This window comes from Callorhinus ursinus, unplaced genomic scaffold (genome assembly GCF_003265705.2).
Source record: "Callorhinus ursinus isolate GAN/ISIS: 27379988/994484 unplaced genomic scaffold, GSC_fseal_2.0 scaffold90, whole genome shotgun sequence".
NCBI classification, from domain to species: domain Eukaryota; kingdom Metazoa; phylum Chordata; class Mammalia; order Carnivora; family Otariidae; genus Callorhinus; species Callorhinus ursinus.
The window spans coordinates 1,354,628-1,405,561 of NW_027397152.1; the positions used below are offsets into that span (position 1 = coordinate 1,354,628).

At 46.4% G+C, this 50,934-nt stretch overlaps 2 protein-coding genes, 1 long non-coding RNA gene and 1 pseudogene across 12 annotated transcripts in view; all 4 read left to right on the forward strand.

The window, feature by feature from the left end:
• Positions 1 to 1,813, forward strand: part of LOC141371719 (uncharacterized) — a 10,102-nt gene extending 8,289 nt beyond the window's left edge. Inside the window, exons 2-3 of the long non-coding RNA XR_012376890.1 lie at positions 1,046 to 1,100; positions 1,609 to 1,813. This is a non-coding gene — a long non-coding RNA (uncharacterized lncRNA). The remainder of the gene's footprint in view (positions 1 to 1,045; positions 1,101 to 1,608) is intronic.
• Positions 1,814 to 19,692: 17,879 nt separating this feature from the next.
• SELENBP1 (selenium binding protein 1) lies at positions 19,693 to 36,068 on the forward strand. Of its 3 annotated transcripts, XM_073888396.1 has the most exons (14): positions 19,693 to 19,883; positions 23,569 to 23,715; positions 26,281 to 26,382; positions 30,904 to 30,960; positions 31,143 to 31,255; positions 31,512 to 31,697; positions 32,186 to 32,306; positions 33,463 to 33,645; positions 33,921 to 34,099; positions 34,528 to 34,606; positions 34,706 to 34,827; positions 35,080 to 35,172; positions 35,342 to 35,460; positions 35,664 to 36,068. In XM_073888396.1, the coding sequence occupies exons 4-14, from the start codon at positions 30,954 to 30,956 to the stop codon at positions 35,824 to 35,826; spliced, it is 1,365 nt and encodes a 454-aa protein (XP_073744497.1). In that variant the 5' UTR covers positions 19,693 to 19,883; positions 23,569 to 23,715; positions 26,281 to 26,382; positions 30,904 to 30,953; the 3' UTR covers positions 35,827 to 36,068. The 3 variants fall into 3 exon arrangements, with proteins under 3 accessions (XP_073744497.1, XP_025714181.1, XP_073744498.1); XM_025858396.2 differs by lacking the exons at positions 19,693 to 19,883; positions 23,569 to 23,715; positions 26,281 to 26,382 and adding an exon at positions 28,132 to 28,220; XM_073888397.1 differs by lacking the exons at positions 19,693 to 19,883; positions 23,569 to 23,715; positions 26,281 to 26,382; positions 35,080 to 35,172 and adding an exon at positions 28,132 to 28,220.
• A 5,490-nt stretch (positions 36,069 to 41,558) lies between these two features.
• On the forward strand, positions 41,559 to 42,102 carry LOC112813342 (coiled-coil-helix-coiled-coil-helix domain-containing protein 2 pseudogene; annotated as a pseudogene).
• A 2,411-nt stretch (positions 42,103 to 44,513) lies between these two features.
• RFX5 (regulatory factor X5) lies at positions 44,514 to 50,352 on the forward strand. Of its 8 annotated transcripts, XM_025858403.2 has the most exons (11): positions 44,546 to 44,585; positions 45,112 to 45,221; positions 45,449 to 45,583; positions 45,814 to 45,847; positions 46,278 to 46,360; positions 46,616 to 46,735; positions 46,915 to 47,034; positions 47,174 to 47,255; positions 47,527 to 47,728; positions 47,970 to 48,070; positions 48,228 to 50,352. In XM_025858403.2, exons 3-11 carry the CDS (start codon positions 45,468 to 45,470, stop codon positions 49,221 to 49,223), a joined length of 1,854 nt encoding a protein of 617 aa, XP_025714188.1. In that variant the 5' UTR covers positions 44,546 to 44,585; positions 45,112 to 45,221; positions 45,449 to 45,467; the 3' UTR covers positions 49,224 to 50,352. The 8 variants fall into 8 exon arrangements, with proteins under 8 accessions (XP_025714186.1, XP_025714185.1, XP_025714187.1 ...); XM_025858401.2 differs by lacking the exon at positions 45,112 to 45,221 and having other exon boundaries at positions 44,514 to 44,585; XM_025858400.2 differs by lacking the exon at positions 45,112 to 45,221 and having other exon boundaries at positions 44,542 to 44,585; positions 45,383 to 45,583.
• The last annotated feature ends 582 nt before the right edge of the window (positions 50,353 to 50,934 follow it).

Below are 50,934 nucleotides of genomic sequence, written 5' to 3' on the forward strand. Positions count from 1 at the left end.
AAACAAATAAATAAAATCTTAAAAAAAAAAAGATAAATGCTTGATTCTTTCTCTTCAATGATTTTTTTTAAAGATTTTATCTATTTATTTGTCAGAGGGAGCAGCAGCCTCTCCCACTGAACAGGGAGCCCAATGCGGGGCTTGTCCCCAGGACCCTGGGATCATGACCTGAGCCAAACGCAGATGCTTAAGACTGAGCTACCCAGGCATCCCTCTTTAATGACTTTTTTTTTAAAGATTTTATTTATTTTGCCCGATCGTTACCTAAATGTGACTTTTTTTCATTTTTATGAGCGTGGATTTTTTTTTTAAAGATGTATATATTTGGGGGGGCGGGGCAGAGAGAGAGGGAGAGAATCTCAAGCAGACTCCCTGCTGAGTGTGGAGCCTGACATGGGGCTTGACCTCACGACCCTGAGGTCATGACCTGAGCTGAAATCAAGAGTCAAACGCTTAACTGACGGAGCCACCCAGGCGCCCCTGAACTCATGGATTTAAACATTATTCATTTTGATGCTCAAATTATTCCAGATTTGGCCAGTGAGAATCCTTTCAAGCCAGCTCCTGGGTCCTTTTACCATTTCCCCATCCTTGGGCACCTGGGTGACTCAGTCATTAAACATCTGCCTTCGGCTCAGGTCATGGTCCTGGGGTCCTAGGATCAAGCCCTGCATTGGGCTCCCTGCTCAGCAGGAAGCCTGCTTCTCCCTCTGCCTCTGCTGTTCTCTGTCTCTCTCTCTGTCAAATAAATAAATAAAATCTTTTAAAAAAAAAACAAACATTTGCCCATGATTATTTGAGCACATCCTTTCTGGGACAGCAGGATGTTTCCGGCTCACCTTCTAGTTTCTCTGCACCAGCTCTGTTATCAGTCATTTCTCTGAGGAGCCTTGATTTCTTTTAGTGGAGACTAATATTTAGGAACCAGGGTTTGGTCCCCAGGTGAGCTTATTACTTTGCAGATGTTGCTGTTCAGAAAATTTCTCAGTGGAGTGAGCTACACACATACACTTACATCAGCATTTATTTCTCTGCTTATCTATAGGCGTGAAAAACTACAAGTTTACACTGCTATCTCCAATCCCAATCGATACCACTGGGTATGTTCTAATTTTCTCTCTTTCCATATTTCTTTTCTAAAAGTGAGAAACGTGGCTCCCATTAGCTTTACTATATGATTTTTTAGAGTCAGTTCGTTTATGTGTGACCAGTCTCCTGTCCCCCCTGCCACTGTCTCCATCAGTGTACGGCATCCTCCTCCGCCTGTCCAGACTTCAGTGCTCCTCACTGTGCTATTGCTGGTCGACCCCACGCCTGTGCCGGTGCACCCCTCAGCCTGCCTGGGCTCCATCCTGCACTGTGCCCTCCCCTCATGAAGATAGTCCCTCTAGCCTCCCGGGGCTCAAACGGCCCAGCTTGGGTCGCTGCCACTGCGACCTCCTTACATCTCCCGCAGGGCCGCGATGCATCCAGCTCCGCCTCACACACATGCCTACCTTGCTTGGCCCCTCCTAATGGCTTTTGGACCAAATTGTTTACAAAAGGAAGGGATAGGGGAAGTGTGGGGGGGGATATATAAATAGTGATGTAATTTTTTGTTTGTTTTAGGATTTTTAGGGACGCCTGGGTGGCTTAGTCAGTTAAGCGTCTGTCTGCCTTCGGCTCAGGTCATGATCCCAGGGTCCTAGGATGGAGTCCTGCATCGAGCTCCCTGCTTGGCAGGGAGTCTGCTTCTCCCTCTCCCTTGGCTGCTCCCCTTGCTTGTGCTCTCTCTCTCTTTGTGAAATAAATAAAAAATAAAAGATATAAGGGGTGCCTGGGTGGCTCAGTCGTCAAGCGTCTGCCTTCGGCTCAGGCCATGGTCCCAGGGTCCTGGGATCGAGCCCCACATCGGGCTCCCTGCTCCACAGGAAGCCTGCTTCTCCCTCTCCCACTCCCCCTGCTTGTGTTCCCTCTCTCTCTGTCTCTCTCTCTGTGTCAAATAAATAAATAAATAAAATCTTTAAAAAAAAAAAAAGCCTTTTAAGTTTATTTTAGAAAGGTAGAGCACACATGCTGGAGGAGGAACAGAGGGAAAGGGAGAGAGAAAGAGTCCTCAAGCAGACTCCATGCTGAGCAAGGAGCCTGACTCAGGGAATTAATCCCAGGACCCTGAGATCATGACTTGAGCTGAAATCGAGAGCCAGTACTTGACCAATTGAGCCACCCCAGGTGCCCCCAAAGTGATGTCATTTTGACAGGACCCGTGGCAGAAAAGGCTGCATTACAAGTGTGAGGGGTGACTGACTGTATACCTGGGGGTTGGGGGAGGTAAGGAAAAAGGAAGGTTTCTAAAAGGACTTTCAAGTATTTGTCAATGGGCTGCAGGTCATAAAGAAATTTAATGTTAGGGCTCCAGGAAATTGAGTTATGGGTCTCTGAAAGTTAGGCTGTGGGTAAGAATGTTTTTTCCTTGTAAATCATTAGGACATTTGTAAACTGATGGCGACTCATGTCCTGTAGGACTGTGATCTTTATCAGTTAACCATTTTTGTTTTTCCTTTCCCTTAGTTTTAGGGCAGCCAGAAGTACCCGAGGAATGTCACACAGATCCCACTGGGGAGTTCGGGGTGGGGGTTTGCGGGGTGTCAGCTTGTGCATTTGTCCTCAGCTTGCCTTCTGCTCACTCATCAAAAGTGCCTCATGAATTTACACTGCTACTTCTACTTCTACTTCAAGTAAAATGCTACAAATCTTTTACTTAACCTAGTCTACATGATATCTGTATTTCTTTTCTTCCACAATGAGAAGAGACCCTGTTTTCTCAAGGACATAGGGGGGTTAAGGAATTAAAATATCCCACGATTATTCATTTATTTTATCCTACATTATACATAAGTCTCAGGATAAAAGTATTACTACCACCACCAACAATATCATTTCTAAAAACAATTAAAACATTTTTTGAATTTGTTCTTCCCATTCTTCCCCCTCATTTTAATAGATATGCTATATCCACATGGTCAGATCATATAGCCATTATACCATGCTCTTCTCCTTCTAACTCCCATTTATTCTACAAGTAACTTATAGCTAATATATAATACATATATATGGCTTAAACTAGCTCTCCTTATGTTGATGTTGTTCTGGTATTTTGTTTGTCTAAAGCCTGGATTCTTCAGGGAGGGCTCATGGAATCTACAGTCTCTTACTTACTGAAGTAAGAGACAACAGCAACAGTTGTCTGTACCATTCAAACTTCCATGTCAGTTTTCCTGGGTATAAAATCCTTAGCCCACGGTTTTTTCCTTGAGTATATTTGAGTTAATATTGCTCTGTTTTCTTCTGACTTAGATCATTCTTGTCAAATGGTCTAATCACAATATGATTTTCCCCTCCTTATAGGATATTTGTTCCTTTTGCCTAAGATGACAAAATGAGTTTTTTCCTTAAAGTTCAGTAATTTTACTGGAACATGACTATGCCATTCTGAGTTAATGTTCTTTTTTTTTTTTTTTTGACAGAATGAGAGAGAGAGCGAGCACAAGCAGGGGGAGTGGGAGAGGGAGAGGCAGGCTCCCCAGGGAGCAGAGAGCCTGACATGGGACTCAATCTGAGGACCCTAGGATCATGACCTGAGCTGAAGGCAGATGCTTAACCGACTGAGCCACCCAGGTGCCCCCAATGTTCTTTTATATGTGGTGTGTTGTTTCAATATGTAGGGTTTTTTTGTTTTGTTTTTTGTTTTTAAAGATTTTATTTATTTTTGAGAGAGAGAGAGAGCACAAGGCAGGGGCAGAGGGAGAAGCAGGCTCCCCACTGAGCAGGGAGACCAATGCGGGACTCGATCCCAGGACTCTTGGCTCATGACCTGAGCCAAAGGCAGACACTTAACTCACTGAGCCACCCAGGCACCCTCAATATGTAGGGTTTTAAAAATATTTCTTCCCGGGGCGCCTGGGTGGCTCAGTTGGTTAAGCGACTGCCTTCGGCTCAGGTCATGATCCTGGAGTCCCGGGATCAAGTCCCACATCGGGCTCCCTGCTCGGCGGGGAGTCTGCTTCTCCCTCTGACCCTCTTCCCTCTCGTGCTCTCTCTCTCTCATTCTCTCTCTCTCAAATAAATAAATAAAATCTTTAAAAAAAAAATAAATAAATAAAAATAAATAAATAAAAATATTTCTTCCCTTGACTTACAGCTTTTAGTATTTATTTTCTTCCCCTGCTTTGATTTTCTTCTTTAGGTCTAATATCTATGTGTTAGAGCTCCTGATCTTCTTTACCTATCTTTAATATTCATCACTGTCTCTTGAATCCTTAATATCTTTTCATTTATTTTCAACCTTAAAATTTTTTTGACATTCTGTTTCTCTTGACGCATTATCTGTTGTGTTTATTAGTCTTATATTCCTTCTAGTTTATAGTCTTCATTTCTGAAATTTTTTTCTTTTATTTCCAGTTCTTTCCTGAGTTTAATCACCTCATAGTTGCATTTTTTCTCAAATTCTGACTTATGTTGTTCTTTTATTTCTTGTATCATTTCCTCAGTATCTTTCAGCTCATTTTGAAAGAGTAAATTAGTTTGTTCTGCTTGTGGGCATGTCTGTCTTGCATGATTTCAGTGCCCATAGGGATATTATTCTCCCTTCTCTCTTTTTTCATAGAATAACTTTGTGTGGGATTTGCCTTCAAGCCTTTTCTGTTGCTCATTTCTTTTGGAAACATTTGTTTTCCTGAACTTTTAGGAGTCGTGGTTCAGGACAGCTTTTCTTTTCTTTTTTTTTTTTAAGTTTCTTTCTCTTTTTTTTTTTTAAAGATTTTATTTATTTATTTGAGAGAGAGAGAATGAGAGATAGAGAGCACGAGAGGGAAGAGGGTCAGAGGGAGAAGCAGACTCCCTGCTGAGCAGGGAGCCCGATGCGGGACTTGATTCAGGACTCCAGGATCATGACCTGAGCCGAAGGCAGTTGCTTAACCGACTGAGCCACCCAGGCGCCCAGGACAGCTTTTCTAACTTCACAGAGTTCCCTCTGCTGTTGATTTTGTGGAATGCTACAAAAAACATGGCGAGTGCTAAGATTTCCTAGCTTGGTTCCTCTTCTCCACTTTTATCTAGACCTTCTCTTCCTTTGGCTCTATTATCCCTGTTCTGATTAATTTTTTCTCTGCTTCCAGCAGTTTCTCCTCAGTGTGTAGCACTGTCCTAGAAGGGAGCCTTGCTGCTCAGTTGGAGAGTTCCTGACATCTAGACTACTCCAGCCCCTTCAGACCCATGACCCCTTGCCTTCTCAGCCATTGGCTTGGGCAGAGCCCTTCTCTGTTTCAACAGCTGTTTTCAAATTAGCCTGTGCTTTCCTATGAATGCCTGTTGGCTCTTTTGGGATCTCCTGTTGTTTTGTTCTGCTCTCTCCCACACAAATAACCAACATCTCACAGGTCTTTTAGCTAGCGGTGTTTTGAGACAGGGAAACTGAAGGTGATGCAGACAGGCTGGGTCCAAGGGCCCAGAGAGGAGGTACCATAGGACTAGCCAGGAGGATCCTTGGCTTCACACAGGATGGAAATCAAATGTGAGCCAGGAGGAAATGAAAGCAGAGTTTATTGAAAAAATATATATGAAGAGAGAAGGAGATACAGACAGAGCACCCGGGAGACTTGGAAAGGAAAAGAGAAGGGTTATCGTCTTGCTTCGGGTCTGAGGTTTTTATTGGAGATTGTGGTCTGGTGCACACGTCAGGCATCTGGGAACTGGTCAGAGCAGGGCCAATGGCCTGGGGTCCTTCATAAGCCACTCATTTCCTGAAGCCAGGGGTCTTGGGGTCAAGGTGTTTAGAGTCAGTGTGGTCTTGGAGAATATTCATGATGACCCTGCCAAGTCACTCCTGGAAGACTCTGAAGATAACATTATCTTTTTGTCCCTTACCAGGAGGACTTGTACTATCTGCATTACAAGGCACATGTAGACTGGTGGGCTGGGTGCACATCCTAGCAAGAATAGAAGCTGGAAAACTTGCAAAGAGAAAAAAAAAAGGCTTTTTTTTTCAAGGGGTCCCTTCAGTTTTCCTGTCTCAAAGGGACCCCATGAAAAAAGCCATTTTTTATTTCCTTTGCTTCTTTTCCTGCTTCTATTCTTGCTAGGACCTGAACTCCCCACCCCCACCCCACCCCCACACCCCACATGCCTTAATGTATGCCCTTCTTGTAAAGGTCAAGGAGAGAGGGGCAGAGGGAGGGGGAGAGCGGACTGGGGCTCAATCCCACAACCCTGAGATCATGACCTGAGCCAAAATCAAGAGTCAGACGCTTAACCGACCAAGCCACCCAGGCACCCCATAAATTGCTGCAATAAATTCTTAAACTTTTATTGTTACACAGTGATGCTTTTGTTTCTGTAGACGCAGTCAAAAGATACATACCTTTATTACTTCTTTATGGATGTCATACAGATAGTACATAATCCTGGATGCACAACTCAATTAAAATGTTTATATGTATATATCCACGTAACCCCTATTCAGATCAAAATATAAATCTCTCCCCAGAAACCTCCCTTATACCCCTTCCAAGCCCAGAACTTTTTCATTACCCTGAACAAATAATCACCATTCCCCATTCCCCTCAGACCCTGGTAACCTCTATTCTGCCTTCTGCCTCTGTGAATTTACATATAAAGTGGAAAAAGTGGCATAAATATTTGAGAAGATGAAATAAAATCATTTATACTTGCAGATATGATTGTACTTCTAGAAATCCCAAGAGATTAAAAACTCTAAGAATTTTTAGAGAATTTAATAGAGTGGCTGATAAAAGATAAATGTAAATAAGTATTTCTTTGTATTTCTTTGTAGTAGCAATGACCAGTTAGAGTCCTTAAGTTCCAAAGAACAAGTAAATGTCCACAACCCATGCTCTCGCCTGAACCGCTTGACCTGACCCATCCTATTCTGCGTACCTCTCATGCTGTGAAAGCTCAGAGCCAGGAGTGCCCAGAAGAAAAATCAATGGTTTACTCAACCATTACTATTCCCTCTGTTCCCCTTTGTGTTGAGGGGCTGTAGCTGGTGTATTAAAATAAGAATAAGCAGGTTATGACCCGCTGAGTGAGAGTGCACAAGACACCCACAAGGGGTAGGCAGGCAGCTTCCTCAACATTCAAGCTCCCACTCTGGGGAAATGAAAACCCCGGGGTCATTTTGGTTGAAGGCACAGTATCAGTACATGCACACGGAAGAATTAAAGTCACAAGAAATATTATAAGCTAGGAGAAAGGCAGTCCTCTGTCCCAGGTCATCAGTGAGCAGGAGGTAGAAAGCAAGGTAGCAAGCACCTATTACTTATACAGAGGTTGGGGCAGAGGCCACTGACATTTCGGGGGTTCACCGCTAAGTGGTTATTTTAAAAGGTGCCCTGGGGGCATCTGGGTGGCTCGGTCGGTTAAGCATCCGACTCCTGATTCTGGCTCAGGTCATAATCTTGGGGTCATGAGATCGAGCCCCTCAGCCCTGCATTGGGCTCTGCCCTGGGCATGGAGACTGCTTAAGATTCTGTCCCTCCCTCTTCCTTTGCCCCTCCCCCCTCCCTTTAAAAAAAAATATATATAATATGTATAAATAAATAAGTAAGTAAATAAAAGGTGCCCCAGGAAAAGCACAGGAGGAACTCGGGGTGGAATCCTAAACTCGGATCCTTATCTAAATGCCCAGACTCTGAGTGTGAGTGGGGTTGTCATATTGTGAAATGCCAAAGCAGCAACTCAAAATGGCTGTTTTCTCATTACACTTACCTCTAGCCTTTAAGCATTTACTGAACTGCATGCTCCCAGGTTCTCGAAGGGGTAGAGGAAGTCTCATGCTCAACCCCCACACCCCTCTCAGGCCAATGAACCCTGTCTGATTATGGGTATTTAAATTTTTACCTAACCCCTCCTAAATCAAACAAAAACAGATTGAAGATGAGAAGGGTAATTCTCACATGCTTCCTGCCAAAATCATTGTCAATACATTGAGTTAATAGAGTAGATTAGAGTCAAATTTTATATCTCTAGACAAAAGTCACTGGGACATGAGGCAAGGAGAGTATAAGAAAAATTTAGGCTTTTTAAACATATTTGCAAAAACAATAGAATATTAGCAGATTGAATCCAACAGTGTATTAAATAATACAACATGACTAAGTAGGGTTCAAGGTTCAAGACTTCAAGGTTAATTCACCATTAGGAAATTTATCAATATAACTCACCAGATTAAAGAAGAGAGAATATATAATTATTTCAGTGGAAGCAGGAAGAGAATTTTATAATATTTAATAGCCATCCATGAAAAGAATATAGAAATCTCTTATTTTTTAATTTTTTTTTTAAGATTTTATTTATTTGACAGAGACACAGTGAGAGAGGGAACACAGAAGGGGAGTGGGAGAGGGAAAATAGGCTTTCCACAGAGCAGGGAGCCCGATGCAGGGCCCGATGCAGGGCTCGATCCCAGGACCCTGGGATCATGACCTGAGCCAAAGGCAGACGCTTATCGACTCAGCCACCCACGCGCCCCTATAAAAAACCTTTAATGAAGAAGGCAGAGATGGGAATTTCTTTAACCTGACTAAGGATATCCACCAAAAATCCTACAATAGATATTAGTTAGTGGTAAAACTTTAGATGTTGTCCCATAATCTCATTAAAGTAAAGAACAAGATGAAGAAGACCATTATCACTGCATCTGATGGACTGGCAATCCTTGCCTCATAAATAAGATGGATGGAAGGAAGGAAGGGAGGGAGGAGTAAGTGGAAGGGAGGAAAGAAAAAGAAATGAGACATAGGAGTTGAGAAAGAGGAAGAAAAAAATTGTGGCTAGGCAATATGATTGCCCATATACAAAATCCAAAAGACTAAATGGACATGCTATTAAACATAATTAAAATATAGAATGCTGTTCAGATGAGCATAAAAATAATGAGGAATAGAATTATTATGTGAACTCATACATTGAGTCTGGATTAAAATTAAAGTAAACCATAAATCTAGACAAAATTGTGTAATGAGAGGTGTAGAATAGAGACAAAAATTTTTTTTTCCAGTATATAAATCAGTTAATTACATTCTATTAAAAGTTAAAGGTGAGGGGCGCCTGGGTGGCTCAGTCATTAAATGTCTGCCTTCGGCTCAGGTCATGATCCCAGGGTCCTGGGATCGAGCCCCGCATTGGGCTCCCTGCTGAGCAGGGAGTCTGCTTCTCCCTCTCCCACTCCCCCTGCTTGTGTTCCCTCTCTCGCTGTCTCTCTCTCTCTTCTCTGTCAAATAAATAAATAAAAATCTTAAAAAAAAAAAGGTGAAAGTATCCTTTCCCCATATCCCTGCTAGCAACAGCTGTAATAACTCTCCCATATTTTGCCTGTCTGACAAGGTGGAGGGTGGCATCTCATCTTTAAGTTGTATTTCCTGGACTATCTGTGAATGTAAGCATCTTTTCATGTCTCTTGGCAGAGAATTTTCTCCTCTCTGCATTGTCTCTTTATATTATAGTCTGTCCATTCTTCTAGTAGATTAGATTGCATGTCTTTTCCTTAACAATTTATAAGAGCTTTTCATATAATGTGGATATTAATCTGTTGTCTGTCTTCCTGGGTATTTATTCTTCCTTTAGATCATTTTATCCAATTAAAAAAAAAAAACCACCAAATCGGGGTCACCTGAGTGGCGCAGTCGATTGAGCATCTGACTCTTGGTTTCTGCTCAGGTGATTTCAGGGTCATGGGATCAAGCCCCATGTTGAGCTTGAGATACTCTCCCTCTCCCCATTTGTGCTCTCTCTCTCTCTCTCTCTCTCTCTAAAATAAATAAATAAATAAAATCTTTTTTAAAAACCCCATGAAACTGTATTGGGATTCTAATTAAAATTATATTAAATATATATTTAATATAATATATAAAATATATATAAAATTTGGGAGAATTAATATTTTTACAATATGAAATACATTCCTAAAACATGAATCAAACCACAAAGGAAATGATTGATCAATTTGATAACATCAAATTTTTTAAAAATGTTATCGTCCAAGATACCATTACAAAGTAAAATTATGAGGTACCCGGGTGGCTCAGTCAGTTAAGCGTCTGACTCTTGATTTTGGCTCAGGTCATGATCTCAGGGTTGTGAGATGGAGTCGTGGAGCCTGCTCTAGATTCTCTTTCCCCCTCTGTCCCTCCTCCCCTCTCCCTCTCTAAAAAAAAAAAGTAAAATTATAACTGACAGAGAAACAAATACATCATCTCTAATGGACTAAAATTCAGAACACCTGGGTGCCTGGGTGGCTCAGTTGGTTAAGCGACTGCCTTCGGCTCAGGTCGTGATCCTGGAGTCCCGGGATCGAGTCCCGCATCGGGCTCCCTGCTCGGCGGGGAGTCTGCTTCTCCCTCTGACCCTCTTCCCTCTCGTTCTCTCTCTCTCTCTCTCAAATAAATAAATAAAATCTTTTAAAAAAAATAAATAAAATAAAATTCAGAACACTTTTACACATCTATAAGAAAAAACAACCAATCCCAAGAAAATGAGCAAATAATATAAACAACAACATACAGGAAAGAAATCCACATGATCAATAAAATTGAAAAGATCCTTGCTTCACTAATGAACACAAAATGCAGGTTAAAACATTGAGATACATTTTTTCATCAATAATATAAAAAACTAGTTATTTGGCAATATCAAGTATTAGAGAAGATTTGGGAAAAGAAACTTTCTATTTTTATTTTTAAAGATTTTATTTATGTATTTGACAGAGAGAAACACAGCGAGAGAGGGAACACAAGCAGTGGGAGCGGGAGAGGGAGAATCAGGCTTTCCACCGAGCAGGGAGCCCAAGGTGGGGCTCGATCCTAGGACCCTGGGATCATGACCTGAGCCAAAGTCAGATGCTTAACAACTGAGCCACCCAGGTGACCCGGAAAAGAAACGTTTAAAGACTGAAACAGACACTTTGAAAATGATTTGACAGCATCTAATAAAAATGAGAAATATACATGCTAAATGACCCAGTGAATCTATGAGTAGGAGACACCCACGTTCAAAAAAACAGGTTCAAGAATGTTCATTTGAGTATTACTTGCAAGTGCAAAAAATAAATGCCCGTCAAAAGGGGAATGAATAAATAAAATGCAATATATTACATTTATTTAGGAAGCTAAAAAGAAAAAAACTAACATGTAACAACACATTGTTGAGTGAAAAGGGCAAACTTCGGAATGATACAAATGATATGATACCATTCCTAATAATTTAAATGCACAAAATAATACATATATAAATATAAGGCTAATAGACTTATGATGGTGATTGAAAGTGAGTTTTATGTAATCCTACTTAGGAAAAATTCAAGGAACCTCTGAAAAATTTCCTAACAATAAAAAAAAAATCAAGAAAATCTGCCAATTGAAATGGAATTAAAAGAGGAAATATGCTTTTTGCTGGGGTGAGGGGAGTAATTTGGTCCCTGAGAGGGAAATGGTTTTGGGAGAAGTTATAATGGGATTTTAGCTTTATTAATTTTTTTTTTAAGAATGGATATAGGGGCACCTGGGTGGCTCAGTCCGTTAAGCATCTGTCTTCAGCTCAGATCAGATCCTGGGGTCCTGGGATTGAGCCCTGCGTTAGAGCCCTGCGTCGGGCTCCCTGTTCAGCAGGGGTCTGCTTCTCCCTCTCCCTCTGCCCCTCCCTCCCCCGACTTGTTCTCTCTCTTTCTCAAATAAATAAATAAAATAGTTTAAATAATAAATAATAAAAAAGAGTGGATACAGTAATTGCTTGTGTACTTAATTTTTAATGTATTCATGAGACTTTTGGTTTTAGGATGGTAAAGTAAAGATATCTTCACACCCTGTCATCTTGAAAAATCTTAGGATTTGGAGGCATTGGGTACCTTGAAAGGCTGGGCTGAGGTGGGGGTGCTGAAAATTCAGATTTAGATAGAAACAGGATCACCAAGGATCACTAGATATTTGAGGAAATCCTCCAACATAAAGGGGAAAGAAATCCTCCTCTTTAATCCAACAGAAAAAGTTCTCTCACCACTCCTAGGCATATACCCAAGAGAAATGAGAACATATGTCACAGGAAAACTGGTACACACATATTTATAGTACCCAAAAAGATGGAAACAACCCATATGTCAATCAACTGATGAATGGATAAACAAAATATGGTATATCCATAAAATGGATTATTATTTGGCCATGAAATGGAATGAAGTACTGATACATGCTACAACATGGGTAGACTTTGAAAATATCATGCTAAGTGAAGTAAGCCAGATACAAAAAGCCACATATTGTATGATTCCATTTATATAAAATGTCCAGAAAAGGCAAATCTATAGATTAGTGGTTGCCTAGGGCTGGGGGTGGGGAATGGAAAGTGGCCACTAATGAATACTAGGGTTGTTTTTTGTTTTTTTGAGATTATAAAGATATTCTAAAATTAGACTGTGTTGATGGTTGCATAACTGAATATACTGAAAACCACTGAACTGTACCCTTTAAATGGGTGAATTTTATGGTATGTGAATTATATCTCAGTAAAGCTGTTTTAAAAGTGATCTGAGAGGAAAAATAAATAAATAAATAAATAAATAAATAAATAAAAATAAAAGTGATCTGGGGTGCCTGGGGCACGCAGTCAGTTAAGCCTTAGACTCTTGCTCTCAGCTCAGGTTCTGATCTCACAGTTGTGATCTCGAGCCCCACAGTGGCCCCTGGGCATGGAGCCTGCTTGGGAGTCTCTCTCTCCCTCTGCCCCTCCCAGCCCCTCTAAAAAAAATAAAAAAGTAAAAATGATCTGAGAGGAAGCAAAGACATTGGAGGGCAAGGGGGAGAACTTCAGCCCTCCTCCCTTCATGTTTGGAACAAGCCCTTGAAAAATCCTAAATCAGAGAACTTGTTTCTGAAGCCACATTAGTCTTTTTTGATGCTTTACTATTTTCATTCTTAAGACCATTTGTGTTCTAATTGCCAGGCTTTTTTTCAATGACTGATATCTTCTATGTCACCCTTTTTTAGGGTCCCTGGCCTCGAGATAGTACTCTCTGAACTTTATGAAATAGTCCCTCTTCAAGCCCACTTGGGCCCAAAAATGAGTTTTAGAAAGTATATAAACAGTACCTGTTTACTGTAAATAACAACAATAACAAAATGCTACAAAGTATACACAAATAGATATACAAAATAAATACTATCTAATTTCACTCTTTTCCCAAGAAGTAAACTTCCTTTACATTTTGTCATGTCTTTCCAGACTGCTTTTATCCACAGGCAAACCAAGAGTTTTGTTTTTTGTTCTTTTGAAAATAGAATCATGTTATACATACAGTTTGGCAGTTGGCAGCCTGCTTTTTGCCCAAATATCTTGACTGTCCTGTGCCAAGATGGATGGTCTGCTTTCTTTATATTCCACAGCATAGATACATTCCAAATTATTTAACCATTCTCTTAATGAAATGTCTACTGTTTTGGAGGCGCCTGGGTGGCTCATTCGGTTAAGCATCTGCCTTTGGCTCAGGTCATGATCCCCGGGTCCTGGGATTGAGCCCTGCATCGGGCTCCCCACTCTGCAGGAAGCCTGCTTCTCCCTCTCCCACTCCCCCTGCTTGTGTTCCCTCTCTCGCTGTCTCTCTCTCTGTCAAATAAAAAAAAAAGAATGTTATATGAACTGAATCATACAGTATGTAAATTTTTGTGATAGGCTTTTTTCACTCAGCATCTCTGGAGAATTATCCAGGCTGTCATGTGTAAATAATAGTTCATTTTTAAAAAATTGAAATATAATTGACATACGACATTAATTTAATTTCAGGGGTACAGCACAATGATTTGGTATTTGTATATATTGCAAATGACTACCACAATAAGTCTAGTTAACATCATCACCACCAAATTTTTCTTTATTGTGGATGAGAACTTCTAATCTACTGTCTTAGTTACTTTTAAATATGCAATACAGTGTTATTATCTGTGATCACCATTGTGTACATTACATCCCTATGACTTATTTACTTTATAACTGGAAATTTATACCTTTTCACCTCCTGCACTGATTTTCCTCACCCTCCATACTCCTCTCCTCTGGCAACTATCAATCTGTTCTCTGTTCTGAGTTGTTTTTTTAATTTCACATATCGGTGAGATTTGTCTTTCTCTATCTGACTTATTTCACTTAACATAACACCCTCAACAAGAATACAGAGAAAGGGGAGCCCTCCTACACTCTTGGTGGGAATGCAAGCTGGTGCAGCCACTCTGGAAGATAGTATGGAGGTTCCTTAAAAAGTTGAAAACAGAGCTACCCTATGACCCAGCAATTGCACTACTAGGTATTTACCCCAAAAATACAAATGTAGTGATCTGAAGGGGCATGTGCACCCCAATGTTTATAGCAGCAATGTCCACAATAGCCAAACTGTGGAAAAAGTCTAGATGTCCATCGACAGATGAATGGGTAAAGAAGATGTGGTGTATATATACAATGGGATATTACTCAGGCATCAAAAAAATGAAATCTTGCCACTTGCAATGACATGGATGGAACTAGAAGGAATTATGCTAAGTGAAATAAGTCAATCAGAGAAAGACAGTTATCATATGGTTTCATTCATATGTGGAATATAAGAAACAGCACAGAGGATCATAGGGGAAGGGAGGGAAAACTGAATGGGAAGTCATCAGAGAGGGAGACAAACCATGAGAGACTCTTAACTATAGGAAACAAACTGAGGGTTGCTGGAGGGGAGGGGGTGGAGGGTTGGGGTAACTGGGTGATGGACATTATGGAACGCATGTGATGTAATGAGCACTGGGTGTTCTATAAGACTAATGAATCACTGACCTCTATATCTGAAAGTAATGATACAGTTTATGTTAATTAATTGAACTTAAATAAATTAAAAAAAAATAACACTCTTAAGGTCCTTCCATGTTGCCACAAATGGCCAGATTTCCTTCTTTTTATGGCTGAATAATATTCCTCTGTGTGTGTGTGTGTGTGTGTATACACACACTACAATTTCTTTACCCATTCCTCCACTGAGGGACACTTAGGTTGCTTCCATGTCTTGGCTATTGTAAATAATGCTGCAATAAACATAGGGGTGTGTGTATCTTTTCAAGTTAGTGTTTTCATTTTCTTCAGATAAATACCCAGACGATCATAGGGGAGTTCTATTTTTAAATTTTTTAGGAAACTCCATCCTGTTTCCCATACTGGATCCACCAATATACATTCCCACCCACAGGGCACAAGGGCTTCCTTTTCTCCACATCCTCACCAACACTTGTTATTGCTCATCTTTTTGGTAATAACCATTCTGACAGGTGTGAGGTGACAGACATCTCCTTGTGGTTTTCATCTACATTTCCCTGATGATGAGTGACATTGAGCAGCTTTTCATGTGCCTGTTGGCTTTCTGTGTGTCTTCTTTGGAAAAATGTCCACTTATGTCCTCTGCCCATTTTTTTTAAAAAGATTTTATTTATTTATTTGAGAGAGAGAGAATGAGAGACAGAGAGCATGAGAGGGAAGAGGGTCAGAGGGAGAAGCAGACTCCCTACTGAGCAGGGAGCCCAATGTGGGACTCGATCCCGGGACTCCAGGATCAAGACCTGAGCCGAAGGCAGTCGCTTAACCAACTGAGCCACCCAGGCGCCCTGCCCATTTTTTAATCGGATTGTTTGGGGGGTTTTTTTGCTATTGAGTTGTATGCATTCTTTACATATTTTGGATATTCACCCCTTATCACACAGGTGATTTGCAAATATTTTCTCTTATTCCATAGGTTGCCTTTTCATTGTGTTGATGGTTTTCTTCATTGTGCAATAGTTTCTTTTTGTTGCTGAGTAAACTTACCATGGCATGGATATACCAGAGTTTGTTTAATCATGCCAACGCAGAAAGACATCTGGATTGTCCCTTTCTATTTGTGGCCATTACAAATAAAACTAGCATAAACATTCCTGTACAAGTTTTTGTGTGTACTGTTCTCATTTTCCCAACTGATCATGAGGCTGTTGCTGGTCTTTATGACTTTCCCCTGTTACTTCTCATTCCTTTGCCTTAATAATAGCTAACACTTATAGAATGTTTACTACATGCCAGACCCTGTCCTAAGTGCTTTATAAGTATTACCCAATTCTCAAAATAACGTTTGAGGTATGAACCATTATTATCCCCATTTTACAGGTGTGGAAACTAAGCAGAGACAGGTATACAGCCAGCATGTGTGAGCACTTGGCAATGAATCCGGGTCAGTTGGAACCAGAGCTCAGCCTTTAAATCACTACGTTATACAACCAGGACTCAAGATGGTCGGAACTCTTTCCCTACAGAATGACTTAGACCTTCACTCCTGGAGGGTCTGAACTCTTGGTTATCTCACTTCTACTGCTTTAGTCTTCTGCTTTCACCATTAGACATGGTGGTATAAGGTATCCCTGGGGTGCCCCTGGCTTGCACCCATCTCCCTCCATCACCCTGTTGTGTGACAGCAACCTTATTTTCTCTAAATCATCAAGATCAGTCACTCCAGCTAACATCTTGTGCCCCCTTTCTGCCTATTCACTCGATGGCATTAAGAGCCCAAAATAGCCAGGTCACTGTGCCAAGGTCCAGTTCAATGGAACTTCCTCTTTGAGGAAGCGAATCTCCTTGGGATACCAAACCTCTAACCCAGTGGAGCCCAGAGTCATGGGTCTGCAAGCAAAAATGTTGTGAATGGGTCATAACTCCCACCCTTCTCTAGGTTTCTGGGCCCATCGTGTACTCTGGCTGAAAGAAAAATGGTGCCATAGAATGCCTGCTGGTTGAGAACATAAACTGCTCTCTGTGGGCAGCACTCCATTCTTAGAAGGTTTTGCCATAAATGAGTCTCCTGTCAGGCCAACTGCTTCCGAGGGATGGATAAGGGACGTGATTAAGACCCATGACTCTTGTGAGTCTGTATGGTGTTAAACCATGGGCTCTAGACCAATCATCTCGATTCAAATGCAGGCCTCACCACTCACCTACTGTTGACTTGGCAATTTTTGAAATTTCTCTGACTCAATTTCCTTATCTGTAAAATGGAGCTAATGATAGTAGGTTGCTCAATATGGTTGCCGGGAAGATTAGATGAGTTAATATGTGCAGGGCACTTCGCATGCTGGACATTGCTAGCACTCTGTCACTGTACAGTGAGAGCTTTGTCAGAAGCCATGTTGTGTAGGCCACCACGGGAACATACAAGCCATCCAGGATGTCCACAGATGGTGGTGGTGGCAAATGGATGGGAGCAGGGAAAATAAATCCAAATATGAAATTGCCTTCTAGAGAGAACAAATGTCTGCCCCCTCCTTGTTGAAGAGACCTAACATAAGCATCCTTTACCAGGTGGTGGGCTGGTTTGATAGCTTTTGTAGGTCAAGTGGAATTTCAGCAATAGCCCTCGCTGGGTCAGACACAGTAAGGGGCAGTCCATCCTACGAGGGCCATGTGAAGCCTGTGTTCTTGCCACCACAGGCACTTCGTTCATGGCATGTCTGGGGAGGAAATGGAATGACATCCACAAAGCAGGTTGACCTCACCCACCTGATCACCAGAAGCAGCCTCCAGGGAGGGGACCTTATTTATGATGATGTGGGGCCATAGTGACACAAATATTCTTATATCCTGGGACCCTCCTGAGAGGTCTCTGCACAAACCTCCTTCCTAAACTCCCTGTCCCTAGTCCTGATTTTGTTCTATCCAAGTCTGTCCACCCGGCCAAAGACTGGCCTTGCCCATGAATCAGTAAAGATCCTCAGACTATGTCTTCTCTCAACAGAACCAATGACATATTCTACTTCAAATTTTACCTACTGGAGGGTTTTCCTCCTTCACTAGCTGCCAGGACTCTCAGAAAGCATTGTTATGTTTTTTTAAAGAAAGAGGCATTTAATTTTCTGCAAGAAAAGAATTGCTAGTTATCTTTTTTTTTAAGATTTTTTATTTATTTATTTGACAGAGAGAGGCAAAGCGAGAGAGGGAACACAAGCAGGGGGAGCGGGAGAGGGAGAAGCAGGCTTCCCACGGAGCAGGGAGCCCGATGCGGGGCTTGATTCCAGGACCCTGGGATCATGACCTGAGCCGAAGGCAGACGCTTAACGATTGAGCCACTCAGGCACCCCTGCTAGTTATCTTTGAAAGCGAATATATTCATAACAAAATGCCATGTTTAAAAACTTCAGTTTTCATAAGTTTTATAACATTTTTCTTTTATTGTTATTATTTTTTAAAGATTTCATTTATTTATTTGACAGAGAGAGACAGTGAGAGAGGGAACACAAGCAAGTGCAGAAGGAGAAGGAGAAGCAGGCTTTCCGCCGAGCAGGGAGCCCGAGGGGCTGGATCCCAGGACTCTGGGATCATGACCTCAGCCGAAGGCAGACGCTTAACGAATGACTGAGCCACGCAGGCGCTCCTTACATCTTCTTTTATTGTGGTAAAGAACCTGTAACATTGAATTTACCATCTCAACCATTTTTAAATGTACAGTTCAGTTGTGGGTTTGTACAGCAGATCTCCAGAACTTGAGAAGGGCTTTATTGCTGCAATCGGAACACTAACACTTAGTGCATGTTCAGTGCTATTTGAAGAGCTTTACATGCATTAAGTCATTTAATTTTCAAAACAACCTATGAGGATAGATTTTTTTTTTAATTATCTCTCTTTAGAGATTCAGAAACTGAGGTACACGGAGGTCCAGTTACTTGCCCAAATTCACGCAGCTAGGAACTGTAGAACCAGAATTCAAACAGGCAGTTTGGTTCTCGAATTCTTGCTGTTGATCTCCTTATTAGACCACTTGCGCCTGGTGATGGTGTATTATGGAGAGCCAGCCACCCGTAATCCAAGATCGAATGTTTTTTTCTTTTCAATATCTTTCCTGAAGCCAGGGGATGAGAAAGGAGATGCTTTTGGCAAGACAGGGCAAGCTGGAGAGCACACCAGGGCATTTTGTGGTTTCTTTCGGCCTTCCTGAAGTTCTCAGGCTCCACCCAGCCGTACTTGGAGGTGAGGAGCGTGGAGCTCCCGAGATCCTGGGCCGACTAAGTGGGTCAGTTAATCCTCGGTTCATGAAGGGGCTTGGGCCGCAAAGTCACCCAGTGTCCCATGTTTAGTTTCTCTTGCGACCCAGAAGCCCACAGGAGGCTATTTATCAAGAGAGGAGCTGTTAACTGGTGACGTAGGCTGAGCCTCAACATGTCTTCTGGCCACCCCCGGGGCCTCTCCTTCTGGGTCTTGCTTTCCACAGCCTCATGGATCACCCCAACCTGCAGAGCAGTGTTGGCTCCACTGAGTCCTAAGGCCCCAGGGGCAGAGGTGTTGAACTGCAGCCAGGAGCAGCCAGAGAGCCCTTCTCTGTCCAAGACCCCACTCTCAGAACACTGCCTCTGCCCCTCACATTCCAAGGGCAGCCCTGGCTCCACCAGCACGCTGGACCCGGGAAGCTTCTGCGACGCCGCCAGCCGCCCACACACGCCTGAGCCCACATGAAGCACAGCCCGCTCGCCGCCGGCCTACTTCTTTGTGTCCTTGGCACGCCCGGCCGGCCAGGACTGTCACGTGCTTGCTCCCAGCTGCAAAGGGATCTGGGAAAGCGAGTGTCTGGCCTTTGTGGTTCCTATAGTGGTTGGTGGTAGGTTCGTCTCCGACCAAACATAAAAACGGCTGTACGTGCTCGCCCAGCTCGTCAGCCCCAAACGATGGAAGATAAAAACAACCCATCTCAAGGAGCTTTGGGGAAGGTTCTGTGATTCACTACATTAGAGCGAAGCTGTTACAGGCACAGAGTCTGAAATCGGCTGCCTAGATTCAAATCCTGGACTCTGCTACCCACTAGCTGTGTGAGTTGGAGCGAGTTACTTCCCTTTAGTATGCTGTAATTTCCTTATCTGGAAAATGGGCATAATAAAAGAGTCTTCACTTTAGAGGTTTGTTGTAAGGATTAAATAAGGTAGAGCATGTAAGGAGCTTAAGTACCTGGCACATAGTAAGCTTTTATGTGGGTGTGGGGTTCATTTCTTTCTTTGTCTTTAAAGTGCTTAGAACAGTAGCAAGGCTATCCTAAGCATTTAATAAGTGATATCTGTTGTTGTTATCATTATGACCTGTTTATTGCCTGCTTGTCGAGGTATTTTTATGGACTGTATCCTAGAAATGGAATTCCTAGGTAAAAGGCTATGCACAATTTAACTTTTGGGAGGTATTGACAAATTGTATTTGTTAATAAGGTACCAGTTGGCACTCTCGCCAATCCTGAATGATGCCCTTTTCCTTACATTCTCTCCATGACTGGATTTTAACCTTTTAAATTTTTGCTCATCTGACAAGCAACAGTGTTATTATCTTCTTTCCCTATTTCAATTTTTAAATTATGCATGTATTTCAAGCTTATTATAAAATTTAAAAAATACATAATTGATACATAATGTGAAAAAATAAAAATTGCTCCCTATAATCCAAGTCCTCAGAGGTAACCTGTGTTGGTTACATTTGGTAAGTTTGGTATGAAAAAAGAAGCTTTATCTCTTCAAATCCTTTTCTACAAACACATAACCATATATATATACACATATATATATAGTGTATATTTATATTATACACTAGATTAAATTACATAATATAATTACTATGTAATTATAAATTATAATTTAACTTAATTAGTTTAATATATAAATGAATCAAATTAATTAAACCCTGTGGCTTAACTAATTAATTTTATATATCATTTTAATTAAATGGGATCATACTATTTTTCTGCCTTTTCCCCCTGTAACCATATTTCTTGGATATCCTTCCATGTCAAAATGTATAAAACTAACTACACCTTATGGCTGCTTGGTGTTCATGTTATAGATGTTCCATAATATATTTAACTATTCCCATATTGGTTGTTTCCAACTTTTCACTATTCTGAACAATGTTGCAATGAAAACCTTATTAATATATTTGAATACTTGTCTATTTCCATAGAGTAGATCACTAGAAGTGGATTTCCACTGAAAATATTGCTAGGTATTGCTAAACTGCCTTATTTTATTTTATTATTTTATTATTATTTTAAATTTTTATTTTATTTATGGGGGAGAGGCAGAGGGAGAGAATCTTAAGCAGGCTCCACGCCCAGCATGGAGCCAGAGGTGGGGCTTGATCTCACAACCCTGAGATCGTGACCTGAGCCCAAATCAAGGGTCAGACACTTAACCAAGTGAGCCACCCAGGCGCCTGCTAAACTGTCTTCTTAAAATGTCCCACCATTATATACCTTTGCCAAAACATACAAGAGTGCCCTTGTCCCCACAATACTTCCAACACTGAATATTAACAATCTTTTGATTTTTGAAAATCATATCTGCTGTTTTTGCTTCAACAAGTATTTCTTCGGGGCACCTGCGTGGCTCAGTTGGTTAAGCGTCTGCCCTCAGCTCAGGTCATGATCTCAGGGTCCTGGGATCGAGCCCCAGGTCAGGCTCCCTGCTCAGTGGGGAGCCTGCTTCTCCCTCTCGCTCTGCCTGCCACTCCCGCTGCTTGTGCTCTCACTCGTTCTCTCTCCCTATCTCAAATAAATTTAAAAAATCTTTTTAAAAAATCTTTCTTAAAAAAAAAACACCACATGTATTTCTTTAATTGCTAATGAGATTGGGTATCTTTACTTATTAGCCATTTATCCTTCATTTCCATATCCTTGGAATATTTTTCTATTGTTTGTCTTTTTCTAATTGATATGTTAGAGATTTTTTTTTAAAGATTTTATTTATTTGACGGAGAGAGACACAGCGAGAGAGGGAACACAAGTAGGGGGAGTGGGAGAGGGAGAAGCAGGCTTCCCGCTGAGCAGGGAGCCTGATGCGGGGCTTGATCCCAGGACCCTGGGATCAGGGCCTGAGCCGAAGGGAGACATGATCAACAGACTGAGCCACCCAGGCGCCCTAAGCCTTTTTTAAACTCTGGTTTCTGAGCAGTCTTTTGATAAGCTGAGACAGGAAATCCCGAAATATTCCCATTCCAGACAGCACTTTCCATCTTTCTACACTTGGACGTGACTCTGGGGAGATCCTAGGGGAATAGCAGGTCAGATACGGTATATGGGAGACAGAGAACCCAGGAAGGCAGTGAGGCTCTTCCCCAGACCTTCCTCTGATTCCATGTAGAACTGAAGACAAGTCTCCCAAAGCCTCAGGCTTCCCGTGTCTTTGGGACCCTGGAGGGAGTACCCCCCCACTCTTCCCAGGCAGTATTTTGGTGGTGAGGTGAGAAAATGGAGGCCCTGAGAAGGAGGGGATTTGTTCCTGCCCGTCCTGAGCTTAGTAGAGAAACTGTGACTCAGGGATATGACTCCAGGGGCCAAAGGTTCTTCCAGCCTCAAATAGAAGGGCTTTTATTTTCCTTTGGATTTTTTATTTATAGTATTATAACATGTCCAAAATAAGGCTTGATTAGGGGTTTTGATGGCTTAATTTGGGCCATTAACCAACACTGACGTAATTCTTCCCAGGGCTCTTACCTGAGAAGGTACAAGCCAAGTGGGCCCTGTAAAGGTAGAGATGATTGCATAAAAGCCATTTTATTGTTCTTTTCTCAGCTTTTCTGGAGCCAGGCTTGGCACAGGAGGAAGGCTGGGGCAGGAGGGGCGGGGGAGGAGGTCATAGCGAACTTTCCCCTGCATCCCTGTGACAGATGTTGCTGTTACCTCTTCTAGACTACATACCTGGGTTCAATCCCACTTCACCTTTTCTTCTGGTAGATTAGATATGTGACAAGACACATAATTTCTGTTCCACTCAGACCCTTCTTCACTTAAACTTGGATCTGTCTTCGAGATATCTCCCTTTCTCACCTACAGATTGAAGAGATTTAAGAACAATAGGAAGCTATGAACCCACTTCAGATCTTGATTCAAATAAACTGTAAAATAAAAATTTATGAGACAATAGGGGAAATTTGAACACCGAATATTTGATAAGAGTCAAGACTTACTAATTTGTTTAGGTGTGCTTATGACAATGGTGGTTTTATTTTATTTTATTTTATTTTAAAGATTTTATTTAGTCATTTGACAGAGAGAGACACAGTGAGAGAGGGAACACAAGCAGGGGGAGTGGGAGAGGGAGAAGCAGGCTTCCCGCAGAGGGGGGAGCCCGATGTGGGGCTCGATCCCAGGACCCTGGGATGATGACCTGAGCCGAAGGCAGACGCTTAACGACTGAGCCACCCAGGCGCCCCTACATGGTGGTTTTAAAGAACAAGAATTCTAATCTTGAAGGGATGCATACAGAAATATTAATGCAAGAAATATTATCATGTCCAGGGTTTGCTTCAAAACAATCCAAGGTAGAGGAGGGCTGGGAGGTATAGTTGAAGCCAGATGGGTGATGAGCAGATTTTTATGGAAGGTGGGTGGTGTACCTGCAGGTTCATTATACTTTTCTCTCTATTTTTGTATATATTGAAATTTTCCTCTGAGAGAGAGACAGAAATACAGAAAAAGCCCTCCCTCTCTTACTCTCTATTCTTTTCCTGTGGCTCCAGAGAAAGACACTTCCATCTCCTCAGTGCCTCCCTTGCTCTTATCATCAGGGGCAGACTTCCGATAAAACGGAGTCACACGTAACAGCTCAGGGGGAATCCGTGTAGCGGCAAGTTGAGAAGAGGCGTCCCATCCGGAAGAAATACACCGTGAGTGGCGAAGTTTCCAGCACCATGGCAGTCCGGAAGGGAGGACATTTCTGAGCGGATGGGGGGTGGGCAGGAGGCCCTCCGAGCGCCTCTCAAGTCATGCCCCTTGTAGGAAGCTGGGGCAGAGGGCTTCCCCTGCTTCTCTGAGCTCTGTTGTTACCATGGTGGGCAGGCTTTGAACTCAGCATTGTGCAGAGACAGGGAGGTGCTGTGAAGTAACCGTGAGCAGCTGGTTGAATTCGTAAAACTCTGTTTCCTCTGATGCGAGATGAAGAAAATGCTACTTAGCTGTCCAGGTTTGCTGTGGGCAGTGCCACGCGGACCTCTAGGGAGCAGGGCCTGGCCTGGCGCCAGTCGTGCCTGGTGACAGCTTTCAGTAAACACTGCCGCCTTTTGCAAAGGGCGTGGAGCTGGGCTGGTGAAACCGGGAGACCTGAGCAGGACATGGCTCAGAAACTCTGCTTAGCTGGTAGAAACCTCAACCTGTGCAGCCAGGCCTACTTCAGGCCTCCCCAGGCTGTGGCTACATGCGCCACAGGCCCCTTGTATGGTGGGTTGGGCTGCTCGTTTGCAGGCCAGTCTGTCCGTGTATAGACCAGACGACCCTGTCTAATCCCGGCCTGCTCTCGGCCACCCACATTATCACGGGTCCCTCATAGCCTTCATCGGCCATTATGTGATTTGTTTATATGTTTCCTTGATGATGGGCACGGCATTGAAGGCAGAAACTTTGCCTCGTTCCCCACTTTGTCTACCAAAACAGGTCTCCAGAAGTGTTTGTGGAATGCGAGAGTGAATGACTGAGTGAATGAATGACCACACACATGTGTGTCTCCCCAAGGAGAAGGCAGACTGGCCGAAAACAACAAAAAATTTAATACCTTTATTTGGGGTTTTGGTTACAAAAGTAATACATGCTTATTATTTTTTAGAATATGCAAGTGTATAAAGTAAAAATGGAAAATTATCCCCTTCCCTCCATTGCCTCTCTCCAAAGGTAACCATGGTTATACTTGGATGGAGTCTCTTTCCTACAGCACGGGGGCGGGGTATGCCCCACTCCCTTCCCACCATGAAGACCTCACTGCTCAGGTCAGGAGATACCTGCTCTTTCACTGTTCTCCCCATTCCCAAGAAAGGGCCTCTGAGACTCCCCAGAGACACAACACCACAGCTTTCCTCGTTCCTTCTGGTGCTTCTGCCTCCCGGCCGCCTCCCCCACTACCCTCCCCCCTCCTCACCCCCGCCAAATCCAGAGCCAAACAAAATACAAAATGGCCCCAGAGTAATTAGAAAACCTGAGCTCCGGAGTCGGATGGACCGAGGTAGGGATCCTGCTCTGCATCTCCCAGGTGCCTTAGCCCCTTCTGCACCTCAGCTTCTTCCTAAGGAAAAGGAGGATGATTTACTTACAAGATTGGGGTGTGGCAAGGGGTAAGTGGGGCACACGTGCAAGGGTGAGTGTGACCATGTGGTTCATACAGGTTAGTTCTGCTTTCTCCCTAATATCACTCCCTTGGCTGGACTTTGATTGCTTCCCTGTCACTTTTATTTTGCTAGAGATGAAGAACAACATTTTTTTAAACATTTTTAACATTTTTATTCTTGGAGATTCCAGCTTCATCATCTCCTCTCCCTTCCCTTCTCTGGGTTTAATCCTTCTTTCCTCCCTTCGCCATCTTACCAAACGGTGGTCTAAGACCTGTTTAAAGAGGTCCGAAGAAGTCTGGCTGAGGCTGGAAGGAAAAGGGGGAACCCACAGTGGGGCCCCCAAGGCCACAAGAATCCATCTTCCGTCCGTGAAGATGGAACAGAGCCAAAGTTCAGGCAGCAGTTATATAATCTCTTGACTGTTCGGCTGCCAGACTGATAACCTACCTCCTCTAATGTTTACTGTGCTTTCCTAGAGCTTGAAAGAGCCAGAAGGAGCATGGACCGCCCCCATCCTCCTTTGCAGTGGCCATGCCCAGTATCACGGTAGGGTACAGCCTCCTGGGATTAACAGGCCTGGGCTGGGGTCCCACACTCCCCAGGGACAGCCCAGGGCAGGAAGCTCAGGGCTCTCCCCATATCCCTTCATGTGAATCTGGGAGTCAGCCAGCTCTGTGGGACTCTGGTTGGCTAGGGAAGGGCGGATCAGATAGAGGAGGGAGCCCTTAAGTTCCTGAGAAGCAGCATTTGGGAGGCTCAGGCCACAAGGAGGCTGACTGGGGTGGCCCACCTGGGAGCAAAGACAAAGCCAGGGGCCATGAACACCTCTCTTGCCAGCCTCAGCCCTTTCCCTGGACTGCCTCCATCTGTAGCCCTAATTTGGACAACTTCTCCCAAGCACCTTGTAGGCTCTGGGGGAAGCATTCTGGGAAAGCAGCAGGTAGAGGCTAGGGTGCCATACAGGAGCCACCGAGCACTCCAGGTCCGAGGTCCGGGCATGAGAGAGCCGGCAGTCCGGAATGGAACAGTGCTTTGCAGTTCTTGTCTAGGACAAGCAAAATCACAGCCTCTCTGGAGGTAATGACTCCAGGACTTTTGATGAGAGGGTGAGAATGGGCTTTCTTTCTCTTTCAGATCTTGGATGTTGGGCTACTTCAAGCCCCAAAGCAGGAGAGTAGAGGGGGTATGAGATGAGACCTCAGGAGGAGGAGGCCAGAGGGGCGGGCTGAAGGCAAGGTAAGTGAAGGCAGCCAGCAGACGAAGAAGCCAGCAGAGGCAAAAAAGCAGCGCGAGGAGCCACCCCGGGGGGACAGCTGCACCCACACGGCTGACTGGGGCCCGTGCCTGGCCGACGGCGTAATGGTGAGGATGCAGATGCAGGAAGAAGCCAGGAGAGGCAGGGGGATACTGGGGAGAAGGGGGTGAGGGAGATTCCCTGCCATGGGTGGCCACGGAGCATCCTCCTGGATGGGCTCCCTCACCCATGGGAACCAGGCGGACAGACGCCCATCATACAGCAGCCCAGTTTTGTGTTCCTTCCTTCCACTCCGGTTTGGGAAGTCCATGGATCTTTCTGCGGGCAGTCTCAAGACCAAACTTTGTCCCTTTCACTACCCAATAAAAACTTCACCCCACAGCTTTCATCTAAGGAGATGAAAGTGGCTTCTGTAGGCACAGAGTCAGCAGGTCCCTAGAAGAGCGGGGCGAAGCTTACCCTGGCCGGGCAGCCAGCTTTCAGGAAAGAGGGGGCCCTTGGCTTCAAGATGAAGGACTGTTGGGGTGGGTTCCCTTGTCCAGCCCTTCAAACCTGGGCTTCTCTGGATGAGGGCAGCCCCAGAAAGAGCTAACAGATCAGGCCTCAGCCCTGTCTTAGTTCTTCAGCAAGCAATTGCCTTTTTCCGGAGGCCATCACATGTCCCTGGGACACTATGCTAGCAGGCTCAGCAGCCCCAGCCAGCACTGAAGCCTCCAGCTGGAGCTCTCCTTCTTTCCTGGACATGTGGAGACCCTGAGAGTTTTAGGACTCATCACAGGCCAGTGAAGGACAGTGGCACCATGCTGGGCTGCCCTGGAGCCCTGCTATCCGCCTTGGGAGCTGTTGAGGTACCAAGCGGAGAGATGGGGGTGGGGGTTGGACTTCAACCTCCTGAGATTTATGAGGGTAATAGAAAGTGATGAGGAGCACTGCCAACTTCCCTTCCACTTCAAAGCTCAAGGGGAATACAGGAGTCTGGAGAAAGTGAAACCTGGATATTCTGTCAGGGCAGCTGTGGCAGGACGACCTGGGTGAGCAGCTGTGGGGTGGGTAAGATTGTGCCTTTTGGAGCATGGATGTCTGGAATGAGAGGGTCATTTTAGGAGAGAGCTGACCCTGGCTGTGGATAGGAGCAAGTGGGCCCACAGCCCTGGGTGCCCCTCAATGGCAAGAAACAGATCCAAGTACAGAGAAGAGCCTTTAGAGGCAGGGACACGTGCACACATATGCTCACACAGACATGCACACTCATGCACACTCACGCACAGAGGCCCACACAGCCATAAACACCCTGGCAGGCATAGGCTCCCATAAGTACACACAGACATGCCCAAGTCCAGACACGCAACACTCACACTGGCACATTTTCACACTCACACACACACACACACACACACACAAAGAGGCAACGCACAGGTAGACACGAGACCATGCACATTCGCAGACCCACAAAGTCACATATGCCCAGGCACCCACCAAAGAGATGTGTGCACAGGCACAGCACGTATCTGCATGTGCACAGGCCTCTGTAAGCGTGCGCGCGCACACACACACACACACACACACCCAGTAACTCAAACCCCAGCTAGCCCCCGAGCTATTTGAAAACCTCCTGGCCAGCTGCCCTGAGTCTTCCACTCTTTCACTCTGGGCTGCAGCCCAGGCCCTCCTCCCGCCCCACCCCGCCCCCAGTTGGTTGTATAAATTCCTTCCCTTTGCCCCTTCCTGACACAGCCTGCCTGCAACACCAGCACAGCCCCTGTCTCAGCTTACTCCTGGCAGGCCGGTCAGGACCAAAGCACACCAGCAAGCAGCATGGGTAAGGACGGGGCCTTCTGACAACCAAGTGCCACTGACCTCTGGCCCACAAAATAGGAAGTGATAGAAAAGCTGGGTCGGGGAAGCTGGTTAGGGGAGGGGGTGTTGAACTCTGCTCCACTGTCCCCACCCCCAACCCCTGCATTTCCCAGTTCAGCCAATGTTTCTAGAGCTGTAAAGAGAGGAGGGTAGAGGGACTGCTGGGATGGGTGGCCCTGGACCCCCACCTGGCTCCCTGCCTGTGGCCTGGAGGGCTCCAGTGGCCTTTTTTTTTTTTTTAAGATTTTTTTTTTTTTTTTATTTGACAGAGAGAGCACAAGCAGAGGGAGAGAGAGGGAGAAGCAGGTTCCCTGCTGAGCAAGGAGCCCGATGTGGGGCTCGATCCCAGGACCCCTGGGATCATGACCTGGGCTGAAGGCAGCCACTTAACCGACTGAGCCACCCAGGCATCCCTCCAGGGGCCTTTCTGCAGCTGGGAAAATCTGGTAGGGGTGGGGGAATACGTAAGGAGAACCTCTTGTCCCTGGCTGTCACCATAGGTGAAAGATAATCCTGATTCCAGCCTTGGGCCAGATTTTTACTCCAGGAGGTGGGAAACCCAGACCTTGGGGGCCAGATCACTCTCTAGCCATCCTGAACCCCCGATCAGTCTGAAAGGGGAATCAGAGCCCACACACTCTCACTGGGGCCCTGTTCCAGCGCCTCCCACCTTCCCAGTCCCAAAAGCCCCCCATTCCCCATCCTCAGGCTCCCAGATGTCGGGCTGAGGAGGAGTTCAGGTCTGCTTGGGAGTATCAAGGCCCCTGTCCCCTTGCATCTGACTCTTTCCTGGACTGGCAGAATGCCTAGTAGCCAGCCTGACATTGGGAAAACCCAGTGAGCTTCTCCTGGGTTCATCTCAAACCCAAAGGTGTTCAGAGATGGTGCTTGAGATGCTTAAGACAGAGAGGGTGTCAGGCAAGAACACTGATGCTCCTGGGGACCTAGGGTTGCACAGGGCCTGACTGACTCTAAGAAACGCTGAGGTGGGGGGTGGGGAGGGGAAGATGAGGCAGCCGGCAACACCTCCCTCATACCTCCTGTCTGTCTCTGTTCGGCTTTGCGGGTTTCCTGTCTCTGTCTTGATGTCTTGGAGTTTTGAATCTCCTTCTGTTCTGTGTCCAGCAACCTCCTTCCTCACCCCCTTGCCTCCCGTGCCAAGCCCTGGCATAAGTCTCCTTAGTTGCTTTGGCTGGCCCTCTCACCCTGCTCCACCCAGCCCAGCCCTCTCCCTGGGATTTCTGTCCCGCACTTCTGGCGCAGCCCTACCCGTATTTATATGGTGCTTCCCCTTTACAAAAGTACTTCTGAATACATTGGCTTATTTGACTTTCATAGTCACCTAGACAAGAAGGTGAGATATTATTACCCCCTTTTAGCCAAAGAAAAGGAGAAAGTGAAGAGAGCAGATACCAGATCTGGACTTTGAAACCAGGTTTCTGCACTCAAAAACGCCGTTGCCACATCCGGGCCTCCTAAGTCACTTGACTGCCCTGAGTAGGAGACCTGGTTTCCTGGCTGAGGGCCTGAGCCCAGGCACCAGTGGCGGCTCGACTCCGGCTCCTCCCGCCTCCCCACTTGCGGCCCCCCAGCTGTCAGGGCATTGGGCACACTGGCCGTGGGCCAGGGCAGGGAGGCAGCGCCCTGTCTGTGCTCTCCAGTCCGGGATTTCTTTCAGCCTGCAGCTCCCTCTGTGCTATTCCTCCCTTCTTCCTCCTGGTCAGACCCCAAAGCCTGATGCCTGAGGCCTGGTCCTCCTGGCGCTCCTTCTCGGCCACCGACTTTGGTGCCGTGGATCCCTGTGGCTTCTCTTGCCAGACTTCAGGGACAAGGAGGGCCACACCCTACAGCTCTGCCCGATGGGCCTCTGAGCCCTCCAGAGGTGGACCAAACACAGATAAAGGAAGTGGGGCTCACGGGGGGCGTGGGGGGGGGAGGAGCAGGGGTGGAGAAACTGGTCTAAGGACAGCCAGGTGGTAACAGCCCTATGGCCTCGAACTTCAGCCTCCTGTCCCTTCCTTCCCAGACCTTTGGCTAAGTCATCCAGGTTCTGGCCAGCAGCCTGGGGGCAGGACCCAGAGGGTAGAAAAACAAGAAGTGCCCCAGGCCCCGGGAGAGATACTGGCTGGGACGGAGCCAAGCAGGTACCACCCTCGCTAGCTGAGGGCAGCCCGGGCGGACTGGCTCCGGTCAGGTGCAGCGCTGCCCACTTGACGGCACCTTCCTGTTTACCTCTCCTAAAAGCCCGCTGCGGTGTTCTTAGTACCTTCTTTTTATACAGATGGTGTGGAAGTTGAGCTGGGAGGTTAAGTAACTTGCGCAAGCTCCCGTGGCTAGTCAGCGAGCCGCTGGGACTGGGGTGCAAGTCCAAGCGGTCGCTGCTGTGCCGCCCAGCTGTGCCGCGCTCACCCTTCGCCTGCCCTCCCCTGGGTCCTGCTTGAGTGTCTGTCCATCTTCAGGTCCTACCTGTGCAGCTCCTTCTGCCACAGGCACACATCACTCTGGTGATGGTGCCAGAGTTGACACAGGACCCGGGACAGCGTGTCTGCCTTGGCCAGTGGCGGGGTGTGTGTGGTGGCACGTGGGGAGGGAGCCTTCACCCTCCAGAGAGTGGTCCAACCAACCGTGCCCCGTTGTTTCCATAGCTACAAAATGCGGGAAGTGTGGACCCGGCTACCCTACCCCTCTGGAAGCCATGAAAGGTCAGTGTGCAACGTCTGAGAGCCCATGCCCCCGGAAAGGAATTCTACAGGCCAGTACCTTCGACTGATTCCACCGCTAGTGGGGGTGGGCAACCTGAGACCTCGGCCTCGGGCACATCCAGCACCGCCACTGTCACTCCTCTCCACCCTGCCATCCCCGCTAACTGCTTGCTACCCTTTAGGACCCAGGGAGGAGATTGTCTACCTGCCCTGTATTTACCGAAACACTGGCACTGAGGCCCCGGATTATCTGGCCACTGTGGACGTTGACCCCAAGTCTCCCCACTATTGCCAGGTGAGGTAGAGCTCGGGCACTGGAGGACCCTGAGACCCTTCCTCCGGCCCTGGCCCCAGCGATGCCCTTTCCCAGTCCAGCCTTCTTCGCCTTCCTTTGGGTATGGCTGTAAAGTGTGTTCTTTGCCCAAGGGCACCCCTGAGGTGCTGGGCAGCGATGAATTCCAGGCTGTGCTGTGCTGCCAAGCCCAAGTGGGTCCAGGGATCACAGAGGCATGGTCTGGGTGAGCACCACCCCTCCCCCTCTCCTGTCCTAGGTCATCCACCGGCTGCCCATGCCCAACCTGAAGGATGAGCTGCATCACTCGGGATGGAACACCTGCAGCAGCTGCTTCGGGGACAGCACCAAGTCACGCAACAAGCTGATGCTGCCCTGTATCATGTCTTCCCGTATCTACGTGGTGGATGTGGGCTCCGATCCCCGGGCCCCGAAGCTACACAAGGCATGCGCCCTGCCTTTTTTGCTCAGGGACCCTGGGGGTGGGCAATGGAGGTGTGGGAATAGTTTTTTGTTTGGGGGAGGGTTTTTGTTTTTGTTTTGTTTAATTTTTCCTCCCTTAGGCAGGAGCCTCCAATCCTTCCTTTCAACATGTTGTTGTGTACCATCTTTGTGCCACGCACTCACAGCTGGCTGCTGGTGATACAGAGTTAACACTGGCAATGGCCCGGGCGAGAAGCTTCTGGTCTCACAGGGCTCTGAGACAGGGGGAGAGAAGTCAGTGCTTTCTGCCTGCGGAATTAGCAGTCTCTCAGACTCTCCCTTGCTGCTCTGCAGAATTGAATCTCTGCCCTATTCCCACTGGGAACATTGTGTCCGTGTCTTGAACGAAAAGAAGGTGGGGTCAGCAAATAGGAGTAGGGGAATGGGGGAGTTGTGGTTGGGTCCCCCCAGCCCTGTAAGATTCTGATGCCATTCCTTATCCCCCTCCAGGTCATTGAGGCTGAGGACATCCATGCCAAGTGTGGCCTGGGCTACCTGCACACCAGCCACTGCCTGGCTAGTGGGGAGGTGATGATCAGCTCCCTGGGAGACCCCAAGGGCAATGGCAAAGGTACCTGCTGGCACTGTAGGCAGATCTGTGGGGGGAACAGATCCCAAGCTGGGGAAGGGATAGGTTGACCTTCCAGGGAGAATCAGAGGGCTAGGTCTCATCCAAAATTTAAACCATAGTCAATTAACTTCAGTAGTTTCAATTATTTCTATGAAGATGAAACCTGACTGATGAATTCACTTAAAAGTTATAGTAAGAACAGTCCGCTGTGGGGAATGTGGGCACAGACATGGCCCCAGAAAAGGCATACATTTGATGTCAGCCTTTAGGAATTCAGGAGCAAGTCTCACAGGCCTTGGGATCCTTCATCTTCACATTTGCTCTCTCATTTATGGTACGTTCAGGACTGACACAAAATGTCTAGTATGTGCCAGATGCAACCTCTGAGGGAGCTGCTACTAGGATCTCTGGTTTCCAGATGAGAAAGCAGGGCACAGACTGATAAATAACTTACCCAAAGTCATACAGCTAATGAGTTGTAGGGGTGGAACTCAAACCCAGGAATCTGAGTCCTAATCACTACACCGGGCTTCTTCCCTCTGAACCTTACCCATTTTGTCAGCGCCCTCCATCTGACGGCTTGGAGCAGACTATCAGCTCCTTTTTCTCAGAGATGGGAGAAACGTGACACTCCTAGATTTAATAACACTTCGGAGTTGACATCTAGTTGTATTTGCCAAGAATTGTCCAGGCTTCATAACATACCAAGCAAGGGAAAACATGTTGGGCATTCATGTTGAATGAAAAGTAAATATAATTTGTCTGCTCTAAAAAAAAAAAAAAAAATGTAGTGAGCAGAATGGAGCCTAGACTCTGGGAGGAACCCCACAGAGAGTGGGAGGCTGGGCGAGAGAAGCACGGGGTGCTGAGTCCCAGGCTCTTGGCTCAAGGGAACAGAAAACTCCCCCTGTGGTCTGGAGAGGACAGGGATGAAATTGATGGCGGTAGGGGCACCAGAGTGAGTCCCCACCTTCCATCCGGTCCTCTGGGTGGGGACCCTTTGGACACCTGAATCAAAGGAGCTGGCAAACCCAGTGGGAGGAAGGGGCACCAGGCAATGGACTTGGAGCCTCTTGGACATGCCTGGGAGTGAGGGCTGGGTGAGGGTAGCAGCTCTGTTACCTCTACCTGCCACTTTACTTCCTTCCCTGCTCAGGGGGTTTCGTGCTGCTGGATGGAGAGACGTTCGAGGTGAAGGGGACGTGGGAACAGCCTGGGGGAGCCGCACCTATGGGCTATGACTTCTGGTACCAGCCTCGACACAATGTCATGATCAGCACTGAATGGGCGGCTCCCAATGTCTTTGGAGATGGCTTCAACCCTGCTGATGTAGAGGCAGGTGAGAATCCCCCCACACAGGCCAGCAGGAGCCTGGGCACGCATGCCACTCCTCTCTGCTTGAAAACCCCTCTCCGGGCCTCTTACCCCCCCTCCTGTGAACCCGACTCTTGGGGTGCTGGTATAGGAGTGTGCTGAGTATTCTGACTTGCTCAAGCGTCTTTCTAATCCCTCCCACCGGTTTTTCAACCTTCTGCACGGGGCTGTGCCCTGGCTTTTGCCCACCACCCCCTGCCCGGATCCTGAGCCCATCCTCTGGCCCCGTCCCCATGCCAGGGCTATATGGAAGCCACATACACGTGTGGGACTGGCAGCGCCACAAGATCGTGCAGACCCTGCCTCTACAGGATGGGCTCATCCCCCTGGAGGTCCGCTTCCTGCACAACCCCGACGCGGCCCAGGGCTTCGTGGGCTGTGCCCTCAGCTCCACCATCCAGCGCTTCTACAAGAATCAGGTGACCTGTGTCCTCTGGCCCTCTCCTCCCAGCAGTCCGAGCCTGTACCTCTGCCAGGCTTCCACAGCCACGAGGCACCCCTCTCTCTAGGCGTGACCCAGGCCTCTCGGCCTGGATCCACTAGCCCAACTTCTCCAGGAACAAAATCCAAGGCCACTTGTTCTCTCTCTCTTCTCTCCTCAACCCTAAATTCCCACATATTCATTCAAAAAGTATGTGTGAGCTTCTACAGTAGGCACTGTGCTAGGTGCTGGGAATGCAGACGTCATCCCTACCTTAAGGGGTTTGCATCGGACTTAGACCCCGGTGGCAAGAAGGCCCTGCCTTGGCTGGCTCCCCGTAGACAGTAGGGCCTGGAGAGACCCACATCCGACCCCAGCCCCCCGATCTCACAAGCTCACCTCTCTGCCTCCCAACCCCACCCCCAGGGAGGTACATGGTCAGTGGAGAAGGTGATCCAGGTGCCCCCCAAGAAGGTGAAGGGCTGGCTGCTGCCTGAAATGCCAGGTGAGTGCCTGGCTCGGGGGCGGGGGGGGGCTTTCAAATGGGGCTTCCTGGCCGGGGGACAAGAGTCCTTAAAGCCTCTGAACCACACTCCCACCCCAGGCCTGATCACAGACATCCTGCTGTCTCTGGATGACCGCTTCCTCTACTTCAGCAACTGGCTGCACGGGGACCTGCGACAGTATGACATCTCTGACCCGCAAAGGCCCCGCCTCACGGGACAGGTGGGGCGCCAACAGAATGGGGAGCAAGAAGGAGGGAGGAAAAAGAAGTCTGGGGGTGAGGGAGAGGGTATGAAGTGGCTGGGGGGTGATAAAGGAGGTGCAGGAATAGCAAAACTGGAGGCTGAGGGATGGTGCAGCCCGGGACTGGGGGAGCCATGGCTATACGTGGGGAAAGTGAGGCAAGCTGCTCTTCCTGCAATGTCCTCACTTCCCACCATTGTCCTCCTTTACGCTCTGTATCTCCCCACCCAGCTCTTCCTTGGGGGCAGCATTGTTAAGGGAGGGCCCGTGCAAGTGTTGAAGGACCAAGAGCTAAAATCCCAGCCAGAGCCCCTGGTGGTCAAGGTGAGGATTTACCTCCCCTCCTCCTCCCGTTACCTCGCAGCGCCCCGTCCAGCTCATGGGACCCTCAGATCCATGCTGGAGAAGTATGGGGTGGGGGGCATACTCCATGATCCCCCTCCAAGGACCCATATGTTATTACCATGGGACTGACCCCCCTGGTTTTCCCAAGGGGAAACGGGTACCTGGAGGCCCTCAGATGATCCAGCTTAGCCTAGACGGGAAGCGTCTATACGTCACCACATCGCTGTACAGTGCCTGGGACAAGCAGTTTTACCCTGATCTCATCAGGTGAGAAGCAGACCGCCTGGGCTTCCCTCCCTAGCCCTCCTCTCCCAGAAGAGTCTGCCTTTCTGAAGACTCCTTGGGCACCCCCACCTGCTTCCACCCTACAGGCCCTGCTCCTTCCCTAGGACCTACCCCTGCATCACAGACTCTTGGGGGAAGGGGATGGCCACTTCTGACCTCTCTTTTCCCCTCCCTGTGTCCACCAGGGAAGGCTCCGTCATGCTGCAGATTGATGTAGACACAATAAAGGGAGGTCTGAAGTTGAACCCCAACTTCCTCGTGGACTTTGGGAAGGAGCCCCTAGGCCCAGCCCTGGCCCATGAACTCCGCTACCCTGGGGGTGACTGCAGTTCTGACATTTGGCTCTGAAGTCCACTCCTGGTAGCCACTCCATATCTGAGCCCTCACTTATGCAGAGACATGGCTACGCTCTGCTCCCTCTTGGCCCCCAACCCTTGGCATTGTCCCACCAAAGCCAACCTGAGGCTGTTGGAATATACTGAGTAGTGTCTTCATTTACAGATCACTGTTGCATGTTGCTCACTGGCTGCTTGTACATGAGCTATGAGCTCTTGGAAATTACTTTACCAAGAAATAAACTGGTGAACCTATTCCTCAGATCACCTCATCTTTGGGGGCACAGGGTCTATGACTTCCCTTCTGCTGACCCTTTGTATCTTGCATGGGAAAGTTCTGAAGAGTACTCCACGGGAGTGACTAGTTCATACCAGTGATGACAACATGATACTAAGGGTGCCCAAATCTCACTTTTATGGCCAGACAGAATGTGAAGATTTTGGAGGTGGTTGTCACAAGGAGACCTGGGAGGAGAGAGTGTCAATTGGTGTTCCTAAACTTTATTATTTTTTAAATCCATGCTTTCTTTTAATGAATGTAAAATCTCACCCACAACCCCCAAGAGAGTGTAGTGTGCCTCCCCACACACAAGGGACACCCCAGACCCCTGACGTGGATGGTGCAATCTGCTGGTGAGAGTACTAGGAGAACACAGAGTTGTCAGGAGGTTAGGTGTGTCACCTCCCATCTGGAAGACAGGACCATGACCAAGCAGGAGGGCCGGGAACATCAAGGTGAACCAACCCAACAGACCAGGCCTGGCTCTCTTGTCTCCATACCAGGATGGTGCCTTAGGCCCTTGCCCAAAGCAGAGATGTCTCCTTTCTCTGCACTAGGTCTTTCATTTTTTATGAAAGGAATGAGGCAGGAGTTTCAGGAACCTAAGAGACAAAAGCTAGGCAGCAATTCTACTGACTCCTTAACTCCTTACCCAAGACGATACCAAGCAACATTCAGGTATCAGCCTACATTCTTCTCTGCCTTCCATAAAGGTGTATTGTTTTAATTAATTATTAATTAATTAAATTTAAAAAGGTGTCCTGTTTTAAACATTGGATCAGTCTAGGACTCCCAAGATGGCAGTCCCGGGGCACCCCAAGAATATAACACACTTTTCTCCTTTGGGGGTCTCTAAATATGCTCCTTGACAGATCTACCTCAACTTAGTCCTGATTCCATCCCCCTGCCTTTCCTGTCATCTGGGCCAGGTTACCGTATCCTTTGGAAAGCCTCCTTTACTGACTCCCCAGGGTAGGAGCCTCCAGCACTTAACCTCAGCATGCACATATGTCACATTATATTGAAACTCCCTGTTTATTCCCAGCACCTGGCTTACATCTTAGCACATAGTATGCTTTAAGGAATAACTGAACATAAAGGAGGTGTGTGGGATGAGTGAGTTACAGGGAGCCTTGGGATTTAGTGGGTCTAGCCAGATGTTTCTCTCCTAGATTTCTTCCCTGTCCTTTTCAATAACCAAACTGCTTCAGAAAGAGAAAGAATCGTATAGTTCTACATCACTTCTAAATATTTCTAAAAGCTTAAAATTCCATTCAACAAAATGAACCTCAAATACTTACCATACCAGAAAGCAAGGAAACTATGAAGACTCCAGCGGTTATGTCTAAAGGACATGGGACATATCTGACAAAAGACTGATATCTAGACCACACGAAAAACTCTCAAAATTCAACAGTAAAAAAAAATTCCAATTTGAAAATGGGCAAAACACATGAACAGACATTTCACCAAAAAGGATGTAAAGATGGCAAATAAGCACATGAAAAGATAACCAACATCATTAGCTATTAGGGAAATGTAAATTAAAAACATGGGATACCACTATACACCTATCAGGATGGCTATAACAGAAAATCGTGATAGTACAAAATGTTGGCAAATGAGGAAATACTGGATCATTCATACATTGCTCCACGCGTTCCAGCCACTCTGGAAAATACATTGGCAATTCCTTATGAAGACCAAACATGCAGCGGGGAGCTAAGATGGCGGCACAGTAGGAAGGCCCTAGGCTTGCCTTGTCCCCTGAACACAGCTAGATAACTATCCAGTCGTTCTGAATACCTAAGAAATGGACCTGAGGATGGCAGAACAAACTGAGCAGCTAGAGGGACAGAAGAGGCCACATCAAGGAAGAAGCAAGCGAAGTCATATTAAAAGACAAAATAAACCTTAGGCTTGAGCAAAAAAACCCAAAAAACAAAAAGGACCAAACATGTACTTACATGACCCAGCAATTAACTTCTGGGCATATATCCCAGAAAATTGAAAATGTATGTTCACACAAAAACCTGTATACAGTTGTTCACACCAGCTTTACTCATAATAGCCCCAAACTGTAAACCAACCAAATGTCTTCCAGTGGATTAATGGTTAAACTGCTATATCCATACCATGGACTATAATACTCAGCAATAAAGAGGAATTAACTATTGGTACACACAACAATCTGGGTGGATCTCAAGGGAATTATGCTGAGTGGGGGAAAAAGCCAGTCTCAAAAGGCTACATACAGTATGATTCAATTTATATAACATTCATGAAATAACAAAAGTATAGATTTGGAGGGGCACCTGGGTAGCCCCTCCCCCTCTCTAAAATTAATAAATAAAAATCTCTTTTTAAAAAATGTATGCAATTGGAGAACAGGTTAGTGGTTGCCAGGGCTTAAGGATGGGACTGGAGGGGGGTGGCTATAAAAGAGTACACAGGGGATTCTTGTAGGGATGACACTGTTGTGTATCTTGACTGTCACGATGGTTACACAAATCTACAGTATGATAAAAAATTGTATGATAAATACACATACACATACATGTAAATGAGTATATGTAAAGCTGGTGAAACATGAGTAAATTTGGTGAGTTGTATCAATGTCAGTCAGTTTCCTGGTTCTGATATTGTGCTATGGTTATGCAAGGTGCACCATGAGGGCAAACTGGGTGAAGGGTACATGAGCTCTCTCTGTATTATTTCTTGCAACTACATGTGAATCCACAATTATCTCAAAAGAAAAAAATAACACATAAGTCAACTTGAAGGAGCTTCCACTGGCCAAAGATAGAACAATTTGAGTTTCAAAAAGAACAATAATCGAAGTAGACTGAAATATACCAACTATAATAAAATCCAGAAGTTCATGAAAACACACACAAAACCCTAATTGGTCATGTTTGAAAGATGCTAGAAAACCATTTCATTATTCTGAAAACTGGAGAACAAAGAGAAGGAATCAAGTATTTATCTTGATTTTCTTCAGGAACTTGCCTTGGGATAACCAAATAGTTGATGAGGAAAAGTTTTTTGTAGAATTTCAGCTAGTACATTTAGAAGGAATGATAGAATTTGAATAACACAATAACTTATTGTGTTATTAACAATAAAATTAACAAACAATAATTTGTAACCTCCAGTGACAAATGGACCTAAGCAATGATCATCAGTGTCTGCTAAAACCATTAAATGAAACACTAAAATGAAATTTTATGATGGATAGAGCTGACGGACAAAACCTGAACACACTGATCAGTCTCCATTACAAAAAGAGAGATGACCAGGCATTATGTGCCACCTATGCAGTATTCTTGCCAAAAAATCAAAGTGAATCTGACCAAGCCTCTAGATCTCACATTCAGTTTCCAGGGAACACAGGAGACAGAAGAACAAGTTTTAAAAATTTAAGAACACTGAAAAGATACAATCATAAAAATGAAGAATGTGGGAAACTCTATATAGCAAATGACCTGTTTCCTCAATGAATAAATTGAAAGAGAGAGGGTATAGATTAGGAAGATTTAAGAAACACAGCAACCAAAACTAAATGCGATGCAATGTGTGGACCTTGATACTGATGCAAACATAACAGAAAATACATTTTTTTAAAGATTTTATTTATTTATTTGAGAGAGAGAGAATGAGAGATAGAGAGCACGAGAGGGAAGAGGGTCAGAGGGAGAAGCAGACTCCCCGCCGAGCAGGGAGCCCGATGCGGGACTCGATCCTGGGACTCCAGGATCATGACCTGGGCTGAAAGCAGTCGCTTAACCAACTGAGCCACCCAGGCGCCCGGAAATGATAAATATTTTTAAAAGACTGGCAAGAAAGAAAGAAAGAAAGAGAGAAAGAGGGCGCCTGGGTGGCTCAGTTGGTTAAGCAACTGCCTTCGGCTCAGGTCATGATCCTGGAGTCCCGGGATCGAGTCCCACATCGGGCTCCCTGCTCAGCAGGGAGTCTGCTTCTCCCTCTGACCCTCTTCCCTCTTGTGCTGTCTCTTTCTCTCTCTCTCAAATAAATAAATAAAATCTAAAAGAAAGAGAGAAAGAAAGAAAGAAAGAAAGAGAGAAAGAAAGAGAAAGAAAGAAAGAAAAAGACCAGAAAAAGAAAAGACCGGCCATCCATTTGGAAAACAAACAAATTAAATTAGAACCTATGGAAAAAACTATTGATTGGCTGAACAACCATTCCTAAAACTCTTTTCCCTTGCTCACCAGAAGTAACTTATATCTTTATTATTTTTTAAAAGAGTTTACTTATTTATTCATGAGAGACAGAGAGAGAGAGAGAGAGAGAGAGGCAGAGGGAGAAGCAGGCTCCCAAGGAGCAGGGAGCCCGATGCAGGACTCGATCCCAGGACCCTGGGATCATGACCTGAGCCGAAGGCAGACGCCTAACCATCTGAGCCACCCAGGAGCCCAGAAGTAACTTATATCTTTAATCTTATGGTAATAATTCTATTACTTTTACTTTTCACCACATACGTATTTATCCATAAACAATATATTGTTCAGTTTTGCCTGTCATTAAATATCTGTAAATTGCATTGCACTGTATGTTTTCTTCTGTTATAGTTCCTTCACTGTTTCTAAAGTTCATCTGTGTAGATGCATGTAGCTGTGGCTCATTCATTCCCACTGCCCTATGACATTCCATCATATAAATATACAACTTATCACTCTGCTTGCTAATGCAAACAGTGAGACTATAAACCTTACTGTCTCTGTCTTTAGGGCATGTCTGTAGGAGTAGGATTGTTGAATCATAGATATTCACATATTCAACATTATCAAGTAATTCCAAACTCTTTTCCAAAATTATAACAAATTGCATCCCCACCAGCAGTGAGTGAGGAGGGCTCCTGTTGGCTCACAGCCCTGTCAGCTCTCAGCATTGCCAGACTTTGTAATTGTTGCCAATTTAGTGGGTCTGAAATGGTATCTTGTGGTTTTAATTTGCATTTTCTTGATTACTATAGCGAGAGAACAACTTTTCATATGTTTGTGAGCCATTTCTGCTTCTTGTATGAAGTTCCTGTTGATTTTCTCTGCCCATTTTTCTTTTTTTTAATTTTTTTTTTTTTTACAGATTTTATTTATTTGTTTGGCAGAGAGAGCACAAGTAGGCAGAGAGGCAGGCAGAGGGAGAGGGAGAAGCAGGCTCCCCGCTGAGCAGGGAGCCCAACGCGGGACTCTATCCCAGGACCCTGGGATCATGACCCAAGCCGAAGGCAGCCACTTAACCCACTGAGCCACCCAGGCGCCCCTCTCTGCCCATTTTTCTATTTGGGTGTTTATCTTTTCATTTGTAGAAGGCGTTTATAAATTTCTGATGATAACCCTTTGTTGTGTCTTGAAATATCTTCTCCCAATTTGTGGCTTGATTTTACATTCTTTTCATAGTGGTTTTTAAAATAAATTTAGGTTGACTGAGCTGCTCTGCAAGTCACCATGCCGCGTGGAAGCCGGAGCCGCACCTCCCGCACGGCCTCGCCGGCCAGCCGGGCACCTCAGATGAGAGCAGCGCCTAGACCAGCGCCGGCAGCTCAGCCTCTGGCAGCGGCTCCACCAGCGGCTGTCGGCTCACCTGCTGCTGCGCCCCGGCAGCCAGGGCTCATGGCCCAGATGGCAACCACTGCAGCTGGCGTGGCTGTGGGCTCTGCTGTCAGGCACACGATAGGTCATGCCATCACTGGGGGCTTCAGTGGAGGAGGCAATGCTGAGCCTTCAAGGCCTGACATCACTTACCAGGAGCCTCAGGGAACCCAGCCAGCATACCAGGAGCAGCAGCAGTTTGGCCCATGCCACCATGAGATGAAACAGTTTCTGGAGTGTGCCCAGAACCAGGGTGACCTGAAGCTTTGTGAAGGTTTCAGCGAGGTGCTGAAACAGTGCAGATTTGCAAATGGATTAGCCTAATCAAGAAGTTCAAATTGAAGATATGGAAAATCATCTCTCATAACCAAGTTAATTTAGCATAAAAATATAATTGATGGTGAATATATAAAGTGTTGGAAAACCACCAGTTAAGCTTCTCCTTCATCATTAAATACAGATTTCTGCAGAATTGGAATGAAAATGGTTGTTCTGTTCATTGAGATGGTTTGAATTTGGGGTTGGGCAGATATTGGTGTGCCTCCTTAAATCACCTTTTGTGATGTTCTCATTTGTGAATTAGAATAAAGTGATTTTCCCCCCAAAAATAAAATAAAATAAAATAAATTTAGGTTTTTAATATTAATTATCTAAATTTATCAATATTGTCTTTTATGGTTTGCTTTCTCATGTTTAAGAATTCACTCCCAATAGCAGTAGGCACTGTACAATGGTGTCCAGAGCATATTCTGATCCAGATAGCCTAGGTTCAGATCTTGGCTCCCTCACTTACTGTGCAACACTGGGCAAATTATTAACCTCTCAATGCCTTAGTCTTCTCATCTGTAAAATAGGGATAATCACAGTACCTATCTGATAGAGTTGCTAAGAGATAAAGTGGCAACATATGTGAGGCCTTTAGAGAAATCCTCAGCGCATATTAAGCTCTAGATAAATACTTGCTGTTATTGTGGTGATGCTAATCAGATCATTTTTATTGTTACTTCTCAGGGCAAGGTACATCATACCTTATTCGATGCTGCATTCCCCGTTCTTAACACAATCCCTGGCATAAGTGAATACTTGCCTGTTTTTCCCATCTTAAGCCTTTTGCCCCATGCAACCTCACCTTCTTACAGTGCTGTCAAAATAATCTCCCTTACATACCTATGATACTTTTTCTCCCTTTCCTGAAGTTTCCATTTATTCCCTGCCACCTGCAAATTCCTAAGCCAGCATAATTTACCCCAATCTCTTTTTCTAATCAAAGTGCCCTATATCTCCCTTCATACCAAACAGTGGTGGTTGGGGGTATCTTTCTATCAGTCTATACCCATATTTGTATATGAGTGTCTACAAGTATGTATACACAGTCTAGAGCAGTGTTCAAGAAAATGGGCTCTGAAGGCAGACTGCCTGTCTTTGGATCCTGATTCCAGCGCTCCTACATACATAACTGTAGACAAGTCCCTTCACTTCTCCGAATCTCAATTTCTTTGCCTATAAAACAGAGACAACCTACTTCAAAGAGCTGCCATGAGCATTAAATGATAGAATTTAATGTGTTTAGAATTCGGGATGGTGTCTAGCACACAGAAAACACCAATAAATTTTTGCTGTTATTAGAAAACCTTCTTGCCAGTATATCCTTATTCCCTCAAACTCTGCAATTCCTTAGGTTCTTCCCGTAGCCACAGAAGCATAGGTTATTGGGGGCTATAAAGGGCAAAGGTGACCAGATCAGGCAGTACTGCTTGTCCTCTTTACAAAAGTACACTGATGATGAGACTAGAGAATGTATTAGAATCAGGACTGCAAATAGAGTTTTAGGTGTAAGGTATCTGTTGTGCAAAACAAAATACATCCATTCAAAAGAATGTTAACCTGCAGTCCCTGACCTCAGAAATTAGATGTGGAACTTGGTCTGCATGTGCGTTTTTCACGGCAAAGGATTCATTGCTTTCATTTGATTCATGACCTAAAAACATCCTTAACGAAAAGGGTTAAGAACCATGACCTATACAGTACAAAGTTCTATGAGAGTAAAGAGTTCCTGTGGGTATCCAGCACCCCCTGGGGGTGTCAGTCAAAATTCCAATGTTCGCTGAGTGCAGAACTATGGGGATGCAGATACATTAGCAACTCTTTGGAAGGAAATAAAGTACCCACGGGAAACCCAGGAACGCTTGGCATTTTAACTAAACGTGGTACAGCTGCGGAGGTTTTGAGGCCTCCATCAGAGAGGAACGTGAGCCTGTGTTTGCAGATTTGTTGTGGAGTGCCTGTATGCTGTGTTGAGGGCGGGGGTCGGGGATGGGGTGCTCAATTTGTTTTTCATCAAAAGGAGGTTATGTGGGCTTACAGCGAACCTCCATCACTACTACCCATAATTTTCTAGCTTTTTTTCTTTTAATTATCCATTGATTCTTTTCTTCCACTGGCTCTGACGACCGAAGGCAAAACTGAAACCCGGAAGGAGAGGGCAAAGGAAAAGAAAGCTCCAAAGGGAGCCCAGCGCCCGGTCTTTCGTCCTGCGGTCCCTTTAAGAGAAGAATCTCTTGGGACCGGCAGTCCCAACCGACCCCAGTTTTAACCGAAACCTAACCCGGACTTCCCCCTCTTCGCTCAAATAAGACCAACTTTGGATTTTCCCTCCCCTATTGTCCAATCAGAATCTGTTACCAGGCAGACTCTACCCGCAGGCGGTGCGAGCCCGGCGCCTCCTGTCTCCGGGTGGCAGCAACGACCAATGAGAGAGCAGGTCGTCCGAGTATCTAGGCAGATCGGGGCTGTTCCAGCCATTCAGAAAAAAGAAAATAAAGCAACGCACGAGCCCGCTGGGCCAGGACCGTGGGGCTGGGCTGGAGTGAAGGTGGCTACGAGGTAGTTTCTCTTTCTCCCTTACCTTTATTGTTGCTTGTGTTGGAAGGCGACTGTTCAAAGGTAGGGAGGGGGCAGTATGAGTTGGGAGGAGAGCAGAACAAGATTTTGGCTGTATTTTCAAAGCTCCTTCACCCATGTGCACGTGCCCCGAATCTGGGACCCCGTTCCCCCAACCGGGTTTCCTATGCCCAGCCCAGGAGTTCGCCACCCTGAACCCCCCACCTTGCAGCAACGCGGGATTGAATGCAGAGGGAAGGGAGGGAGGTGGGGGTGCGCCTCTGGATGGGAGGTTGAGGGAGATGACGTAGGGACTGGCGACGTGGGGAGGGGGAAGCCGCGGGGGAAGCCGTGGCGAGATTAAGTAATGAGAACTTGGGCCCAGTGTTTTCCAAGGCTGGAAGGGCAGAATATGTTCGTATCCTTTCTGACCTCCCAGGAAAATTAAGGCGTGAGGAGTCGCTTAGAGAATTGGAGAACTTTATTTTGTGGTTGTTAGTGTTTTTATTTTTGTTTTTTTTTTTTTAAGGGGAGGAGGGCAGTACGGAATCAGAGGCAGAAATGGACATGTCTAACGTCGATTTCCAGTCCCCCTATCCCTTCCTTTACAGTTTTCCGTATTTAGGAGACTGCAAAAAGGTGGGGCAGATAGAATGGATATGGCAAAGATCTCTTTGGGTATATGTGGGCCTGGAGAAGTAATGGGATAATTCCTAATTTTTGGAGAAGGCAAGTGGTGAAAAAAAGACCACTGAGGAAATTCAGAGGCTTTCTTTCTGTTTCTCTGTGTTTCTGGGTAGGGAGATGAGGAGTGCCCGGGGGCCTCCAGGGAAAGGGAGGTTAAATCTTCATGCCTGGTCTCTCAGCTCTAGCCCTCATGCCGGGATGGCCGAAGATGAGCCCGATGCTAAGAGCCCGAAGACTGGGGGAAGGGCCCCCTCAGGTAGTGCTGAGGCGGGAGAACCCACCACCCTTCTTCAGAGGCTCCGAGGTACCATTTCGTAAGTACTCATCACCACCTCCAAACCTTGCTCCAGAACTGTAGCACTTCACTTCCTCTGTAGATGAACTGCCTCTCCCTGAGCAAGTGCATCTGAACATGGGGAGGTTCTTCATCATGGGAGCAGTTGCTGAGCACCCCTTAAGCATCTCATCCCTCTTCCTCTCCCTAACAGTAAGACACTAGAGAAAATCTTGTGTGTGACCTCCAGCTTTCTCCTCTTTTCCACAGCAAGGCCGTGCAGAACAAAGTCGAGGGAATCCTGGTAAGTATTTTCGGGAAGAGGGCAATAGAGAGGTGGAATTGGTGGGGGATGAGGGTAATGAAGATATGCATAACTGAAAGCTTTATGTGGGAGAGGCAGTACTGTCTTCCCTGTCAGAAGATAATTGGCTTTGCAACTTGTTGCCAGATTGACCTTGGGCATCTTACTTCATCTCTCTGTGACCTGTCGCGTAGACGCTCAGTAGGAATAATGTCAAAGCCGATCCCCTCCACTCCCCCTCTCACCACAGTAGCTCACAAGGGCACTCCTCAGAGCACAGTGAACACCCAGCCCCAAATCATTTCTAAGGTCCTTTTCAGTCTGACAGTCTCTAAGGCAGCTAGACTTTGGGGGAAGGATCAGAAGATCCTGTCTTGCGTCCTTCTTGGCCTTATTTTTTCTCCTGCCTCTCTGTTCCTCCCTACCTCAGCAAGATGTACAGAAATTCTCAGACAACGACAAGCTGTATCTCTACCTTCAGCTTCCCTCAGGGCCCAGTACTGGAGACAAAAGGTAGGTTTGGTGCTAGAGTTTAAGATATCAGAGGTTCTGGTTCTTAAAGGAAAGCTCACTGGGATGGGGCTGGGTGAATTGGAATACTCATAACAGCTGTCCTTGATGAGAAGAATAGTCCCTGTCCTGCCCCAGTTTACCAGGAAAAGCTGGATTCTGGGTGATTTGGTCCAGCACTGCTGAAGCAGTAGTCTGGATAGAACCACAGCAACTTGAGGATCTTAGTAAGGCTTGTCCCTTTTACTTCTCTTGCAGCTCAGAGCCAAGTACACTCAGCAATGAGGAGTACATGTATGCCTATAGGTGGATCCGTAACCACCTAGAAGAGCATACTGACACCTGTTTGCCAAAGCAAAGTGTTTATGATGCCTATCGGTGGGTGAATGGGGCGGGAGGGGGGTGGTGTGGGTTGGCGGGCATAGGACTACCCCCTCACCCCTGGAGAGCTCCCTGCCTTGATAGAGCCTGACTTCTTAAAGGGTGCCAGGGACCCTCGGAATCTAACCATGACCTCCTTCTCTGAGTGTCTTCCCACTCTGCCCCCTCCCCGCCAGGAAGTACTGTGAGAGCCTCGCCTGTTGCCGCCCACTCAGCACAGCCAACTTTGGCAAAATCATCAGAGAGATCTTCCCTGACATCAAGGCCCGAAGGCTTGGTGGCCGGGGCCAGTCCAAGTATCCTTGAATGGAGAGGTTGGGGTTGGAGGACCCCGGGAGTAAAACTTAGGGTGTGGAGGGCCAGGAGTGGAAACAGCCTAACCTTCCCATGGGGCTCGGAGATCCCCACCGTTGGCTGCTCTTTAACTTGCCTCAGATATTGCTACAGTGGCATACGAAGGAAGACCTTGGTATCTATGCCCCCCTTGCCTGGACTTGACCTGAAGGGCTCTGACAGTGTAAGTAACAACCAACCCTCCGATTGCACTCTTCTCTCCAAGGTGGAGGGCTGACATAGCCTACGTCATTCTGCACATAGCTTCTAGGTATATAGGATATGCCCTTCTACCTACCTTATGGCTCAGGCAGAGGATGAAGAGAATTTGTGGGTTTCTGGGATGAGTTATCCCATCTCCAGTCTGGTCTTAACTGTGGCTGACACAGGTGTCTGAGAGGGGCCAAGGGTTCTTCAGTTTGGAGTGTGACTGGGCATGTGTTTCCCCACTGCAGCCGGAAATGGGCCCAGAAGTAACCCCAGCACCTCGGGATGAGCTGGTGGAGGCAGCCTGTGCTCTGACCTGTGACTGGGCAGAACGAATCCTGAAACGGTCCTTCAGTTCCATCGTTGAGGTCGCCCGCTTCCTGCTGCAGCAGCATCTCATCTCTGCCCGATCTGCACATGCCCACGTGCTCAAGGCGATGGGGCTCGCTGGTGGGTGGAGACTCTCTCAGGCCCCAAAAAACTCTCAGCCACTTTCAGCTTCATAGGCCCTCCCGCCTACTAGGACAGAGACACCTTGCATTTGTCTTCTATTCCTGGTGCCCCTCGTAGGGCATTAGGACACGCTTTAGACCACTTTCTTCCCCCTTCTGCACCAGTCAGTCAGAGTCACCTCACGTGGCCATTGTTTCCTCCTCACCCTCGCCTTTTACCTTTTCTGGCACCTCTGCAGAAGACGATGAACATGCCCCTCGGGAGCGGTCATCTAAATCCAAGAATGGTGTAGAGAGCCTAGAAGGTGGAGCCCATAAGAAACCAGAGAGACCAGCCCAGGTGAGGAAGTTGATGCCCCCCCACCCCCCGCCCCGACCTTGCTGCCCTGGGCTGGGGGCTTAGTATCCCCTTTCCCATTATCTTCTCACCCTCCTGTGTCTGTGTTTGCTCCGATGTCCGATCTTCCCACTTACTGTGTCCTCTCTTCACCTTTTAGCCTCCTAAGGAGCTGGAAGCCCGGGCTGGAGGTGGCCCCCCTGCACGTGGCGAGCGGAAGAAGAGTGTAGTGGAGAGCCCAGCCCCAGCAGCCAATAACCCACAGGTTAATGCCCTGGTGGCCCGGCTGCCTCTGCTCCTTCCCCGGGCCCCTCGCTCACTTATTCCGCCAATCCGAGTCTCTCCACCCATCCTGGCCCCCAAGCTTTCTTCAGGCCTGAAAGTGGCTACACTGCCTCTGCCCAGTAGGGCTGGGGGACCCCAGGCAGCTATGCCCATCATTAACATGATCTTACCAACTGTTCCTGCTTTGTCTGGACCCGGACCCGGACCCGGGCCTGGGCAAGCCCTGCCTGGGGCGCTCACTCAGCCGCAGGGCACAGAGAACAGGGAAGTAGGCATAGGTGGTGACCCGGGACCCCATGACAAGGGTGTCAAGAGGACAGCAGAAGTACCTGTGAGTGAGGCCATTGGGCAGGATCCACCTGCTAAAGCAGCAAAGCAGGATATAGAGGATACAGGAAGTGATGCCAAAAGAAAACGGGGGCGCCCTCGAAAAAAATCAGGTGGAAGTAAGGAAAGGACCTCTCCCCCTGACAAGTCAGCACCTGCCATGGACTCTGCCCAGTCCCCAAGGTTACCACGGGAGACGTGGGCCTCTGGAGGGGAAAGCAACTCAGCTGGAGGGTCAGGGAAGCCAGGACCAGTGGGAGAGGCTGAGAAGGGGATGGTGCTTGCCCAGGGTCAGGAAGATGGTGCTGTTTCCAGAGGAGGAAGGGGCCCCAGTTCCCGGCATGCCAAAGAAGCAGAAGATAAAATTCCTCTGGTCACCTCAAAAGTGAGTGTCATCAAGGGCAGTAGAAGCCAAAAGGAAGCTCTTCATTTGGTAAAGGGAGAGGTAGACACCGCAGCGCAGGGTAATAAAGACTTAAAGGGGCATGTGCTTCAAAATTCCTTATTCCACGAGGGGAAAGACCCCAAAGCAACACCCCCATGATAGGTAATGTGGGGAGGAGTGTTTATATCCACATTAACTCTACCTGCCTAGTAGAGGCCCCTCTGCACTTGCTTCTCATTTGGCTCTTCTTTTCCTAAGGGAATTCATTTTCCTGTACAGACAGCTGAGGCACCCTGTGTCTTACACAGTGTCCGGCTCCTGCCTCTGACCTTTCCAGCTCAGTACCCTTGGCTTTAGCATCACTGATAAATCTGTCATGACTGTCTTACCTGGATCTCTGTGCTATCCTGCAGGAAGATAGGGATGGAGTAAGTATGATGAATGTATAGGCTAGGAATCTTTTGGTTTTAAATCGTAAAAAAAAAAAAAAAAACAACTAACTCAAACTGGCTTAAAAATAAAGACTGACTGGCTCACATAACCGGAAAGTCCAGAGGTAGTACTGGCTCCAGGAAAAGCTGATGCGGTGGCTCAGTGTTTCTCTAAATACCTGATTGATTTCCCCCTGCTGCTGCCTTCTGTAGGATCATCTTAAACCTGGGCCACCTAGTGGCTGCCAGCACTCCTGGGATTACACCCAACCAGAAGGGGTGGGGGGCATCTTTGTGCCAGGCATCCTAGCAAAGCCTTAAGATGGACTCTGATTAGGCCAGCCTGCGTCACATGCCGATCCCTCACCAATCACTGTGGCCAGAAGGATGGTGTATGCTAATTCGCTCCTTCTACATCAGGGAAAGATTGGGATCAGCTTCCTTAGAATTACATAGGTCTCCAAATGGGAACTGACGCGGGCGGTTCCTGGGGAGGCAGCTGACACCTGGCCAATACCGGGATGTACATGTGGTTTTAGTTTGCTAGGTTGGGATCAGCTACACCTGTTTCCTTTTTCCCTCACCGTCTTGCATTTTCCTTACTGCAGCTGTAGCCCCTTTCCTCTGGTAGGCGCAGAAGGAATGAGAGGGAAGTCACTCTCCTTCAGGGACTCTCTCTTTAGTCTCATTTAGATGACAATCCCTACATTTCAGAGATGGAGATCCTTCCCTTTCCTGTTTCTGAATGTTGGTTTTCTCCTCATTCTGCTTCCCTATCCCTTACCCTACTGCCACTTTCACCAAGTGGAGTGAAAGATTTAGTTCCTAGTCATTTTATTAAATCCATTCTGTATCCACCAGGTGTCAGTCTCTTGTCATACGTGTGTCAGGATTTCAGCCAGGATCGTGGGGTTTAGGCTAGGTGTGTGGCAGGAGGTAGCTCTGCACATCAGCAAGCACCAATAAGAAGGGAACCCAGACGTTACCCTTCGAAAAGCAGTAAACCAACCAGTATTTACTGAGGACATACGTCGTTTTCTGCATAAGGGTAGCTTCTGTCAGGCAATCTTGGTTCTGCCCAGGAAACATATTTTCTTTCAGGGAGACTTCACTCATTCGTTCCCACCACAGCAGATTTTTAAAAATTATAATATGTAATATTTGGTATCTATAAAGAATATATTTAACATGAATAAATTATGAAACATAATATTAAATGAATACCTTTGACCCATCGCCCAACTTATACATTAAAACATTAGAAATACCATTGAGTTTTTTGTGTTCCTACCCATTCCTATCCCACTGCCTCTCCCTAGAGGTAACCACTGTCCTTAATTTTATGTTTATTAATTGCCTGCCACACACACACACACACACGTGTGTATATATTTAACCATATGTGTACAATATTTAAAAATTGTTCAATTTTGCTTTTT

What these genes read in the sequence shown, in the direction of transcription:
- SELENBP1 (XM_025858396.2), top strand. An exon ending in GGGCCCCGAAGCTACACAAG is followed by an intron (nt 31,698 to 32,185) that starts GCATGCGCCCTG and finishes ATCCCCCTCCAG; the next exon opens with GTCATTGAGGCTGAGGACAT. An exon ending in TTTTACCCTGATCTCATCAG is followed by an intron (nt 35,461 to 35,663) that starts GTGAGAAGCAGA and finishes TGTGTCCACCAG; the next exon opens with GGAAGGCTCCGTCATGCTGC.
- RFX5 (XM_025858400.2), top strand. Translation starts at nt 45,387, where the DNA reads ATGAGGAGTGCCCGGGGGCCTCCAGGGAAAGGGAGGTTAAATCTTCAT. An exon ending in CCCAGTACTGGAGACAAAAG is followed by an intron (nt 46,361 to 46,615) that starts GTAGGTTTGGTG and finishes CTTCTCTTGCAG; the next exon opens with CTCAGAGCCAAGTACACTCA. An exon ending in GGTGGCCGGGGCCAGTCCAA is followed by an intron (nt 47,035 to 47,173) that starts GTATCCTTGAAT and finishes AACTTGCCTCAG; the next exon opens with ATATTGCTACAGTGGCATAC.